The sequence below is a fragment of the Epinephelus lanceolatus genome, chromosome 18 (assembly GCF_041903045.1).
Source record: "Epinephelus lanceolatus isolate andai-2023 chromosome 18, ASM4190304v1, whole genome shotgun sequence".
NCBI lineage: Eukaryota > Metazoa > Chordata > Actinopteri > Perciformes > Serranidae > Epinephelus > Epinephelus lanceolatus.
The window spans coordinates 7886921-7947868 of record NC_135751.1 but is presented as its reverse complement, the minus strand read 5'-3'; the positions used below and the strand labels follow the sequence as shown (position 1 = coordinate 7947868).

Below are 60948 nucleotides of genomic sequence, written 5' to 3'. Positions count from 1 at the left end.
ATAATTTATTTTCACTTTTCACTTCCATATGTATTTTTGAGGTCTTGTTTTTTTCAGTTGCATGTTTTATCTTTTCAGATTCAGATCTTATTTTTTACAGTTTCAAATCTTATTTTTTCACTTTCAAGTCTTTATTTCACTTTCAGATCTTTTTTTTTCAGTTTCAAATTTGTTTTTTGAGTTTCAGACTTTTGACCCTGATGTGGCATGGGGGGCGTGGCATCAACTGAGAGGGGTGTGAAATCATGAGTGACAGTGCCTTCAGGGAACGTAGGAACTAAAAAAATTCTGACTCAACACTTATATACACCATATTCATGTGACTGGCAGTGTAAAAATTGATGCCAGTGACAAACTTCCATTTAGAAATCTGTTTTAGACAGTACTGAGCACCAATTGCGGTATAAGAGCAATAAATTAAGCCAGATTTTGCAGATCAACAGCCACATTTAAAGTGCTGATATGTCCGACTTCCACATAGCACTGTGAACGCAGCGTAGTGTCCACTTTGCGATGATGGTGTCCGGTCGGTCGGGTCAATCTGCTGGAGCCCAAACATCCAGCACACAGGTGAGAAATGTTAATTAAGTTTTGGGAAATCATAACAAATATCACAAAAACGACCCCTTAATATTTGTTATGATTTCCCAAAACTTAATTAACATTTCTCACCTGTGTGCTGGACGTATGGGCTCCAGCAGATTGACCCGACCGACCGGACGCCATCATGCAAGCAAAACGGACAGTACGCTGCGTTCACAGTGCTATGTGAAAATCTATAGAGCTACATTAGGGTCAAATGTTTTGTACTTGAAAAAATAAAATTTGAAACTGAAAATTCATGTGTTGATCTTGAATTTTGAAAAATACAACAATATATTCAAAATAAAAAATAAGTATATGAAACGTTTTTTCAGGTTAAATATAATTTTGATTCACTTCGGTAATTCTTTTGAATGAATAATTTATTTTCACTTTTCACTTCCATATATATTTTAACATTTGAGGTCTTATTTTTTTCAGTTGCATGTTTTATCTTTTCAGATTCAGACCTTATTTTTTCACTTTCAAATCTTTTTTTCACTTTCAGATCTTTTTTTTTTCAGTTTCAAATCTGTTTTTTGAGTTTCCCTGATGTGGTGTGGGGGGCGTGGCATCAACTGAGAGGGGTGTGGAATCATGAGTGACAGTACCTTCAGGGAACGTAGGAACTAAAAAAATTCTGACTCAACACTTATATACAGCATATTTATGTGACTGGCAGTGTAAAAAATGATGCCAGTGACAAACTTCCATTTAGAAATCTGTTTTAGACAGTACTGAGCACCAATAAATTATGCCAGATTTTGCAGATCAACAGCCACATTTTAAGTGCAGATATGTCCGATTTCTATGGAGCTACATTAGGGTCAAATAGAGTTCGGCCATTTCCCACAGCCAAGAAGTGATGATGTTGAAAATACAGAGGGAAAACAGGCAACACTAGATCCACCCACTCAGTTCCCCATTTAATACTTCCACTTTTAATGGTTAACACTTTGAATGTGTTATGTCTAATGATGTGACAGCGGATCATAAGGTCAGTGGCCATTTATTTCTATTAAAACATAGAAGTAGGTTCAGATGGACTCAGTCAGGATGAACCCTCTAAATAACATCTGGCTTATGTGTTTTGATTTAGGTAGCCTACATTCTTAAATATTATTTCTACCCATTTCCTTTTTGGTTGAGTGATGAAAGAAAAGATCTGGATGACTTTGACTGACTTATCTACATATGTTACTTTATGCACAGGGTTAAAATCTTCTTCCTAAAAAGACATAGTGGTAGGGATCTTTTTACAGTGCAGTTTTTCTTTGAGAGTTCAGGGGCGGCAGGAGCTCAGTAGCTCCATAGGGACTTGGGTTGGGTTGGTCCCCGTCCGGACCAAAATACGGAGTGTGGACTGGTGGCTGGAGAGGTGCCAGTTCACCTCCTGGGCACTGCCGAGGTGCCCTTGAGCAAGGCACCGAACCCCCCAAACGCTCGGGGCGCCTGACCAAAGGGCAGCCCCCTCACTCTGAGATCTCTCCACTTTGTGCATTTATAGGTCCTGTTTGTGCATGTGTGTGTCTTTCAGACCTGTGTGTAACTGAGAGTGAAAACACTGAATTTCCCCTCAGGGGGATTAATAAAGTGAATAAACTTAAACTTATATGTTATAGTAAATCACATTACCTACAGCAAGACAACATCATTTTTTTTTCAAGACAGTTTCTGGAAAGTTGATTTTCAACATTAATTTGTCAAAAGTTCAATTGGAGATTGTTGTACTGTAATGCCTGTGTGATCCGATAAGTGCTGAAAAGGCTGGCTCAAGTCCAAAGGAGACAAAGCCTGTTGACAAACTGGGCAACTGCTTGTGTGTTTCACCATCTTGTGGTGCTGCCATTACTGCTGTGGGAAGTCACAGTGTCTATTGCTGCCTGCTGACAGTGACAGCAGCAAAGGTTTCAGGGATCATCTAAGCTAATTGATGACAAACTTTGGCATAAAATGTAGATATCATTGACTGTCTGCCAAATAATCTTTCCACGGTTAAAAAAAAAAATCACTCCTACAAGCTGCTGCTGGTCAGCTGCGTTGACTCTAAATACGCTAAATGTGTCCACAGTTGACCGTAGTACTTAGGGAAATGGTTGGCATAGATAACAAACATGAGTATGTATTTAAAATTGAAGTTAAACTAAAGTCTTTTAAGGGACACCTACATGTTCTGATCCATGTTTTTAATAGCTGTCGTCACTATGAGAGCAATCATAACGCATTCAACTAAAAGTCATAAGTTAACACCCATTGTTAGTCCTGAACACCAGACAACATTGCACATGCTCTGTTTGTGATGCAGACCGAATGATGTTTACTTTGTGGTCATTAGAGCAACTAACATTGTATTTCACAGTAACACCACAGCTGGTTGATTGAGTTAATTTATTCTGTGGGACCCATAGATGTGTAATAATACCTGGATACCGGATTCTAAGATGGTGCCTATTCATTCCAAAGGAGTTGCTCTCTTGTTGCTTACACCAAACAAGGCTATTTCATGAAGGCTGGGACACACTGTTTGACCTCATGGGAGCAATGGGGTCTGAGACATCGTCAGTTTGAGTATCATTCAAAAAAACATTCCACCTTTAAAGTTGCCAGTAGCTGCAAACGGTAGCCTTTGAACAGCAAAGTGATTAATTATTTTTTCTCAGAATATAGATAGCTGCCTGTTCACTAGACAGACGAAAAGGCAGCAAGACTCTCTTTATTTGAAATGATGCTGCAAATGTGTGGAGGGGAAGAGAGCAGAGTCAGCATCAGTCTAGCATTAGGACCCAGGTAAGGAGGTTCCCAGGTATAAACATTAACTTGGGTCTTCTTCCTGCATTGCAACACACCTGAGAGAGTGCAGCTGAAGCCAGTCCTTGTTGCCTTGGTTGTGACTTCGTATAGATTCTTCATGTGAGGTGAGGGACTGAAACTTTAATGATTGTTTAGGCACAAGAAACGTGGTGTGCTTAAGTAGAGTATTGATTTTGTGTACGCCATCTTGGGCACACAGTTAAACTGTGTTTTTTCCAGTCACCTGCGCGTCTCTAGTTCAGGGAACCATGTCGTAGTTCATCAAGGTAGATATCCATTTGATTATTTAATGCTTTGTGTAATGTTTGTTGTCTCCTCCTGTATTTTGGTGTACTTTTGCTTTGTGCTTCAAAAAGCCAAAGACCAGACTATTAGTCAAGCCAACACAGTTTTTTCATTTTAAGCCCATATCAAACTAGAGGTACAGCTCTAAAGATGGCAACGTTGGTCAGTCAGCGCACCATGGTTTTAGTCTATTAAAATGACAGTGTTGTCACACCTATTTTTCAGGATACCACTCAACTGTTAAATATTCTCTCTAAACAGAGACAGGGGGTTTGTTGGTGCCCAGTAAATCACAGAAGGAAGTTACAAGCTGACATTTTCAGAACAAAATGGAACAGGCTGGAGTGAGAGTCTTTCTTGATGGGATATTATTTAAAAAAGTGAGTTTGTGCATTCCCAACAGAGTGGTGACCACAAAATGCCAACAGTACAAAACCGTTCCATTGGTATCATCCACAACTTTTCACAATGGAAACGCAAAAAAAGCGTACCGAACTGAACTGAACTGTACCGTACTGCTCAGCTGAAACATGGCTTGAAATGTTACAGGATACTTCAAATGTACTTGATGATATACAGTACTACCTCTTGAAGCTCATGGAGAGAATGCCAAGAGTGTGCAAAGCAGTAATCAGAGCAAAGGGTGGCTATTTTGAAGAAACTAGAATATAAAACATGTTTTCAGTTATTTCACCTTTTTTTGTTAAGTACATAACTCCACATGTGTTCATTCATAGTTTTGATGCCTTCAGTGAGAATCTACAATGTAAATAGTCATGAAAATAAAGAAAACGCATTGAATGAGAAGGTGTGTCCAAACTTTTGGCCTGTACTGTATGCCAACTCCATCACGCTGCTGGTCTTTTACTGATGGCAAAACAGGTTTGTCCATGTTGTCAGCAGAGCAACACAGAGCACCATGACATTTATATTCTTCAGTATGTGTGGTCTCGTTGATATATCAATATTACTACAGTCAGTTGACTGAATGGAAACTGTCAGATGAGGCAAATGCTCATGTAAACTTTGCACATTCAGTGAGAATACTGTGAATGACTGAATGCTCATTTGGAGTCCTTTGGTATGGGGTACAAAGGCTGCCTACAGAGCTTTTGTGTTGTGTTTTATAATCCTCGTAACTCCTCATAATATGCACAGTGTGATTGGTTGATGCCTTTATCTGCAAAGTGAAAGCTTGTTGCGCAACATTACTGTATGAAAGAACTTAATATAACAATACATACAAAAACAACAGTTCAAAATAATACATTGATGTGTGAATTAATTGCAATAAAAAATGTGCCATGGCCTTAAGTCCAGCAAGTTATAATCTACTGTGGAAATCTTATCAATCTTTTCAAATCTTATCTGTTACTTACTGAGTAACAAGTGAGGTATTGACCTTTACCGCCCTATACTGTAGGTGTGTCTGGAAGTTCCACATATTTTCCTGTAGACTTTGTGTTATGTATTGTGCTAGCCCCTAAACTGAATGGAGGAGCATTAACAACACAGAAACTTGGTCTAGTGCACTGGCAACTTGTGACAACCATCTAGGTTCTTGTTCTTGTTCTTCTACAGGACTTGTCATCCACAAGTCTTTTTTATTGAAACAGCGTATTTCCTTTTTGTTTAGGTATCTTTCATGGCAAGCTTAAACATGTAGAATTTCCTCTGTGGGAATGAATTCAACTGAATGGGAACATCTTTCAAACACAAATGTGTCAACTACACTGCTTTTTGTGCACACACAGCAATTTGTGTCAATACTAGAGGTGTACAGAGATGCCATTTCTGTATCTATTCAACCATAAAAATGATCTGTCTCTGTCTCTGTCTCTGTATCTGTATCTGTGTTTGGACAGGAGAACGGAAGTGGGCATGATTTATACCAGAAGTCACAATATACCTAATATTCATTGACAACAAAATTGTTGTGCCTTCAAAGCATCAAATTTATTTAATCATGGTATATAATTAATTATGAAATATATTTTCCAACTGCATACTGTACTCTTCATCTCTCTTTCTCTCTACCGTAACCGTAACCTCACTGTCACGGGGATGCCCCGTGACCTCTAATGGTAAAAGACAAACACACACAATGCTTGTCCACCTCCAGGCATTTTCACACACCATCTAGCCGGCAGGTGTCTGGGGTTGGTAATTAGCACAATTAAGGTTGAAACCCGGTAGTTGTAGGTGTGTAGTTGTTTTGGTGCTTCAGTGTCACAGGCACATTTACATGAAGTCAGGAAGAAAAGTCTGACAATATTGTGGTTTTAAATCTCTTTATTTGACTAATTCTTTTGTGTGTCTCACCTCTCCTCTAGACTGCACTTGGCCAACCTCTGGTTTGGACTCAGGAACTGCCAAACCAGACCCCACCCATCTGGATTCCTTTTATAGTCAAGTTCCTGGGGGAATGTGCCAAGTGTAGTATGGATGAGGGGGAGTTTTGGGGAGATATTTGTGCAAGTGTTGATTTTGAGCAGTTTAAGAACATTTTTACTCTTTTGGAGTGTGTAGCAATGTTTTTCACTGTTGGCTTATAAAAAGTAGTCTGAAGAGTATGAATTAATCACTGCTGATTGTTGATTGATTTATTAATTGTATTTCCCATGTGTAGGAGGAGCTACGGTCTATATATGCAGGAGTTGGAAGCTTCTCTCGAGTTTCTGAGATCTGTCTAGCAAGCCGGCCACAGCGGCTGTTACTGCCAGGGGCCCAAACTTAAAGGGGGCATAGCCCGGTGCAGAGTTGATTTTTGTTTTAGTTTTTCTTCAGTTTTGGCCAGCTGAACTGCACTGTACATATTGCTGCACCTAACCCACTGCTGGAAAAGAAAAGGGAAAAGAAAAAATTGGACTGTTGAACAGTTTAAAGTCCTCTTCCTTTTGCCTTCACCGCTCGACCAACCTTACACTCACAGTTAAAGCCCATTACGTTATTGTCATAATAACAGTATGTTCCTGTGAATGACTGAATTTAACTGTAACTTCACAGTTTATGTACATTTTATTACTGTAATTTAGCAATATGCTCCCATAGAATTTCTGTATTTCACATATGTTATTTTGATTTAGCAGTATGCTCCTGTAAAATTGCTATATTTACCTGCATGAATTTCACGATAAAATTCTAAATTTGGTTAAATATCACAGTAAAAGCTGGGGAGATAATAATAACGTAATTTACTGTGTTACATATTGTAACTTCCTGGAAATAATTTGCAGTGTAAAGAAAAACATTTTTAGAGAAACATACTGCTGAGCAAATTACATTTTCTACAAACATAATCAGGACATTTTGCTAATTTAGGTGTCTAGCAAGTCACAAAAATATTGATACTAAAGCAGTTAGCAAAATTGTTCACTGACATATTCCAGTTATCAGCAAAATGTTCAATGACAACATATTGGACAACATATTGGTTGGACAACATATTGGTTGTCCAGACGTGAACCTGCAGTTATGGTGTCAAGGTCCTGCACTTTTTTATGTCCATCGTCCTTCCTTCAACCACTTCCATCTGAAGCCTCCGCAGTACATGAGTGTAATGTTCCCTTACTTGAAGGAAGCATCATCTCTGAACATAATCCAGGCAACGATTACATTGCCACAACACTGCAATTAAGAAAGCAGTTTGGTCACATACAAATGTAATTTCTAGGAGACAGGGTTGGAGAGAGAGATGAGGAAAGAAATGCAGCCCAGAAATGAGGATTGTTTCTTCGAAGAGCCAGCATCATGAATCCAAAATTCACGAGGAGAATCTTCACTACATTTGGAAAAGAAACAGCTGAGAGGTGAAAATGTGTACAGATGATAGCAAATTCAATCAAAAACCGACTTACAGGTCTGTTGGGGTGATGACACATCCATGGCCCATTTAGTAAGGACAAAATGTTCACTGTGATGCAAATGATGTGTTTGAGCTCACTTACCGCGACGCTAAAATTAGATGAATTGATATGGAGGTAAATAAAATGATATGGAGGGATTGGATTTTAAAAACACCCAGGTTCCAGTTTTTAGCAGTTATCAAGTTAGCTTAAGAAATCTCCTGCATGAAACTCTGGATATTCAAATAACTGAGGTCAGGTAACTAACTACCAAACTGTCCTCTCGTGAACAGGAAGCACTGATGGCGTCACATGTGGAGCTCCTCTTTGGAGTTCTGGAGGACTTGGGGAATGAGGAGCTCAAGCATTTCCAGTGGTTCCTGAAGCAGGCTGACATCATAGAAGGCTTCCCAGCTATTCCAAAGAGCCGGCTGGAGAAAGCTGACAGGCAGGACACGGTGGATCAGATGGTGCAGACCTACGGCCTTTGTGAAGCTCTGCAGATCACAGTGGAAGTTCTGAAAAAGATCAGCAGGAATGATTTGGTGGAACATTTTCATGAAAGTGGTTCTGAAGCTAACCGTGAGTACTAGACAGATTTCAAGTCTTTTACACCTTTGATTGGCTGGCACTAAACCAAAATTATATATGAAATTCAGTTCCTGGATTTCCATCATTTTGAGCAAAAAGGAGGGCCTCTCTAAAGGTTCTCTCTCTCTCTTTCTTTTTATCTCTGTCTCTCTCTCAGAGGTTGCCACAGATGTTGGAGAGACTTCAAAGATTAAAGGAGCTTCTTCCATTCAACAGGCACACAAAGTTCCTTGTCCTCCCACCCCTGGTGCTCAAACTGAAGGTGAAGCTATTTCAGTTTACAACTAATCATTCTTTTGGTCACTACCTAAAGCTCATGACCATAGCTAAGGGTTGAGACATAGATGGACCGGTAAATCAAAAGCTTTTCCTTCTTGCTCAGCTCCCTCTCCAGTGCAGTGCCCACATCTCTGCTCATGCCACGATCCAGACTGCCGATCCATCTCATGTTCCATTTCACCCTCACTTACATACAAACCACTGTGTGCTTTTTCATAGAATATCATATGAACTATCGTATGAGGAGACAGTTCTATCTGATATCAGCCACTGCTTGGCAGCATTTTTAATTTGTTTTCCTATAATATCCACCACTGTCTGCTAAAATATGATAAATCTTATTATGGTTGTGTTTGGGAAACAAAACATTTGGTAAGGGTTAAGGGAAACTGTAGTTTTGGTTAAAGAGTTATGATTTCAACTGACTTAAACCACAAAAAAATACTAATCAAATTTTTATTATGTAGTCAAATAACAATCAGTCGCTAACCGTAACGAAGGAGTTTAGTGACCAAAACATAAAAACACATTGGACGCAGGGCATTGTAAGATCCAGGAGATTTATACCCTACACTGAAGAATGTGACTTTACTCCATACAGATTTGTTGGTACCAGTACCAAAGCCTCCACGGTCCATCATATCATACCAACGCATGCTCCAGTCGAACCTCCAGAACAAGTACATGTGTATACCAGAAGGTTTGTCAAAGACTAAGGATAAGAAACTTCTTGATGACATTTACACAGAGCTCTACATCATAGATGGAAATTATGAAGATGTCAACAGCCAGCATGAGTTCAACCACATTGAAGTGACATCAAGAAAACCTGAGGGAACTGAGAGATTAATTCAACACAACGACATCTTCAAACACCCGTCTGGGAAAAACACACCTGTAAGAACAGTGCTGACCAGTGGGATTGCAGGAATTGGCAAAACGTTCCTTATTTCAAAATTCATCCTGGACTGGGCTGAAGGAAGAGCCAATGAAGATGTGCATCTCACATTCCCCTTCACTTTCCGCCAGATCAATTTACTGAAGGGCAGACGGTTCTGTTTGGCAGATCTCATTCACAAATGTATCAGGGAAACCAAAGACATCAGTGAGGAGGCTCTTAATTACATCTTCACAAAACTACAATCTTCAGGAAACACCAACTATGACAAGAGTAAATTCAAACTTCTTTTTGTGCTTGACGGGCTGGATGAAAGCCGCATACGACTTAACTTCAGTTACAAGGAAGAATGTTCTATTGATGAGCCACTGATGGTTAATGATCTGCTGGCATGCCTCATTCAAGGGAAACTTCTCCCTTCTGCTCGCCTCTGGATAACCACGCGACCGGCAGCTGCCAGTCAGATCCCTTTTGACTTTGTTGACATCATGACAGAGGTGAGAGGGTTCACTGATCCACAGAAGGAGGAGTACTTCAAGAAGAGATTCGGAGATGTGCAGACAGTCAGCAGAATCATGACCCACATCAAGATGTCACAAAGTCTCCACATCATGTGCCACATTCCAGTTTTCTGCTGGATCACAGCTAAAGTTCTGAAGCAAATGTTGAGAGAAGATGAGAGAAAAGAAATCCCTCAAACTCTGACTGAGATGTACACAAAATTCCTTGTGTTTCAGATCAAGCAGACAGCACTGAAGTATGACACAGATAAAAACATCAAGATCATCGAGTCACTTGCAAAGCTGGCTTTTAACCAGTTGGAGAGTGGTAATCTGATCTTCTATGAAGCAGACTTGAACAACAGTGGCATTCATCTTAGTGAAGCGTCAGTATACTCAGGGGTGTTCACAAAGATCTTCAAGGAAGAAGATGGGCTGAACGAAGATCAGATGTTTTGTTTTGTCCATCTGAGCATTCATGAGTTTTTGGCAGCTGTTTTTGTGGTTCTGTCACTTTGTAATAACAGAAAGGATGTGATGGCTAAACCGCAAACACCTCTCCAACATCTACAGGTGCTTTTCAGAAAAGCATCTACCACTGAGATCTGTATGAGAGCTGTGGACAAGGCCTTGCAGAGTCCAAATGGACATCTCGACTTGTTCCTCCGCTTCCTTCTGGGTCTGTCATTGAAGTCAAATCAGGATCTATTACAAGGTCTGCTGAAAAAGACAGGAAGCAGTACAGAGACCAACAAGAAGCTAGTGAAGTACATCAAAAAGAAGATCAGGGAGAATCCCTCACCAGAGAGATGCATCAACCTCTTCCACTGTCTGAGTGAACTGAAGGACTGTTCCCTGGTGGAGGAGATCCAACATTACCTAAGAACAGGAAGCCTCTCCACAGCCAACCTCTCTCCTGCTCAGTGGTCAGCCCTGGTCTATGTGTTACTGTCATCTGAAAAAGACTTGGATGTGTTTGACCTCAGCAAATACTACAAATCAGATGAGGTTCTTATAAGAATGCTGCCATTGGTCAAAGCCTCAAGAACTGCACTGTAAGTACTAGTTTAAGTTATTCAAACACTTGCATATACTATATTTGTATTACTTTATACATTAACATTATTTTTGAAGGAGCTAGAAAAGGAATACATTTTATAAACAACTGCTCACTTGGTACCTGACACATATGGCAGATGAATTTTGCAACCTAATGCAAGCTCAGCCTGTTCTCATTCCCAGGTCATCAAATATAGTTGCTTCTTCACACCCCTTGGTGTGTGATATCAAGGCCAAAGGCACCTTTTGGTGTCTTTATGAGATGCAGTGGGCTTTCAACTAATTCCAAAGTAAACCCATCCATGGAAATATATGGCACTTCAAGCAACTGATTTAGTATAAAGAGCGAAAGTCTGTGAAGGGCAGAAGGGAGGTGAGGTGTATGAGTCAAACAAAACTGGACTTTTATGCAGCAGACTGCTGTTTATATCCCATGTAAATCCAAAAGTCATATTGTTTTAATGTAACATTACATAACTTTATGGATGGTTGTCACACACTTGTCTGGCTCACCGGATGTAGACTGTGGCTTTAAGCCTGCCATTGGGCGCTGATCTATTCCACATATCTCAAGCTGCTGTGATACCGTTGTGATAATGTTCTGCTAGAGCCACAAACAGTCAACAAATCATCTCTGATTTCAAGGGTCCACTGAGCTCCTCCAGAGCTAAAGTATAGTCAGGCCTAACCTTTAGGGTACCGATTATCAAATCTTGTTTGTCTTTTTATCATTAAAAGTTGAATCCCACAGTGACTTACACATGTTAATGTTTTCTCAGGCATTTTCTTTTGTGGCGCCATTTTAATGACAGTGCTCGCCTCCTCATGGGCAAATGTTTCACCAAAACAAGTTCACCACTGCATCCTGGACTTAGTGCCGCCCAAGATGACTGGGATTGGTTTAAAGAAATGAAAACAAACCAGAGCATTTTTCCCCTATAGCAGAAATATAGTTGGTGATTCAAGACCTTTTTCTTGTGCTGACAAAGCACTGGGAGATAGGTCTGACTATGTGAGACTTGTCATACACTGTTGTCATTCACCTGAAGTTAGACATCAGTTATGTTATGTAGGACACATACTTATTTTAACCCCAAATATGATCTTTTTTCTAAACCTCAACAAGTAGTTTTGTTAAAAGGTGCCCTGTGCGTGGCTATCAGATGCTGAGGGGCGTGAAACAGTGTCAGTAACAACCTGGGAATAAGAGTTGGTACAGGTTGTTACAATGCAACCACACTAAATTACTATCATAACAAGGGTTTTTTTTATATGAAAAAAAAAAAAACCTTGAAATGGTAACAACACAGAGAGGTGCTGCTGAAATTTTGTAACATCATTGAATGTAATGATTGGGTCTTTGGTCTTCTGTGTTGGTAGAATATTTTTGTTCCAACACAGTGCAGCACTCTGCAGAGTTAGTTTTGAAATTGAATTATCTCAGTGTATGCCCACATTAAGTAGCTAGCTGACTCTATGTTTTTCCCGAAGTGAAGTTATTATTGTCAGTCTTTACTCCATGATGTGCTGAGATGTGCTGCATCATGTTTCCACCCCAGGTAATACAGACGTTGTCATCGATGTCATCAAATACAAACATGTTCCCATACCATCAGCTTGTAATACATATGCGTGGGTGAAACATGGTGTAACACATGGTTGAAGCTGTGAAATGATCGTAGTTGGGTTTAGGCAACAAAACTACTTGGTTAGTTTAAGAAAAAAAATATATTTTGGGTTAATACAGCACTGACTTTTGATGTGACATGAAAATTCGTCTTCTGGATGAGCGCTCTGTGTTTGTTTGACCCATCCCGCCCACCTTACAACGACTTTCTTGTTCTTTATGCTATGTCAGCAGTCTCAATACATTCTCATCCCAACTTGTCAAATACTGTTACTTTGTCAGTGGACATACACGTCAAAATATGACATGTTACCTTCCTGCATCTGTTTTCGACATTCATAGACGCTGTGTCAATTTACGCTTGTAAGATGCATTGTGTTTTGTCAAAATAAACTTACGTTTTCACAGCAAATGTACACTTTCTGCTCATTACATGCATACTGTCTTTTCAAAATAAACTTACAGCATGGGTAAAACACTTCATTTAGAAAAAAACATAGTTTGGCTTAAAATTCACACGGGACAGGAACAGCACGCTCCTGGGTAAAAGTCCAGAGTTTGTTTGACCCACCCACCTCACCTCCTGCCTGCCCTGTGCGGACTTTCTTGCTCTTTATATTACTGTATTTGGTGGCAGAGTTATAATCTGCCACCAACCGAAGCGTACCATTCCGCTGTGAAGGGTATCTCTCTGCGTTTGTGTCTGATGTTAATGTCTACTGACAAAGTAGTGGTATTTGATGACTTGGGTTGTTGCTTACTGCCTGTAAAACTGACGTGCCCAGTGCGTATTATACCACTGCAAAAGGTGTCTCTCTGCGGTGGTGTCTGACACCAAAATCACTGACAAAGCGACAGTATTTGACGGGTTGGGAATGAGTTAGCTGGCAGCTCTGGGCATCAAATATTGCCACAGATGGGTTTAGTCTGAAATAATCTCATGCTTAAGGCCATAACAAAGCATTGATATCTGAAGACCTGGGAATGACAGTCAGCTGTGTCATGATATGCCTGGTTGTCTGAAATTAACATTTTGTGCAAATCTGAATTAAGCTACCTTCTAGGTGAAATAACACCTTCCTTGATATAATATGTGCTGTTAAAACAAAATAACTTTCCTATCCCACTCTGTCTCATTCTAAATCAGACTGAACCAATGTGAGCTCTCACACCTTTCTTGTAAAGCTCTGGCCTCAGTTCTCAGCTCGCAGTCCTCAAATCTGAGAGAGATGGACCTGAGTAACAACAACCTGCAGGATGCAGGAGTGAAACTGCTCTCTATTGGACTGCAGAGCCCACACTGTAGACTGGAAAACCTAAGGTCAGTATAGGAGAACATTTTGCAAAATGTAATAATTATAGCAAAGCTTAATCTACACAGTACTTCTTGAGTTTTTTAAGATTCCAGTTTTAATAAATATTTAATTGGCTAATTGACCCCATACTGTTTGATGTAAAATTGAATCTCTAACAATGCATATCAAAGCAAAAGAGATTGATTGCAATAAAGACTAAAAGAAAATAAGGTTCAAAGTTAAGAAGAAAATATCACCCCATTTCCAAAAAAGTTGGAACACTGTGTAAAACGTAAACAAAAACAGAATGCAATGATTTGCTAATCCTTTCTGACCAATATTCAATTGAATCCAGTACGAAGACATAATATGTAATGTTAAAATTGATGAACTTGAATGTTTTTTGTAAATATACACTCGTTCTGAATTTAATACCTGCAGCATGGTCCAAAAAAAGTTGGGATAGGAGCATGTTTCCCACTGTGTTACATAAAGTTTCCTTTTAACAACACTGAAGTGTATTTCAGTGCCCTCAGTTCCCAAATAAATTGTTGGAGTTTTGAAAGTGAAATTCTTTCCCATTGTATCTCGATATACGACTACAATTGCTCACCAGTACAGGGTCTCTGTTGCTGTTACACATTTTCAATGGGAGACAGCTCTGGACTGCAGGCAGGCCAGTCTTGACATTGTGGCCAGCTTTTTAAATTTGTGCTGGTAACAATTTGGATGGTCCTTTTCAATTTCAGCCCAGAGGACACGCCGTCTATGATTTCCAAAAGCAATTTGAAATGTGGATTCGTCAGGCTACAGCACACTTTTCCAATCGGATGTGCTCAGGGCCAGAAAAGTCATATGTGTTTCTGGATGTTACTGTAAAATGGCTTTGCATGGTAGAGCCTTAACTCCTATTTGCAGATGCAGCAAAGAACTGTCTTTAACAGCCATGGTTTTCAAAAGTGTTCCTGAGCCCATGCAGTAATATCCTTTATGCAGTCATGTTGGTGTTTAATTCAATGCTGTCTGATAGGGCTGCACGATATATCGTTTGAACATCGCCATCATGGTGTGCGCATGTGCGATAGTCACATCGCAGGATGTGCAATCTTTTCTCTTTTTGCTTCAGAAAAGCAGCTCTGAAGAGAGCACTGAAAATGAGCGACATGCAAGAGGGAGAAACAGTAAAGGTGGATTTATGCCGGGTACACACTACACGACTTTTCTGCCCATTCTAAAAGTCACTATGTCACATTACACGATTGTGGAGTCATAAAATCCTCATTACTACTACACACTACACAGTGGCACACACCAATTATCCCTGGTCGTCTTTCATGACGTGTGTTGTGTTGTCATTGGGTTATTCTTGTCCTATTTGTATTACTTTTACTATTATTTGAGTCACTGTGTCTGTTCATGTGCCAGCTGAAATGTTGTAGTCACCTAATAAGCGCCAGCAGATGGCAGGAGCTACATTTGAAGTACCGTACGCAAATATACAAGGCACTGAATCCTCCACAACAAGTTCCTACAAATGTTTCACAATAAAAGCCTATTTAGAAAATGGAGGGAATCTCTCAGATGAGATTATAAGGGGCTTTTAATCTGAAAAAAATTCATGGAAGTGTTGAATTTGAAATGAAGACGTGATGCATTAACTTCATCAAGGCAACGGGAACGGATAAAAAGTAAAAAATATAAAGATACAGAGGGATTAATAAATAACGGCCCTTTTATAATGTAGTCTGTTTCAAATGAAGCTGGTAGCCTCTGCAGCTGTGGTGAGTAAAAGCCCCGCCACTATTTTTTAATTTTCTTACTTTAAGTCATCTGGTGAAAATTCTTGTATTTTTTAATATCGCAATATATATTGAAAAAAAAATTTAAAAAATCGCAATGTCAGTTTTTTTTCCAATATCGTGCAGCCCTACTGTCTGAGGGGTCAAACGTCACAGGGATTTAATGTTGGTTTTCAGCCTTACCCGGAGATTTCTTTGGATTCTCTGAATCTTTTGATGATATTATTGATTGTAGATGTTGAAATCCCTAAATTCCTTGCAATTGTGCTTTGAGAAATGTTGTCTTTAACTGTTAGACTATTTTATGAGTGGTGACGCTCATACCATCCTTGCCTGTGTAGGACAGCTTTTTGAGGATGCCCCTTTCACACCCAGTCATGATACTATCACCTGTTACCAAAGCTGTTTACCTGTAGAGTATTCCAGGTGCTCCAAACAATTTCGGAGCATGTTGCAGGCATTAAATTCAGAATGATTGTAAGTTTATCAGTTTGAACATTTAATATCTTGTCTCTGTACCGTATTCAATTGAGTATAGGTCAAAAAGGTCAAATTATTGCATTCTGTTTCTATTTACGTCTTACACAACATACCAGTTTTGGGGGGGAATTGGGGTTGTAGACAAGTACAGTACAAATGAATGATACACTGCCACATGCAGGTTGTCAAGATGTGAGGTCATAGAGGAAGGCTACGTGTCTTTGGCCTTATCCCTGAGCTGCAACTGCTCCCATCTGAAAAAGCTGGATCCGAGCTACGATGAAGAAAGACCAAGAAAACTAAGAAAGAATCCACTGTCTCTGAAAAAGAGAATCGGGCTACGTCGACTTTCATATCCATCGTACAGTATCTTTTTATTTATTTATCATTGACTTACTCAAATTTTAACTTTAGTGTCTTTGAATATTTGTGATTCATTGGTATTTGACAAAAACTGTTACAATATAGAGTGATTATAAAATGATGAACACTTTACACCAGGGATGACAGTCAGTACAGCACTGTGAGTTTCATTATGTCTTTTGAATTTATTTAATTGCAAAGGATGTACTTTCTTTAGGCCTATATATTTATTAACCCACATACTATGATCTTACCATTACAGTGTGATAATAAAACTATTGTACAACAATTCACAGCAACTCACATATTACATGTTACATATTTATTGCTGTAGGCTACATAGTATTAAATTATTATTTATAATACATATTGACTATCTTTTAATTTCTATTTTTTCTTTGACCAAGATACGCTGAGCTAACAGGGCCATGCTGTCACAATGTGGGACAATACTGCAGCCTGAGAGAGCTGGACCTGAGTAACAACAACATGAACTTTAAAGGACTAATGCTGCTTTCTCCAGGACTGGAGAATCCACACTGTAGACTGGAAACTCTCAGGTCTGTTCACGGTTCTTTCACTTGAGCCAGTCATATGGTTCTGTATTTCTTTTTTTGTTACAGACAGGCGTGTGATTAGCAAAGGACAAAAACGCAGAAAAATATCACAGGCCTAAGCTAATTTGGGGTCGCGCCAAGGTTCAACTAATGGTGTTTGTAAATAACTTGTGCTCTGCCCATATGATGTTCACGTAACTTAGAACTCATATAGGTATTTACACACCTTGTTTTTTCTGTTTAAATCAGAGAGGATGTTGTGCTACTGCTTCCCTTTTTTTGACAAAATCTTGGTATATCCACGACTAACTTTTGGACTTTGTGATTGACTTCCACGAATATCCCTCTCTGATTGGTCTTGTGTTGTGTGTCTGCTGACATAAGATACAAAATTATAACACTTCCTTTTTTTTAAGTGACAATTCACTACTCAAAATTTTTATTTTTACTTAGGGCTAAAGAAAAATATCCCAAATGCCCAGGCCTGGTCTGGCACTATAAACACCCACCACCACCCCCTCACCCTCCAAAAAATATATATTTCTTTTACAGATTTACATGATCCATGTAGGTCACATTTTCAGGTAGAAAAATCTGGAATTCTAGATTAAGGCCCTGATCACACAGAAAGTGTTTTGCAGGTTGCCCAAACGCAAGGCGCACCGCACTGCCTTTTTAGAATTTAAAAAAAAAATTAAATACCACTAGGAAAAATTCACTTGCGGTGCTTTTTTGTTGGCACATCACCTCCGTACCCTAACCTTTCCCTGTCATCAATCTACCATTTATTTTTTCAATGTTATTTATTTCACAGTACTAGCTAGTCACTAAAATGGACAGGTGGAGAGTACTTGCTGTAGCTCTGGTTGAGGGTGGGAGGCTGTTTGTAAATAGTTTGTTGGGCACAGGGAAACGAGGATCTGTGTGGAAACATGAAACCCTAGAAAAGAGGGTGGATCATGGGGAATGCCATCAATTGGTCCAGGAGCTTCACCCCAAGATGGCTGTTTCAAGTACTGCACTTCTATGCTTCCACACCTGCTGTTTTCTATTGAGATCATGGTAACTATGGTTTGTAAAGTTGTAGCTCTGGGTATCCAGCAACTGCTACCACCAGTTTCTCCTCCATTGTTTGCGAACTGTAAACTTGTTGTCGTGACCCACACAGATGGCCTGCCCCTCAAATCATGTGATTGGACAATGGGAAAAAAAGCAGAGATTATGTTGGGTGCTTTTCTGCTCTGAGTTGAAGTTTTTTCAACTGAAGTCCAGAGCGCCAAAAATGCCAGGCACCTAGAGTGCAGAAATGCGAGGCACTTAGCAATGCAAAAACAGCAAGCAAAAAGTTTAATTCTCATTAAAAAAAAAAAAAAATCCAAAAATCCGCCTCCAGCTGCTAAAATGCTTTCTATGTGATCAGGGCCTAAATTGGGAAAATCACATCCCTGTATATAACATCTGTCATGGTGTATAAGAAAATTGCTAAAATGTCTGTACCTATCCTAAATATTATTATGTTAAAGCTCATCAATCTGAAACAAAAAAATTGTCTCCACTAAATCTTCTTCAGTCTCAGTGGGTGTAACCTGTCGATGTACAACTGTGTAGATCTGGCCTCAGCTCTAAGCTCCCATTTCTCCAGTTTGAGAAAACTGGATCTGAGTAACAATGACCTGCAGGATTCAGGAGTGAACTGGCTCTCTGGTGGGCTGGAAAGTCCACATTGTAAACTGGAAACACTTAGGTTAGTAACCCTGAACTTTTGCTTTTACATAGAGATATCCAAACCTTATTTCCAGCATGCCAGCATAAACGTGGTCAGTGGAGGACTGAGCATGTACTCTGACTCTTAGGTTGTCAGGTTGCATGGTCACAGCGGACGGATGTGGTTCTTTGGCCTCAGCTCTGAGCTCCAACCCATCCCATCTGAGAGAGCTGGACCTGAGCTACAATCATCCAGGAGAGTCAGGAGTGAAGCTGCTCTCTGCTGGACTTGAGGATCCACAGTGGAGACTGGAGACTCTCAGGTATGAACAGTTTATTAGCTGATTGCCTCTTATGCAGAGCTGCCACTTACAGATGCAGTTCACTGACTCAACAACTACCGGAGCTCCACAGGGACATTTTAGACCCTGCTAATTTAATGTTAGTTAGATATTTGTCAAAATATAAAGCAGCATTTGCAAGATTGAAGGCAAATCACTTTTTGAAAAGAACTGCAGGTGGCAGTGAGCGACCAAGATTAGCCACTTGAACGAACCATAAAGCAGTGGTTCCCAACTGATCCAGCCACGGGGGACAAGTTCTCTCCTTAGTCATTAGTGCAAGGTCCACGTAGTTTAATAATCAGCACTATACTTGCAACCCCCTTTTGAACCTTGACCCACCAGTTGGGAACCACTGCCATAACAGTCTATGGGAGTCTAACTAAGCTTACTGCTACTTTGTTAACATTTGTCCAATTGAATTATCCCAATCCTAATGAGTTCGCAGAAGCTCAGATCCAGGCTCCATTAAGAGGACACAGCAGCTCAAATCTGTATCTGGTCTGGAAACATTTTATACAACTGGAGTCTTTTATAGTGTTACATTATTTGCTGAATTTATGAATTTTCATGGTTAAAAAGTCCTAATACCTGTTGCATTTTTTAAAAGGCTGCTGAGCAGTTTGACACGTTTTTTATTTTGAACATAAAAACAAAAACAAAGTGCAAAGTGATCCTACTTAAGAAAACTCTGTGTGAAAGACAATTGTATCTGTTACTAGGTCTTCACCAGGGTCCATGTCATTGGTTCGACAGCCCATTGGTTCGACATCCCATTAGTCTGACTGTCCGCGGTGCTGAACAGCTCGCGGCGGGCGTATGGTGCGCCGCGACCGGCTTGAGGCGGAGCAGGCTCACGGCTTATGAGTTTGTCACTTTCTTTTTCATTTTAATCCACACCATGATCTTTTCCTAACCCTAACCAAGTGGTTTTTGTGCCTAAACCTAACCAGACCTTAACCACAGGGCATCATGATGATTTCAGAACGGACTTTGGAACAAAGAGTTTAATATGGTCGGAACAATGGGATGTCGAACCAATGGGCAGTTCCCCTTCACCATAGGTTTGAGCTATTGAACAGTCTGCATGATGTAAATTTTGTCATTTACCCTTGACCAGTGGCGTTTTTAGGTGGAAAAAAAATAGTGGGGCATCAACTACTTTGGACAGATGTAAAACCAGAAAATTACAATGTGCTATACAATGCACTATTTACACAGATAATCCCACCAAGAAAATACCTGTTGGCCACAAGTGGTCATACTTCTCAGTGCCCCTGTATGTGCTGGCAGTTTGCTATCTTTCAGCTCATCCAGCCCCAAATGAGCTATCACTTCTGTCTATGTGAACTGTCTATGGACTGTACACATGGAAGAATGTGTGAACATGTCTGTGACAGTCAATTTTGTTCTAACAGAACTGCATATGGTTCCACTTTCTGTCAGTGTCAGTTTTGTAGTACATCTGGTCCAAAAGGATAATCATGCAAGCAAGTCTTCTGCCAAGCACAGGCACAAATTGATCATGATATTCCTCTTTTTTCCTGCTTCAGTGTTGATCATTGTGGAGAGTTGAGGATCTTGCCTGGGCCAAGGAAATGTAAGTACTACTACTCTCACTCTACCCTTCTCTGATTAAGGCGAGCAAAAGTCAGTGTCACCTGTTTCTGATCATATGTTCAAAGCTCCTTTGATGAATGATCCATGATCACTTGTATAGGGTCACAGGAATATTTACTCCATCTGTTTATGTGTGGTGCCATCTCACCCTGATGTCCTCGTTACAAGTTAAATACTGTTGTTTGAACAATCTAGAACTTGAGTGGGTCTTTTTCTACATAAGTAGATCTGTTTTTTGCCTTAGGCTTGTTATTTGCCCTTAACATCAACAGACACCAGTTTTTCCACCTGTTTTTTCAGGGCAATTTGAAAGAATCAGAATCTGGTTTATTGCCAAATAGGTTTTCACACACAAGAAATTTGCTTTGGTGGAGCAAATGATATAGCCTGGCATTGCCAGACCCAATTCGCAAAAAGCAAATGGGTCTGGACACGGAGTGTACATTTCCTCTATTCCCGAGGGGCAGTATCAATGGCTGTCACTCAAAGTGCCCCTTCACGCAATTGGAAAGACGGAAAACCAATCAGAGTAAACGAAACGTGTGACGTAGGCTTGCACAATGCCACTGTAAACAGACCAGCAAGCTGCAGCAGAGATGAGCTGTGATGATGTTTGGGAAAGAGTGTTGCTGCCTTTGCGGATTTCCTCCTCACTGTGGACTCCCAGTTGCATGGCTGTGATTCCAAGCTTGGTCGCTTCTCTGACCTGCTCCTCCATGAGAGCAACTAGCGGAGAAACAACAATAGCCATTGGGTTTTCACTGGGTCCCATCTTCTTCCCAATCAACGGAGCCAGTTGGTAAATTAAACTTTTACCAAACCCTGTAGGACGGACAAAAAACACATCTTTTTTTTCAATAAAAGCTTTCAATGCAGCTGTTTGTTCTGAAAGAAATTGTACATTCCTGTTCGTTCAACACATTTACCATTGCAGTTTCAAAATCAGTAGCCATGTTGGTTGTTCACAAAATGCATTCACTCCGCTCCTTGTCCCTCCTATTCTGATGACGCGCCTGCCCCAAAGTAATAAATGGTTGTGATTGGCCCGGTAAGCTTTAACCGATGCCAGAATGTGCCTTAATGATTGCATGGCCAGACTGATCTGCGGAACGAAATAGAATATGAGCTCGATTAGGATTAGGAGATTAGGATGCTTTCACCAGGCTATTTCTTTGATGCTTTTTTTGGAAATTCTTGATAACAATACAATAACATGTGTACCATGTCAAACAATGTTTGTTTTTTTTCCCTCTGGAGTTTCTCACTCTCCATCTGTACTCTGTCTCTCTTTCTCTACCATTTCATTTTTTCAATAAGTGCATGGACCACACTTTGCTGACACTAAGAAACAGGACTGTTATTGGCTCTTTAATTTATGGGCATAAATCATCATTTTGACTGATATATTTTTACCATGTTTTCAAATATTCTCATATGTTTCTTTGTGGTGAAACTTTAATTTGCAGCTGTTTTTGAAAGGTTCTGTGACAAAGAATAAACCTGCCTTTCGTTAAGCTCTTTAGCCACTTTAGTCATCACTGTTTTTCTTTGGATGACCAACATGTAACCTTAGACAAAATAACAATATTTGGACCAACATATACCAGGCACACTTATATTTTCAGGCTATAGAACTCCTTAGTGCCTGTCCCTTGATTCATTTATCTTACAAAGCATCTAATATTTAAACATGACTGTAATGTTTCAACAACAGACAAACAAATATGATGTTATTATTATTATTAGTTTTTTAAAGAATGTGTAGAGAGTGTAAAGATAACTTTACACTTTTACACTCCTAACTCCCAAGAGATCACCTCCTGGGGTTAGGATTGTAAAGTGTAAAATTCAGTTCAATTCAATTTAATTCAATTCAATTCAATTCAATTCAGTTCAATTTAATTTAATTCAATTCAATTCAATTCAATTCAATTCAATTCAATTCATAAAGCCAATTATCACAAATTACTATGTGCCTCAGATGGTTTTAAAGCACACGACATCCCTCTGTGCTTTGGACCCTCACATCGGATGAGGAAAAACTCCCTCAAAAAAAACCTTTAACAAGGTTGAAAAGGTGGTAGAATCCTCAGGAAGAGCAGCTGAGGAGGGATCCCTCTTCCAGGACGGACAGACGTGCAATAGATGTCGTGCAGAACAGATGGACATAATACATTCAAGTCCCTAAAGTTCATCTTCTGGGGTTAAGACTGATTAATGAGCTCCCATGAGTTTTAAGAGGTGTTAATGTGTGCCTGTGGGACAGAGCCAGAAGCCATACAAGCTCTGAAGAGCCTGTACCACTTCTTGCTCTTCTTTTTGGCAGTTTTTTCCTCTAGCTCTTCAATGCGCGACCTCATGGTGGATTCTGTCTGCTCCATTGCCTGCAGAGTCTCATTCAGGTTCTCTCTGGCCTGAAGGAGAGATGCCCTCTCTTCCTGCCAGATGTTGCGCTGACTCTGCAACTGTCCCTCAACCTTTTTCAGAGCCTCAACAAGGGTACTGTTCTCCTGTTTCTCCTTGTTGAGCTGAGACACATACTTACCTCTGAGATTTTCTGCCTCTGCCAGCAGGGACATTTTCTCCTGCTGCCATTGGAGACAGTCACTCTCCATCTGTTCCCCGGCCTTGTTTAGAGCATCAACAAGGGTGCTGTTCTCCTGCTTCTCCTTGTTGAGCTCAGACATGTAGGTAGCTCTATCTTTTTCTGCCTCTGCCAGCAGGGAGGTTTTGTCCTGCTGCCATTGGAGACAGTCACTCTGCAGCTTCAGGTTGTATCTTAACTTTAGAGCAGCCATGTAGTTCTTGTGTTTCCTCTCAGTCGACTCCAGCTGCGCTGAATGGAGGCTTTGCAATTCCTCCAGCTTTGCAGTGAGGACAGACTTTTCTTCCTGCACTGGCAATGTCTCATGTCCATTTCCTGGTCTGCTTTCTTCAGAGAGAAGGTGAGCTTGTCATTGTCCTCTCTCTGTTTGGCCATCTCAGCCACATGAGAGGCTCTGGATCTCTCCTCCTCAAGCTCGAAGCTGACGCGTTCACTTTTGAGCAGCTCCTCTGCCTTCTTTAAGGCTGCAGCGATCCTCTTGTTCTCTGTTCTCTGTTTCTCCAGTTGTAATTGAAGGGAGGCATGGGATCCCTCCAGAGTCTTTTTGGCCTCTTCCTTCTGCTTTTGCAGAGCTTCCCCCTTCAGAGTCAGTCTCTGCTTAAGCTTTTTGTTTTGAGCCCTCTCAGATGCGAGATTGCGCTCTAGCACTTCTGCTCTGCTCTTGGTCGTCTCAGCGTTGTTCTCAGCTGCTGCTTGCAACTGCTTCGCAAGACTTACCTCCGACCGCATGCACTCCACTTCAGTTTCAAGGGCAGCTTTTGCTCCCTTTACCTCTTCCAATTCAGCCCGCATGTCCGTAATAATGGAAGGCTGCTGCTCCAGATTTTTCTGGGCTTGCTCCCGCTCGACTTTTAGTTGGCTTTCTGATTCCAACTCAATGTTGGTTTGAGCCAATGCAATAAATTGAATATGGTGATGCACCTCCAACTTCTTTGCCTCCAGTTCTCTATCAAGGGCCAATTTCTCACCCTTTATCTGCTCCAGTACAATGTGCAGATGGCAAATTGAGGAGATTAGCATCTGCTGTTCTCTCTGAGCTTCAGACATGTTGCTCTTCAAATGTCTTCTGGCACTCAGCTCCAACTGCTGTGCCTCGAATTGTTTGTGATGGGCATCCTTGGCTCTCCTTACCTGTTCCAGCTGAGCATGCAGGTCTTTGTTGGTGGTGGCCTGCTGCTCCAGATCTTTCTTGGTTTGTCTCAGCTTTGAGCTGATCCTCGCCAACTGCGTTCTGAGGTATTTCATGTCGCTGGTTGGACGCTGGCCTTGTTTGGCCTGAGCCAAATCCAACTGAGCTTTTAGGTCACAGATCTGCCTCTGCAAAAGCCCTGTCTCCTGTTTCCACTCAACATTCTCCTGCTGTTCCTGGAGTCTGTCGAGGAAACTGGCCAGCATGTCCTCTCTGACATTCAGGAGGAGTCTACCCTCAACCGCACTTTGGCTGACCTTGGCCTTATCATCACTCAGTTCACTTTGGAGTTGTTCTTCAAGTGAACTGAGATAAAAATCTACCTGAGGTTCCATGTCTGTAGAATCTGATTCCCTGACTTCAAGGTTGGTATTCAGTAGTTTTCTGAGACTGAGCTTGATTTGGATCGGCTGCTATCACAGTGAAACTCTCTGAACCAAACTTGGGTCTGAGCGAATCATGTCTGGACCAAGATTCAGCCCCTATACACAAATTTTCAGCATCAAAGAAAAAAAGACTTTATGACATCACAAGACACAATGATATCATCAAAGACACGATGACATCATGAAATTCACTTTATGTCTGGTTCACACCAGGTTGTTTTGTGCAAATGCAATGTTTCTGAAGGGGCCCTAAGGTCACCAGATGGCCATTCTCTCACCTGTTGGCACACTCATCCCCAATAGAGATGAGACCAAGGAATGCAGTATCCTTGAAATTAACTGCCAACAATATTGAACATCCAAAATGGTTATTGCTTTTCTGAATGGCTTCAAAACTGGAAAAGAAACTTTCCATCAGTATCCATAAATATTTCCTGGTAAACAACATCGTGTTAAAGTCATCATTGTAAGCATGTGCCCAAGTACAGCTTTACAGTGCTGCTAGCATGGCTGACTGCAAGAAGCATGATGGTTTTGACAGCCTGAAAAAGCAATAATACCCAGGGATGGACTCTCGGTAGTCCTCCACCTGTCTCTTCACAGAAATCAGGGGCAGTATTCACAAAGCTCCCTAGTGCTAAGAGTTGAAATTGTCAGGAGTAGGAAGGTTTTAGGAGATTAAAGAGAATAGAAAAATATTCTGCAAACACTGGATGACAATGAGTAAATGAAATGCTACAGATTAGATCGTGCAGGGATAATACTTGTGGTCAATCTCATTAGGGGCACACACACATTTTCCACCCAACACACTTATTCTGTAATGCCAGAAATAAACTGATCACAACACTGAGATATTTGAAAGACTGTAAAAATGTAACAGTGCAGCAGTGATGACTTAGGTCTGTCTCAACCTTCCATTAATAGAGTGATCACACTAACAATGACAACACTTTCACTTGGCAGTTCATTTCATTTCCACTGAGTGTCCACAACTTGCAGGCTAACAAAAGGGCATGTCTGTGACAACGAATCACATTTATTAAAAGAATGCATCATACCTAGCAACAGGGTCAACCACACCCTCTCACTAAGATAAAAGTTTCCTTCCTTGCTCAAAGTTGCTCTGAGAACTTTCCTAAATCACTCCTAAACTAAGACTAAAAAGATTTAGGCTAAATTAGGAGCTCCGTGAGAGTATTCACAGAATGTTGGTGAATACGGCCCCAGATGTTCAAGATTAAAGGGAAAATGTAATCCTGATCCCCCCACAACTGAAATAACTATTCTCTGTGAATTATGTTGCACTTCAATAAAAACTGTCCGTCTCCTTTCCTCCTGGCAGATGCCTGTGATCTCACACTAGACCCAAACACAGCTAACAAGAAGTTTTTCCTGTCTCAAGGTGACAAACAGGTCACAAACGTAAGAAAGGAGCAGCCATATCCCGATCACCCGGAGAGGTTTCAATACAGGTACCAGGTTCTGTGTACAAATGGTCTAACTGGATGCTGTTACTGGGAGGTAGAGTGGAGAGGACAAGCTTCTGTAGGAGTGACATACAAAGGAATCCAAAGGAAAGGGCGCGAGGATGACTCTCTGCTTGGGTGGAATGACAAGTCCTGGTGCTTCAACTGCAGCAAGAACACTGTTTTGCACAACGGAAAAGGCTCAGACACACTTAAAAATTCCTACCATGGTTCCAACAGAGTAGCAGTGTATCTGGACTGGTCTGCCGGCATTTTGTCCTTCTATAGAGTCGTCTCTGACACACTCATCCACCTCCACACCTTCCACTGCACATTCACTGAACCCCTCTATCCTGCACTGAGGGTTCTTGGCACATATTCATTTGCATTACTGTGCACCTCTTAGTGACTGCATTGAAAATGTTACTAAAGTAAAAGTATGCAAAAAGAAGTAGAAAAACGAAAGTCTAGTCTGCAGGATTTTGTGGATTTCATGAGATTGCAGATTGCAACCAACTAAAACTTCTCCCCTGGGCCAAGTGTGTAGAGAACTATGGTCGCAAACACTAAACTCGTGTACCCGTATCTAGAGCCAGTGTTTGGTTTATCTGTTAACAAGGTGACCAACTCCATGCAAGACACGGAGTCGGCCATCTTGTCTCTATAGCCTCACCCTAGGTAGATATAAACGGCTCATTCTAAGGTAAAGAAAACAAAAAGATTCTTAGTTTAATGTGATAACAAGCTAATAAAAACAAATATTATATACCAATTTCTGCCAATTGATGTCTCTAAATCCTACACACTGAACCTTTAATTGTATTTTCGTTGTGTAAAAAGTCTTGTTCAGTGTTTTTTGTACCAAAAGACCATCTAAGGAGAAGGATATTTAGTTCTTCCAGTAAGTCAATTTTGTCTTAATGGTTTTAAGCCTATTTTTTGCTAGCTAAATTAGCATAAGTATCGGCATTATTGCAGGGAACCATAATGCACTATGCTGACAAAGCTAGCAGCTAGAATTAGGGTTATGTCCACCCTTGTGCAACCACCTAAAACCTCTCCTAAGTAACAGAACTATGATGGCTGACGTGAATAAGTGAATGGTTCTATCTAGAGCCAGTGTTTCGTTTGTGCGTTCTCAGCAACTGTAGAACAACATGTTGAACTCTGTGGAAAAGGACCCGCTCTGTATATAGATATAAACTGCTTATTCTAAGGTACTGAAGACCAGGTTGTTCTCATAAACAGTTTGTATGTTTTCCTACGAAAAGTAATGCACCCAAATTTGTACATATCACACTTATTTTGAAGGCTGAAATCACGTGACCAATGCGCTAATGGGAGTAAACAAGGAAGCAGTCCCTAGCTGTCTTGTAAGGAGCCCATCCACTGTATATAAAGTTGGATGCCATGACAGATCCCCAAAGGCAAAGCTTAAAATCTTGATCACCTCTGGTGGCTGGCTGCAGTACAGGTCATAAAGCCCACCCTCTCCATGTTAGTGGATGGGACATGGGTCAAACTAAAAACTCAAAGTACACATCAAGTACATTTTTCCTAAAAATGGTTTCTTTCATTTAAGGTAGTTTTTATCACGCTGCTGTATGTTCAAATGTTTGTTTTTCTTATAAGTTTGGTTTTAATTAGTTATTTATTGGTATAAAACAGGGATTTTACAACATGAATGACAACTGTGTGAGCCAATTGGTGGGCTCGTATTCAGTGGCGCTGCTTGTGATCGGTCGGATGGGTGCATGGATGAGAAGTTTAATACTGCAGAGATCATTACTGTGCAGACTCTGGCTCCAAATGATGCCACCAGAGCAAGATGGCAGCTGCCACATCTGGGTCATTTTAGCTTCGCCTCTGTATAATGGGGGGTAAGCAGAGACACATCGTCCATCTTTATGCAGTCTATGAAGGAGGCAGGTTGGGTTGGTTGATGGTTCACACAGAGCTGGACTTACTACTTACTTACTTATTATATTACATTTCTACCAATATATCACCCTAAATCCCACACACTGGACCTCTAAATTATGAAAAGTAAAAGTACTAAGCATATAAAAATAATCCCTGTTATGTATTATATCATTAGATCATCCTAATGCAATAATTTGAAAGCAGCATTTTACTGATGTAGCTGGTTGAGGTTAAGCTATTTTTAAATGTTTGTATATAGGATAGCGACAATTGACTATCTGTAATACTGATTGATCTATTAATTATTTTCTTGATTCAGTGTTTGGTCTGTAAATTGTCAATACATAGTGAGAAATGGCATTCCAGTTCACCAGAGCTCAAAGTGACATCTTTAAATTTCTTCTGTCCAACCAAACAGTCCAAATCATTCAGCTTACTGTAATTTTAGAAGGAGAATTTTAGAAGAAAATGCAGTCATTTTTTTTTTACATTCAGGGAGCTAGAACCATTAGATAATTGTAATTTTTGCATGAACTAAATGCAGCCCAATCACCAGAAATAATGTTGCCTTTGTATGTTTTTGCAAACCACAGATATGTTACATTTGCACATTATTGTGTAGCAATTAGGTTGAAACTTGACATTTCAAGAATGCTGTGGTTAACACGTGGTTAGGTTTAGGCACAAAAACCACTAGTTACGAAAAGATCACATTTGGGGGTCACAATCCGGGCAGGGAAAATAGCAATGTCTCAGGAAAAAACAGCCACTTTTTTGGCCTAAAAAAGCTGCTGAAAACACAGCAATGACTTACTAAATCCAACTTTTTTTGTTTGTTGGTCTCAAACAGTGATCTGCAGTGGTATGCAGCGTGGCTCATTTTTGCCACTTCCCAATGACAAAGTCAGCTCCAATACTATCTCACTTTAGAAACACTGAAATGTGTAAGTGTAACATCAGTGGTTTCCAGAAACGTACAATGCTAGTATTGTCTTCTGGTGAAGGAACTGGGGATAGAATGTCTGTAAAATCTGATTCAATTAAATGCTGATTAAACAGAGGTTTTCATCATCGGCCCACATACACAGATTAAGCGCCATAATGTGGATCCATTGTTAACAACATGAAGCTTGTGGTGAAAAACTTGGGAGTATTTAAATTATGATTTTACAGATTTACAGATTTTACAGTTATAAGTTTTACATACATAGTCCCTACATACTTTTGTTGCATGCCTTTTATGCCTGACATCTTATTATGTTTTACATGCTGCACAGATTTCTATTCTATATCTGATTTATTGTTCTCTGCCATGTTGATTTTATTGATTGATTTTGTTTGTTAATATTGTTTAAGGACATTTTTAAGTGTTTATCAGTGTAAAAGATTTGCTTCACCAACTTTTGATATTCATTATCTGTTTATACAGCAGCCTCTGGGTGTACACAGGAGAAGCTGAAACCATATATTTCACATTTTTATATTGTTTATAAATACTCAAATAAATGCCTACATTTTCTAAAATGGAGCAAGTTTGTTCATCCTTTTACCACCACTACTTTTCTACCAATGATAACAATAATAATAATAATAATAATAATAATAATAATAATAATGATAATAATAATGATGATAATGATGATGATGATGATGTTGATGATGATGAGGATTAGTTGCCAAAAAAGAAGTACAGACAGTTGAGCCTTTGGCTTAATGAAATTTACACAATCTCGCCATCTAGTGGCCAAACAAAATAGGTGCAAGTTTAAGGTCAAAGTCTGCACCTTAGCAAAATATGGGCTTAGAAAAAGCTGCAAAATTTGACCTAACCTTTAACTTATGAGTCGAAAAATCAAATAACACAAAATAAAATTACGCAAAGAGATTTAGGTGTGACTCTTCAGGGGTGCAGTGACTCCTCAGTGTTGTTAAGGACTACAAACGTATAGTCGCATGCCCTCCCTCAAGCACTGCCAATAGAAGGCCTCCAAAGATGCTTTTCATGACCGCAAAGAGACACTAAAAGACCAGAAACAGATGCAAATGAACTGTAATTGAAACACATAATGATACAAATGATAAAAAAGTAACACAAATTACTTCAAAGAGTCACAAAACTTAAAAGAGAAACAAAACAATTACAAAGAGACATGAAACAACTCTAAAGCAACACAAAATAATCAAAAGTTACTTCAAAGAGAAACAAAATCATTTCAAAAGAGAAAGAAAATGATCAAAAAAGAAACAAAGTTATTTGAAAGACACAATTACCTCAAAGGGAAACAAAACGGCTACAAGGAGACACAAAACAACCACAATAATACACACAAAATTACCACACAGAGCAACCATACCACAGAAAGACAATCAGTAAATACAAAGAGATGCAAAACATTAATAAAAAAGAGGCTCAACAACTAGTCTTTGTGTCTTGCTCTTATGTAAGATAGGTGGCGGGGTATTTTGCATATCTGTGCCCAGGGGCCCATTGTCTCATAATCCACCAATGGCTTCTTCATATCATGCTTCAGTATACTGAAGAAAATAAATCCTAGTTATGAAGATGGTAATAGACATACTATCCTCATTCATAAAAATCTTTGATTGTAAAGGATATAGTCACTTTTAGTGAGGATGTCAGATTAACATTTGATTGTGTTCATGCTGAACCCATCATGTCATGAATTGGATCATTTTTGTCATGTTAATGTTGATAGAAGATTTAGCATGTTAACTGACAGTGGATGTCTCCTGTTTCTGTTCATGTAACACTGCCATCTGCTGGCGACTTCTAACTGGCTTAGAAAACCTCTCGAACATTAAAAATTACAGTCAAGTTCTGACACGTAGGAACATTTATGCAATGCCACTAAGCCCTTCATTAATAGTTTATGTACTTGAGTTCATCAATTTTAACTGAGAGGCTATACAGTCCCAGGGCTGTCTGATTTTAAGCTGCTGGAAGTAAAAGTTTGGCCTTGAATGTGTAAAAATCCTGCCATACATAAACATTACTGAGTGTTCAGACTGGGTCTCAGCTGACAGATGATTTCAGAGCAGGTCAGTAAATGTGTGCTGCAAGACCAGTTGTAGTAATGATAGATTATGAAGCACTAATAGTAGTCATTGGTGAAAGTAGAAATTTAAAAGACGTGAGTATCCAAACATATTCTGCATGTGTGTCCCCTGGACTTGTACTGACAGGGTTAGAGACCTTAGAAATATTTGTAAGTGTGAATCAGTGCAAAACAGTACCATAAGATATTGTCTGGGTTTCCATCAATCTGTACCAAAATTTTGCCATAAGGGTAGACATGGGATGAGAATCACGTGAGGCTCATTGGAAGATATATACAGATCAGTTATGGAATCAGTTACTTGATATGTAAGAAAGTAGTTTGATGAGGCAAATGTTTATCTAGGATAAACAAATTGTTGGTTCTTGGTCTGGGTTCCATGAGGCTTTTTTGTTTAAAAAAAAAGAAGAAGAAAGAAAATCTCAATAATGGTTCTTTTAGGAAATTTGTGTTTGCCAAGGACATGGGCAGTGGGCTGAATGCATATACCAAAACTGGGTACTTTTATGATGATATAAACTGAATATGGTACAGAGAACTATGTTGCATAGAATTTGTCTAACAAGTAAATAGGTCTTTGTTTTCTGCAGAGGTCTGGCATTTTATCTTTGGCTGTTAAAACTGGACGATATGTTGATATGGAAGAGGAAAAACAGATCTGTGCTGTCCAAACAATATAGAAAATGAGTTCCACTTTGTTTTCTGCTGTCCTTTTCACTGTCAAACTGCACAATGCTTTGTTTAGTAAGATAAAAACAGATATCAATTTTGTATGTATGTGAGATACAAAGAGTATATTGACACCTGTCCACATTTGAACCTTAAAAAATAGGCAGTTACTAGAAGGAAGCCTGATAGAAAAAAGAGGGCTCTTTATTGAGATAATCTGTAAATCTGTTTGGTGGTTTCTTGTGTTAGCAGTTCATTTGTGATGCTGCTTTTTCTTTTGTTTCTTGTCCTTTTCTTCTTCCAATTTTATTTCTGTACATGCAAGAGTGGATGGTTGTGAAATAACATTGTCTTGTAATCCCATGTGAGATTGGCCAAAAAAAGGCTTGCCACTACATAGAAATGAATGAATGAATGAATGAATGAATGAATGAGTACAAGTGGTTGTAGCAGCAGTAGCATAGTAGACATAGTAGCGTTAATAGCAGTAGCACTGGGGTTAGGGTTACATGAGCAGTCCTACTGTATAATGTCCTCTGTGGCCCTGGAGGAGCTTTCTGAAAGAACAACTCTAATGATGTCATCAATGTTTTCTCGGCTCGGGCTTCTGATTTAAAGTTTTTAACGGGAGACACCCCAGAGGCAAACTTTTTAACTAATAGATTCAAACATGACACTTCCCCAGTTGATTACTTACACTAAGACAATTATTTTTGTATTGCAAGTTGCAAGAAATTATTATGCTTCACTATGCAATGAGGCATTATCATATCAACTATGCACTGATTTCTGCATTTCCAGAACAAAAATCTGAACATTGGATAAAGCCAGATTCATTTTTTCTTCCCACAGAGAGTATTTTCAATATCTCAGTATCTATCAGTATTTTATCACTCATATAAATCAGCCATAAAAAAACATTTTCAATACGTTTTTGAGAATAAAATGTTACATAAATCAGGCTATGAATGATTTATGATTAAAGACCTTTGTAAAAACCCTTGAAAATATAGTCAGAAATTAAACAGTGTTAAAGTGGTGTATGTAAGTACTGTTGAAGTTGAGATTTTTGGCTCACAGTATGACACAAAAACGGCCTTTGAAGATATGTATTATTACGTAGAATGTCTTCCGTTTATGTTTATTTCTTTGAGTTATAAAAAGCTTGAATTATGTTTCAGGAAGGGAACCTTTTTTGTTGCAGATTTTGTTTGCAAGGCCTGGGAGAGAAGACTGAATATTTTGTTCAAGAATGAGCTGTTATAGTATTATTGCTTCTTTTTTGGTTATTTTGAAATGAACTGAATTGTTATGAATTATCTGTGAATGCTGCAACTGTCTCTTTTGCTGTCTTATAAACCCATGAGTTTTGGGCACTTTTAGGTGCATGACATGGGAATTAAAGAAACTAACTATAACTATTCTAAAATGCAGTATATTTTTAGAGCAAAAAAAGACACTAAGGTAAAAATTTTGACTAACTGATATCACCATGAAACTTCCAACACTGATTATTTACATTAAGACAATTATTTCTTGTATTAGAAGTTTTTTTTAATATATATGTTTAACTAGGCATTATCTAATTGAACATCTGCTCTTTTTAAAAAATAAATTAACAGAACAGATAACTAACTTAAGTAAACCTAAATGTGTATTTTCACCATTTTCTTTCCACTGTTCTGATGGAGGACATGTTATGGAAGCTAAATAACCCAAAATCTCAAAATCAAAGTTGACCAGAGCATGAAAACAACAGCAACTATGTTTTCACCTGGGGGGTCTCGCCCAGATAACTTCTTCCTCTTATCACTATTATTATTATTATTATTATTATTATTATTATTATTATTATTATTGTTATTATTAGGTGATGTTCACATGGTGTCTTGTGGCTGCAGTGCTGCTATTAACCATCAGATGGAGCTTGGGAGCCATTTCACGGTGATTCAACCCTGTTACATCACAAGTATAATTTACATGTAAAGTGAATCACCACTACTGCCACCATTAGCAACTACAGCACTTTTACCACTATCACCACTCCTCTTTAATGTCTCTTCATGCCTGCCCACCAGTCTTTAGTGAGTATTTTTGTCTGACTGCTGAACACTACAGTAAGTAACATGTATTAAAGCATACCAATGAGCAGAGGTGAATGTGTGTGGGAAGCTCTGCTTTGAGGTAATAAAATCAGTGAGAATGCAGAACACTAAATAACTGCTGGAAGTGTTCACAGCAGGGGATTTTACCACCATAAAGCAACCTGAATCAAGTATAAACACTGTAATAGAATGCCTCTTTAAATGGTGTGGAAATGCATGAATTTCATTTGGTTTAGGTAACACAATATGATCACTTTGAAAAACATGACGTGTATTTGCCTCCAGAGAGAAGTATATGGATTTATTTCCATCTCGCTCCTCAGAGGAAGATGAAATGAGTCTTATCTGACATAAAAGACAGTAAAAGCTCAGTCTGCAGGTGACATATGTACTGTGTGTGGCACCTGCTGAACACTGACAGCAGAGGGTGCAGTGGTGCAGAGCGTCAGTCTGTCCTCTGAGATTGAGGTTTGGACAAGGTGGGAAAATAAACTTCAGAGGGGTTTCCATAAGATCCTTTTTCATGTAAAATTAGAATTACCACAATGAAAAAATACTAATACACTCAAAGAAACGATTTGGTCCATTGTCAGGTTTACATGTTTTAATTACATAAACATTTCAAACCAATTCAATCAAATAATTCTAACATAAACCAAAAAAGTACAATTTATGTAATTAAACTAGAGTGAGTTAAACAGACTATGAAAATGTCTGTAATTATAATTATAGCTCATAGAATTTATTTAATTCAATGTGATTACTGTAATATCTGTGACCCCCCCCCCCCCCCCCCCCCCCAATACTAAATCAGCTGAGGTTAAAACATTTGAAAAGCTATTAATTTATTATTTTACTCTATTTTTTTTCCCCAAAATTTTTTAATATCGTTCTTTTGTTGTTAATTTCTTTCTTTTTTTGGCATTTTCTGTGTATGATGTTTGTGTATGATTTTAATATTTTGTTTTTCTTATGTTGTATGATGGTTTATTGTGAAGCAATTTCCGGTTTGGAAAAAGTGCTATAGAAATTATTATTATTATCATAACTATTATTATTATTACTATTATTATTATTATTAGCATAAACATTATCATTAATTACAACTGTTACTAATTGCATTTCAGTTATGTTGATGAACATCAATATATTTCAGATACATAGAATTCTCAATTCTCTGAGCTATAGTTACATAAATTCTTACCATCTGCTCATCTCTGTTTAATTTAATTTAATTACATATATAATGGGTTTTTTTTAGCAAAATCTGCATGCTTGTGCTAAAGTTTTCACATGTAAACACTATAAAAATGTCAAAATGTCTTGACAGACAAAAAGGACATTTCTAAATTGGGGTATTTCATTCAGCTATTCTTCCTGGGGTCCACACCAAAAACCATACCATATACATGATAGTACATAATCACTAAAAACATCCCACCACCACTACAACAACAACAACAACACCAACCACAACAACAACAAACAAAACACAATACAACACAAGACAGGACCTCTCTCTAGTCATAGAAAAATCAAAAACAAAACACTTCTGTGGAGGTATAAAGTACAAATGACTCATATTTAGGTTATTGCACAAGGCATTATAAATAAAACCAAAATCAAAATGGGCTTACAGAAAAGCCTCCAAGCACTTCAGAAATCTCAAAAAGGTTTCATAGTGCTGACATCATTCTCAACTCTCTTGTAGTATATGATAAGATGGAGGTATGGAGCAAGGAAAATCTAAAATGAGGAAATCACTTGTAGATATGTGCGTTGTTGGAAATGTTGTATTTGCATGACAATGTTCAGTAGTTGAAATACAAGGTTTTATGCTTTATTACACGCTGAACCGTTGTCTCCATATGAGGACATAATGTCTTTGAAAAAAATATTAAAAAAAACCCCAAACAGAACTACTTATTATTCAAAGACAATGCTTAGTTTTTTATACTTATCAGGTCCTACTCATCCCAAATAGCTAGAAATTAAAAATGCATACAAACAGAAGCTCTGGTCTCAGGGGATGAAGTAGCATATTATGAAAATAATCAAGTACCTCAATAATTGTACTTAAAAACAGCACTTGAGTCTTCAAACCAAACACACATGCGTACGCGCGCACACATACACACACACACACACACACACACACACACACACACACACACACACACACACACACATTCTTGACTTGAACCTTGACACCCTGCAGCTGGAAGAGCAGAGAATTATGTGGGATTTGCGGTGAGAAGGGAACTCCTCTCCTCTTTGGTCACTCCTTCATCAGTCCTTCGTCTCTTTCCTCATGTAAGTAAGAATAATAATCAGTTTTCAGGGATGAATGTGTATAGGTCCTGTTTGTGCATGTGTGTGTATTTTGGACCTGTATGTTAATGACAATATATATATATATATATATATATATATATATATATATATATATATATATATATATATATATATATATATATATATATATAGTTGTTTACTTGTGAGTTTGTACTTTTTTGAGTATTCTTAAAAATCAGTCATTTCTCTCTATTTCATTTCAAGTATCGCACTTTGGCATATTTCAGTTCCCGTCCATTACAGAGAGAGAGAGAGGAGCGATCAGCAGCTGCAGCAGACATAAAGGTGCTGCAGGACTGAGCTCCAGAGAGGAGAGAGACACACATCTAGAAACATGAATTCTAAGTGTTACTCTATCCTTTGCATCTTACAGTTTATATAAGATGTAATTAGTGTTACATAACTGTTTCTTTTGTTATTAACTGAAGGTAGTTGACTTCAAGTTTAAATAGTTTTATTATCACTTTTTATGTTCAGTTGACTAAATGGCCAATGGATTTCTTACATGTCAAATTAAGTTATTATGGAAACATAGTTAGCTTATCTGCATACAGTTCCCAGCATGCACTACATTATACAAAGGTTGCTGCAAATTGTACAGTAACTTACTGGGAACTGTATGCCACTGTAAAAAAAAAAAAAGAAAAAAATCACAGTATTATTGCTCTATTTTAATTCACAGTGTCATTACACTATGTTTAGTGTTTTTTAACAACAGTACTTTTGCTGTGTTTTTTTTTTGACAGTTCAAAATTAGTTTGTTCATAACAGAAATCACATTTTTTACTGAGAAATTGCTAGCAACATGTTTCTGTTAAAAAAAAAATCAATTGCACTACAGTACAGCGGCTTATTTATTTATTTATTTATTTTTACCCACCCCCTTTTCTCTTATTGCTGTTACCGCTGCTTCTCCACCAAAATGGTTACAAACAAGTTGAAATCAAATCTCCCTTGCCATGGAGCTTTTTCACAGCAGACTTGTCTTATCACAGGTGAAACTGATAACATTAACAGTGGCTCAAATTTCCCAGGAAGCTATTCCAGTGAGCCAGCATGGATAATACCAGGGCCTCCTCTATGTGGAATGCAGTTACCATTAATGTTATTGAATACACCTGTGCTTTTCCTACTATACATGCCAAAATGTCTGCTGTGTAAAAGGTCCGTTTCTTGTGGGCAGGTAATTACTGTAACCTGACTTACAGCAGAGAAGAATTAGAGTAGTGACATGGTATTTTCCCACAATGCTTTGCTATTTACAGTTACATTCTATATGCACAATTCACAGTATCTACATATTACAGTACAATACTGTTTAGATTACAAAAAGTGGTTACAGTGTACGTCAGGGTTAGAATTATCTTCTTTTCAAGCTCATTTGGAGGCCTAGAATTTCTGTTGAATGTAGCACACACATATCAGAGTAACTTTAACTGAAAGTAAAACTCTAATTTTGTAAGATAATATTTTATGAATGTTACTGTAACATGGACTAAGTTAACAGACATTAAAACATGTTAGATGAATTAACTTAATGACTACATTAACTAAATGAAGCTCAACCAATTAAAGATCCAGTGTGTAGGATTTAGTAGCATCTAGAAGTAAGGCTGCAGATGCAACCAACTGAAACTTCTCCTGTGTGCTACAATGAGAATTATGGTGGCCGATGTGAATTTTTTTTTTAAAAAAAGAGCAAATGGTCCTATCTAGAGCCAGTGTGTGGTTTGTCTGTTCTTGGCTACTGTTGAAACAACATGGCGGACTCTGTGGAAGAGGACCCACTGCGTAAGTAGGCTACATATAAACAGCTCACTCAAAGGTAACAAAGCAATGATTCTTATTTTCAGGTGATTGTTAACTAATGAAAACATATTTAGGAATATTATCTACCATTTCTGCCAGTATACCCCTCTAAATCCTACACAGTGGACCTTTAACACAATTTTCTTTCAAGATTGTTGCCTTAAGTTTTACTTTTTTCCACAGAGGGGATGTAGTTGCATCTTGGCCCCAGCAGTTTGTGAAGAGTATAACAATGCTGGTTATGGTTATGGATTGAGTAAGCAATATTGTAAGTCGACATAGGTACATCAAAAAAAGTTGCTACCACCTTAGTTAATCACCAGCAGGTGCAGTCTGGGTCTGGCAATAATACTCAAGGTGGGTGATGTTGATAGATTTCAGTACACTGAGTACCCAGGGCCTAAAGGTGGTCATTAAAGTGGGTCCCACTGAAATTTAGTGGGTCCCCAATAAAAGTAGTGTTTTTTTGACAAATTATAGTGTTAAACTTGTGTTTGATATTATATGGCTCTAATTTGGGTTATATTCATGTATGTTGAAAATATATCTGCAAATTGCAGAACTAAAATCCCAAATCTGAAAATGTTACTGTGTATGTGTCTGTATATACAGCCTTTGTACAAAACATTTTACAGTGTCCCATCTTGAGCTGAGTTTAGGGAGCACCAGAGCCATCTACCCAGTACAAGGCCAATCATATGTGGTATATTTGATTTGGTATTCTCCATAGCAATAGACTTTCTATGGAGAATACATAGAATTTTAAACAAATTAAAATTAGTAATTTTTTGAGAACTATGCTCATTCTCATTCTTTCTGTCAAGAGTTTTTATTTTTTCCTTTCAGCTATTGAGACTATGATACAGCCAATATAGTATCGATCAGTAGCACAATGTAGCATTATCAGAAAAAGTTCAAGGTGCATCCCTCGGATGGTCAAACATCATAATCATTTACATTTGTGAAACTGCAATATGAGATAACAGGAATGTCTGTAGTAATATCCTACATGTTGCTGAATTCGGGTACTTTTATATGAAATATAAGATTACTGTCCATTGGTGGTCCCCAGGGACCTGTGTTCAGCCCTGCTTACATTGCCAGGCAGTGGCGGCACACTGAGTTTCAGAGAGCCTGGGATGCCAACAGTTGGTGGGTATCTAAAACACAAGTTCCACTGCAGTAACATATGAAATACTTTCAAAATAAGTAAAGTTATGTGATGCCACTATTTTCAATGTAGTAAAAATAATAGGGTGCGTTCATGGGACATGTCTGTAATGACTTTACTGCATCCTTTCAGATTTTATACATTAGGGAATCAGGATGCGTACCTAGCAACATCACTGGTGGATCCTCCTGGAGTGACCTCTGTGTTCACTGAGGAACCTATATCGTCACTGTGTGATCACCAATTACTACTACGACTACTACCTGCATAGCAATGGGTGTAAAAATTGTTCAGGCTCTCTCTGAGTGTGTGTGGGCTGCAGCCACTGTTCAGAGGTGAGTGCGTAACTTTAGGTTAAGTGTGTAACATCATTTGTGGGCTGCTAATTTGTTAGATACTATACAAACCGTTGCATTAGGATACACTGAAACGTTGAATGCAAATATTCACATCAGACATTTTCATTTTTAAATCATCTTGGATATCTCTCCAAGAAAATATGCAACACATGTATGTTTGAAGCAAATTTGTGTATCATAAAAATGTCATGTTGAGAGGGAGAGCTACACGAATGAGAAACATAGGAAGATGAGATCAGAGAGGTGAGGAGGGAAGAAACATGGGAGATACATGGGACATGAGAACACTCACACACACACACACACACACACACAGAGTGATGGAGGGATGAAAGAGTTAGAGAGAGAGAGAGATAGAGAGAGATTATCATCAGTGGCAGAGAGGCGCCTCATTTTTCCTCCCGACCTCACTATGACCCGACAATGGATGGAGAGAAAGAGAGATAAGGGAGGAGGACAAATAGGTAGGGAGAGATCTCACACACACACACACACACACACACACACATACACACTCAGGTAGTTATTGTTTATCATTTTTTCTCTAATGAAGACACTCATTGGCTCGAGACTGTCGAAGAAAGAGAGAGAGTGAGAGAGAGCGAGGGGGCATGTCAGTCTTTCGCAAGTTACCATGACTACACACGTGACGTCATGTGTTTGGCCTCGGGGAGAGGGTAACTGTGTGTTTGTTTGTGTCAATGTGTGTGAGTTTATACTGCGCATGTCTGAACTTTTATGACATGCAGATGTGTGTGTGATTCTCTCTCCATATTCCCTGTTACACTGTATTGTTGTTGTGTTGTAAATGTATTGTTGCAAACTGAGATTTAGATGGAGAGTAAAAAAACATGGGTACCATTTGTTTTTTTCTAGCTCTTGTGTCTTTTCTCCTCCTCTTTCAGTCTCATTCTATTCTCCACATCTCTTCTTCTCTCTTCTTACTTTTAGCCTTGTTTTCCCCTCTTCCTCTTGTTTTGCTTGTTTTGCTTTTCTATAAAAAGAATGACAGGAACTACTATTGTAAAAATTCTCTGTGTGTTTGTCTTGACTTTAAAAAGACTATTTTGTCACTATTCGTAAGAATACAAGATTTCTTCAGAGATGACCTCACACCCTGTTCTGAGTGGGAAATATTACACCAAACTTATTTTAAGAAATATGACATTTTCCTTTTACAAACCCTCTTTTTTCATCCCACCTGTTCCATTTTCTTATGTTATTGCATATTTTCCTTTTCTTTTCTTTTCTTTTCTTTTCTTTTCTTTTCTTTTCTTTTCTCCAAGAACTACAAAACTAAACCGAGCATTGGTGAGCCAACCTAGTCTCACTCAGAGGTTGTTGATTACTGGTGCTTGGTCAGTGACTTCTGGCATCAGATGCCAACAAAAATGGTGTCCTTTCACGTCAGCATGATATGAGGCCAGTCACAGTTATTCTGTAAAGGTGCCCCATGGTGTAAGGGGGAAATGCGGCTGGGCAACAACGTAGGTTAAGGGGGCAGAAGTCCAAGTAGGGCAGGATTGGAGGGGTAGTGGATGGGTCCAACAACCACTGACTACCACCAGAAGGGCCGGTGTTTGCTTTCCGTATGACTGTTAAGCCAAACCCTGTTATTTATTTTGTTATTGTGTCACAACCAACACACCCAGGCTACCTTGCATGTTGTACCTGAACGTGGACAGTCCATGGCCAAACGACGCTATGTGATGAGGTTGGAGTGTGAAAGTGTTGGATGAACACATCCACTGTGTATTATTTCCCCACTCTGTTGTGCTTGTAAGTGTTTAGTATAACTTTAGCAGCTCTTTCTTGCTCTTTTTTTAGATTTGGGAAACTTCAGCAACCCTTGTTACAATTATTGAAGATATCTTACATTTGACAGACACATCAGTTAGTCCTTATTCTGAAAACCTTTGCTCTTACTATGGTAAAAATGAACAAGAATGATAGCTAAGCAGCCAAACAGGGTTATCTTACAGTTAGAACAAAATGACACACCAATATGACATCTGCCTTATCATACCTCTTACCAGGCCTCAAGTCACATGACTTGGACTTGAGTCAGACTCAAGTCACACATTTGACTTTAGACTCAACAAAAAATAAAAAGACAACAAAACATGCAACTTGACATGGACTTTAACACCAATGGATCGTGACTTCACTTGGACTTGACCCTTTTGGCTCAAAAATAATTGTTTCCTTCCTCCAAGCCCAGATGAAAAGTATATTACTTAAAAACTGTAACATGAATCAGTTCCTTTCCTTTCCTTTTACTGAATCAACAAAACTTAACGCTATCAATTCCAAGCAAGCTGACATCAAGTTGCAGGAAAGCCACTATGTTACTGAGCACCAGTTGGAAAAAAATTATAGCAAAGGTAGTGTTGGCAGTCAACAAAAAAAAAACAGAAAAAAAAAAAAAGAATTGCAGTATGCAAAACATGTGGATCGAAAATTAAAATTTCAAAAATAGAAACAAAAACTTTGTTTAGCATTGGAAGTTGTACAAAGATTAGTAAATTGAATCTAATTTTAACATAGTTAACGAGCTAATGCTCAGCTAACATTAGCTTAACAGCTTAAAGAGATAGTGCACCCAAAAATGAAAATTCAGCCATTATCTACTTACCCATATGCCGAGGGAGGCTCAGGTGAAGTTTTAGAGTCCTCACATCACTTCCAGAGATCCAAGGGGAGAGGAAGTAGCAACACAACTCCACCTAATGGAGGCTTATGGAGCCCCAGATTAAAACATCCAAAAACACATAATTTAAACCACAAAATATCTCCATACTGCTCGTGTGTAGTGATCCAAGTGTCCAACTGGGTGTGGCCAGGCGGATTTTGCAAGTTTGGCACACCGTGCGCCTGGCGCAGCTACTCCTCTTTCCCACCTCCGTCCCTCCTACCTGCGCAAGTCGGAAAGAGGGAGGAGAGAAGGCGTGGAGTGGGTTTTACACACATCACACCAATCAAATGAGCCCCTCTCCTCGCCCTTAAATGCGCCGCGCGAAGGCGTAATGAGAGTTTACTCAATTCGCCATGGCAGAAGAGAGCAGCAGCATCAGACAGCCAAACTTCTCCCAGGAGGAAACTGATGTTTTGGTCCGGGAGGTCCAAGCTTGCAGTGTCCGAATATATGGAACTGCGAGCAGACCTCCACGGGCTGATGATGCAAAGGTAGCCTGGGAGGATGTCACCACAATTGTAAATCAATGTTGCGTTTCTCTCGTGCACGCGCACTGTCCGGCGGTAGACCTGGTTTCAGCTGGCGAGCTTTTAGCGCACCTTCGGCGAAGCCTTTTGGCACGAAACTGTCACTGCCCCAAGCTGGATCTGTCGACACCTCCCCCTGCTGCATCGCCACACCCATCTCAGCGCACCTCGGTCTGCCAAACTACCAAACTGAGCGTGCCTCGGGTTGCGCTGCTCAAAACTAGCTCTGCGTGGGGTTCGCCACCCTGCGCCGCGCCGGGAAACTAGAGGCCATAATGTGATGAATAGGAATCGACAGAGTCTTTGGTGCTTGGACTATCGAGATTTGCCATTGAGCAGCATTTAAGCAGCAACAAGATAAATACCCCATGGAGTCCAGATACTGGTGGTGGTGGTGGCTGATGACTCTGAGACTGAAGGCTGATGAGGCTGATAAATCTGTGAAGACTCAGCAGTGATGGGGAGGTGGGGTGTGTGTACAATTGCAGCATGAAAGAACTACGAATAGAAGCCATATCTAAAACAAGAAGCAGTGAGATGATAGGCTAACCGAGAGTATATCACTTTATTATTGGTTATCTGTGATCAGCTGACAAAACAGTTGATGTCTCAATTGACAGCTCCCGACTACAACAGAATGAACTTATGGGTGAGCATGTGGTCAAAGAGTGAATGGCAGATGTTAAGAGAAATATTTAAAGACCTAAGCATATAAAAGTATGGTCCTCCTGACTGAACTTTTGCTAGAGCTTTATTAAGGCAAATTTTAAAAAGCATAGGTTTCATAAACATAATATCGGCATTTTATTTGTTGAGGAGAGTATTATGACTTGTTTAGGATTCTAAAGTCAAAGTTTAAGACTTGGGATTTGACTTGGGACTTGAGTGCAAAGACTTGAGACTTCCTTATGACTTGCAAGACAATGACTTTATCCCCCCTTTGCCTGTTATTCTAGGAAGTTCTACAGTGCAAATCAGGAACAGTGTATTGCTCAGGACATGTAGCCTCAAATGGATGGAAGCCCTTTCAGTCCAATTTATAAGTTGGCACTTGTATGCAGTACAAACTCTATGAGGGGCCATTATTCAGAATTATCATGCATATAGGCTACTGTAAACATAATTTTCCTCTCATACACATATAAAAACCAAACTCACTCATATACTATACTGAAAATACAAGAAAAATGCTTTTACATACACAACTGAAACACCTTTTCAAATCAAATCTTATGAGAAATGTGATTAATTGTGCACAATTATTACACAAGTGCAATAATTTATAATTACCTATAGGTCTCTCTTTTTACCCCTGCAGCAAAGAGCTGCCTTGTGCGCACCTGAACTTAAGGTATAACTCACCCAGCCTGTTGTCATTCCAAAATCTTCACATACCACTGCTTTGTTAGAAATTTGGGAGTTAGATACCCACGCAAAAAGGCATCTGTCATGGTAGTATAATACGCACCAGGCAGCGGCAGTTTGTGACGCCGCCGGTAACAATGTAATATAAGGAGCTGGAGAGGCCCTATAGGGTGGGTAGTAGGGGAGGTGGATGGGTCCAAAAAACTCCGGACTTTCACCTAACCACGTACCTTTGTTGCACACGCATATAAATGAAAATATGAAGACACAGTGTTCTGGAACATCTGAAACAGATGAAGGAGGGTACCTATCACATCATATAGACTTAAAAATCCACATACAAAGCAGCCACATTTGACAGGTTGAGATGAGAAGCCACACCCTCTCTCAATCAAGCAGTTAGATCACCTGATAATGACATTTTGAGAGTTTTAAAAAAATGTTCTTGGGAATATTTTTTGTCTTTAAGATGGATTTGCCCAATAATTACAGACATGCTGTATGTATCTATGCATTTTTCTGGCTTTATCCAGGTCCTTTGTTTCCCTTGTGCCCCATGTCTTTCAACCTCCTCGCTTCTCCTCCTATATCTCCTCTTCTTCCTCTTTTCTCTGTGCTGAATAGTAGACCTACATTGCTTTAAAGGAACTGAATATATTCTAACACTGTGTATTGTGCAGTTTTCTAGATTTTTCTTCTTCTTGGCTCTCATCTTGTTTCTCTTGTTTGCATCTATCCCTCAACATTCACTGTTCTCTTTGAGCCATACCGAGCAGAAGGTGCTCATTTGGTATATCTGCACACAAACACACACTCACATCCACACACACACACACACACACACACACACCTTAATGCATGGCGGCACGCTGTGCTGCGTGCCCCTAGGGTGTGTGTGTATGTGTGTGTGTGCCTGTGTGTGTGTGTGTGATGGAGAATGGGAAGAGAGTCGTTGCCCTGCTGTTGAACCCACTACATTTCTGTCTTCCTCTTCCATCTCTCTCTCATGCCTGATGTATGCTGCTCAGTGATCGCAGCCCTGAAACCTTCTGCATGTTTTCATTTCCAAAACATCCAAATAAACTAAAGGAATTTATGGATTAAAGGTGAAGATAAGTCCCGTGGGTGTGTGTGTATTTGGCTCTACTTTTCTCTCTTCCTCTTGAAAACAATGTGAAGCTGTCTACATTCATTTCAAAATGTTAATTTTCAGTGAGGTTGCAGTTAGGAGATCATAGAAGGATCATCCTCTTGGCACAATGAAAGCATGGATAAAAAGTAACAGTAGACATAATATAGACAATAATATAGACTTAAGAAGTTTTGGCTTCAGTTACTGTATACTGTTGTAAATAAGGTCCTTATCCCATGTTTATATTGCCTGGGTCCAGACCTTTGAATCCATCCACACCACAGAGTTTGATTTGACTAATTCATCTGGCACTGTGACATGAAACAGCAGTTGGTTTAAAAAACAAAACAAAAACAACAGTCACTGAGCACTATGGTAGGACTCAATTAGCCAGTCAGTACCATGGGCAGGACTAATACTGTTGTCAAGCATGTGAAGCGGTGTGCAGCAACCAATGAGGAGTAATAACAACAATAGTTGGTCCCATAGAAAAGACAGACGCTGCTATCAAGGCTGTTTTAAATCGACATGTCTTCTCAGTATTGCCCCACGTCACAGTTTGCTTTTTCTTCACTCTGCTCGACTCTTAAAAGCCTGGGAAAACCGGTATATTGGCATGGATTCGCATCGGTGTGGACTTAAAATGACATGAGATTCAGGTGGATATGTTGTTCTTTAATGATTGGTAAGGGAAAATCAAATGGAAACAGAGTGTTAAGAGTTGACAGTTGTCAAGCTGCTGTCTGATATCAGGCACGTAGTTTATGCTTCATAAACTGATTATTTTTGGTCATTTTGGGACAATAAAACAAGCTGTACACACAACATTGATTATTGACATTATCACATTTTAAGTTAATATGACTAGGACTGTCACAATAACTACTTTTGGGGAATGATTTATTGTCCCAGAAATAATTACGATAAACAACATTAAGACCATTTTGTGTCACTGACATAATGATAATATGATAGCATAATAATGCAAGCACACCTTTTCAAAGAGCAAAGACATTTAATTCTTAAGAATATTTAGACATTGGAATTGGAAAGAAAAAAAAATTGAATAAATATCATAGATAAATGAAGTGTACAGACATAAACCCACCAACCATAAGCACAAATAAAATTGACTTTCAGGCTCTGTTAACCAAAAGTGCTCTAAAATAAATATTAAACATTTAGCACAGGGGTATAGCAAGTTAATGCTTCACAGGCAATGGTGAGGACCTTTGTTAAAAAAAAGTGCAAAGTAACATATTAGCCATATGAAACCATCATTATTCTTCCAAAATTTCTGTCTGGTCAGTAGATGTCACTCAAAACACCAATTAGCCTCAACAGATGAGAGGACAGAATCTGCGCGACCGGTATGGAAAGACAAATGTGTCTCACTATAGTTTTTTTAGTTTTTGTCTGTTAATTCAGCTGAGGTGCCACACCCAAGGCTTGTAACGGTTGGGAAAAATCTGCTGTATAATCTTGCGCCATGTTGGCTAAAAAGTTGGGGGCATTCTTACTTAAACATAACAGGGCAATGTCGTACGACATGGACATGACCTCGATCATTTTTGCTGAAGATAAGTCAATTACGTAATTATCATGCTAGGCCTAGATATTGCTAACGTGTGTGCAAACAGTGGCCTATTGACACAGACACAGGGCAACATCGGCATTCATCTGGAGTCATATTTCTCCCATACTCACCATCATTTTAGTTATGTTTTAACAACCAACAGCTGAGAAAAAAAATCTGTCTCTTTAACTTCTAAATCCTCAACTATGTTGACTAGCTAGTCTCTAAGTGTGTCGGCTGTTTGGTGCAGTACAGGTTGTGTACAGTGGCTTTATCAGAGCTTCTCCATTGAAAACTGACACCAAAAAACAACAACATTAACAACACCAAAAAACGAATGTATCCATAGGAGCTGATACTGCAACTGGGTCAGTTCAGAAGGGGCTCCTGGAGTTTTGGCTAAAAGGCTAATGGCTTTCTTTTATTAAATAAATGTGCAGTGAGCATTTCAGGTATATCTGTCCTCAAGTTTTGTCTCATGATTGATTTGAAAAAAACAAAAACAGAAGGAAACTCTGAAATCTACCCTATTACTTGTAGGAGCAAAATGGTTAAAAGCCAGCGAGTGATCACAGCCAGCTGTAATTTGTTGGTACTCTGAGTCTTTGACTAACCAGACTGCCTGGCAGAAAACAGCCATTGTGTGGAACCAATTCAACTTGAATTGTAGTGGCAGTGTCAATCAGATATAAGGCAATATGAACTCTGGCTCTCTCTGTGCTCTGACCTGGATTTGAACGCAGACTGAACCTTTGTTGACCCTCCAAACAGGACACAATGAAAGGCAGTTAGTCAGCATATATTTTGGAGGAGAAACATGGCTGACCCAGTTGCTGCTTGCGGCATTTCATTGGGCTGAGCCTTCAAGTTGTTGAGGTGTGACACTCGAGAACAACCCTTTCTCCTAAAAGTGACCTTATATACCGCTCATTTGTTTTACCAAATACATTGAAGAGGAACCATAAGTGCTGCCAGATTATGTTTAAGAGAAACATTTATTTCAGCTGAGTAAGTGTAATGATCTTGTACCATGCAGTACAAAGTGCAAAAACTTTGATACCAGAGGTTGAGGTTTGCGTCTAGTGTGTGATTTTTGATGTTGATAGGACAAAACTGACTTCATCAAACAGTTAGTGTGACTTAATCTATGTATAATATATGTAGCTGACCCAAAACCAGGATGGATACAATAGATTATGAAAATAAAAAACACACAAAACAAAATCTTTGATAAATGTGTTGAGATGTTTCATAATGTTACATTACTTTTGAAGTTATGTAGCCTAAAGAAAGTGACATAACAGATGTATTATAAGCATCACATGAGTGTGTACAGTTTGCATACACCACCTGCGTACAAGACCGCGAATTGACGTTTTTTTCCTTGAACAGCCAACATACATAGTAATGTTAGTACACACACACACACACACACACACACACACGGTTAGATTTGGAAAAAAATAGTGTTTGACTTTACATTCATATGGGAAGTGAACACCAACAAAGGTGATGGATGTAGTTTTAATTAACCCTTGTCAGAGGATTTAATATAATTGAAATGGTAAAGAATGGCTTTTTTTCCATTGGTGTCTGATGCAGAAGTCACTGCCCAAGTGCGGTATTCAAAGACTTCGGAATGAAACCGGCATGAGAAAGAACATTTCCTGGAGACTGAATCAACAGTTTTGCCTTTGTCGCTTGCTTGTGTTATGTGCCAGCTTTAGCACAAAATATCCTCCACATGGCTTTTACCTTTCAATTTTCTCTTTCTCTAATGCTCTCCACATAACACACATTGATTCAGATGTTCAGGAGGTTTTAACCGTGAGCTGAATTATCTGCAGAGGTCTCCTCTTCTCCAAAACAAAGGGATGTAGTGATTTAAACCAGTGAAAACATTGGTGCTAGCCTAGCACCTGCTAATCTGTGCTCACCTTTTTTCTCTAATAACCTAAATTCCAGATATTCAGGAGGTTTTTACTGGGAGCCAAATTATCCACAGAGGTCTTTTCCTCTCCATAACAAGCGGACCTGGTATTTTAAACAGGTAAAAACACTTAATGAAACAGTTTCACGTTGCTGCGGTGGCCAATGCAAAACCTGAAAATGCGCATGGCCCTGTGTTTGGTTTGTTCATTCTGGGCTACTGTAGAAACGTGGCAGTGCAACTTGGTGTTGTCTGTGGAAGAGGACCTGCTCCCCATGTAGATAACAGCTCATTCTAAGGTAACGAAAACACAATGATTCCTTTTTTGAGGTGATTAAACACTAAAGTAAACATATTTATTATATTATATTCCATTTCTGCACTTTTTAATAATTACCCAAGGCATGCATCTTTCCAAACCTTAAGCAAGTGCTTTGAGTTGGCTGAGCAGACCCATAAAGGTTTAGTTGCTCTTAACTTGTTAGAATTGTCTATCAAAAGCACCTCCCATGATTCCAGAGGGAACAGAGAAATTGTCACTTTTAGCCATTTAGAATTTTTATAGTGATTGTCCTGTAATGATTGGAATGGATTTATATACACACCACAAATACACAATATCTTTGCATAAATACCACATATTGATTTTGAATTAGTAGAGGAAGCCATAAGGATGAACTCCGTCTGACCCCACACTGACCCCACACTGACCCTCCCAAGCAGGAACTGTGTCCAGTGTTCCTCTTTGATATGAAATCATTTTTAAATATTAATAATAATTTCATTTTTTAAAGAAATAGGTTTTATTTTGGCATTTTAAAGTGTCCACTTGCCAAAAAAAAAAGCAAAGAAATGTTTGCGTACTACAATTTCCTACTGATGTAAACACTTATGAAGGCAGAGTTCTTTGCCAACATTTTATTCTTTTTTTCGAAAAACCTTATTAGGCTGTGAGACATTGATATAGCAGCAGGGATTATTTGTTCGCACAGATTCCATATCTCTTGTGGATGTAACAAGCCTTTTATCAAACAGAAGCATAATGTCATATGAGCATTAGCAAACAATGACTATAAATGAATATAAATGACCATTTAACCAGTTCTGTACAACAGAAGACGAGGGGACCTTTGACCTCATGTTGCAGTGACCTGCGTTCGAACCCGACTAACCCTGCCTTGACCCTGTGGAGCAGGAAGTGATGACGGTCTTTGCATAGAAGGAGATGAATTTCTTTATAAGAAGCGCTTTTGAAAAGTTCATCAATAAATAACAGAACTGCGATCAGAGAAGACCGAACGGCTGGGGGTGGCATCTACTCACTGAACCTGTGCCTCACCTCGCCTCACCTCGCCTCGCCTTGCCCTAAAATGGCTGCCAGTCAAAGCTTTTGTTTGGCCAACTCTAAGATGTCTGCCGGTTAATGAACCTGTGCGTTCCCTACCATCACAAGTCAAAAATGTTCGCTGTAAAAGCTCCAATGTGCATAGGGCAAAATATTTTTAATGCTTAAAACTTGTATCAGCCAACTTTGCCATTCTGGAAGCATTTTAGCATCTTTTGGCTCATTGTTTTTGGTTTTCTGGCCTGTATCTTTCCTGTTTTGGTTTCATCTCACCATAGTGCCCGGGAGCTGCTCTGATCTAATCTAATCTAATCTAATCTAATCTAATCTAATCTAATCTATTCTAATGCTTTCTACAGTATAAAATTGATCGTGAACCAATAAAACCATGTTGTAATCAAGGTAATGTTGTTTTGAAGTTGTCACATCAAAGTGTCAGCTTCATTGTGTTTGATTAAGTGTATTAAGTAGAAGCTGCTGTTGATCAGAGCAGCAGCTGAATCATTGTAGCAACTCCCAGCAGTACCTGCCCACTGACCCCTCTCTGAACCTGTGTGTATGTGTGTGTGTGTGAGAGCCAACCCCAGGCTGAACCCGCCCGAGGTCAAAGGTCAGGGTTGAAGGCCGGGTCGTTGTGCCTAAGCAGAGGTGCTGAGTTGAAGGCCAGGTCACTGTCCTGTGGAGGATGCACTCTCTGTTAGCGCTTCGCCTCCTGCTGGACAAACTCAGTTATTGCCAACAGACTACACACAGCACATTGAATACATATTTTTTATTACATTCCCTTGTGTTAATAAACACAATAATGTGACCATGGACACATAACACATTGTACCCTACATTTTCTGTCTGGTCAGCATTGAGAAGCAAACCAGAACCTGAAACTTTATTCAGCACATTGATGTATAGAAATTATTTTAGGTGCAGGTGCAAAAATGAGAAAAAAAAGAGTATGGAAGAATTAAAAAATGTAATAAAACAATAATATATATAAATGTTATGTATTTATATGCCATTACACAAAAGCAAATATTTGCATGTGGGATCTCAAGCATGAAAATAAAAGCCCGTTAGACCTTTCATCCACTTTGTTCACCCATTTTTTTAGGTCCTTTTCCTTCATCAGGGTGGCATCTGATGTTGTTTCTAGTTTCTTTAAATACAATCTATTGATTAATCATATGAGTTATAGAAATGAGAAGTTGTTGTTGTTGTTGTTGTTGTTTGTAGGGAAGATTGACAAAAGTTTCTCATAAGTGAGAAGAATTCTGGATTTTTAAGGGTTAAATGGAAATTAGAGTTGAAGCCAGACTCTAATGGATATCTTTGTTCACACAAAAAATCACTGGAAAGCACCAACATGTTGATGGGTTACCCAGTACCCGATGGTGAAAAGTCTTCCAACCCATAAGACCAGGTGGGTTGTATCTTCCTACCCTTAAATAGTGCCCTAACCATGGGACAACAGAATAGCTCATATATGACTGTGACAATTTTTAACACCTTGCAGCTGCACCAAAATTACATGGTTAGGTTTAGAAAAAAGAACATGGTAAAGGCTCATAGAAGCATGAGGTCAGTGGTCTTAACATTTAAAATGGACACATCTATTTTCATATGTAAAGGGAGTATATATGAGCCCTCATATGTCATACAATACACGTCACATACGTCATGTGACAACATACTGTATTATGTAGTCAAAATAACTCAATGTTTAACTTTTTCCTTTACATGGGACACAAACACCTGTGTCCTGGGTTAAAGTCCTGTATTTGTTTGACCTATCCACCTTCCCTCACCACATCCATCCCACGCTAAGCAGACTTTGTCGCTCTCCTATACTACATCACCTGACTTCCTCATTTGCTTCTACCATAATTACTATGCCCATTAGGTCACCGCCTAACAATAAATGTAAATATGGGGCGTGATTGCTACAAACAACCTATGTGGTCGTATTTTGGAGGAAGACAGTCTCTGTAGAAAATCACCCAAGACAGTAACAGTCACATAAAAATAACATCAACACAGGGTCAAATTAACCCAGTGTTGCATTGCTTGAGTGGGTCAATTTTTAATCCTCTGGCTTTAGTGTGTTGTCAGGATTCTTTCAGAGAGCAAAATACATTTAGCTCAGGGATGAAGGTGTTAAGGTTTGTTTTTAAATAAGTTCAGATTATTCATGAATATTAAGAGATGGACAAGATTTAAGTATACTTTGAAAAACAAGATTGACAGAAAACAATTTACAGCCTTGTTTTGAAAAACTGAGAATCAAACTTTGTTCCCTTTTGATAGGTCAAGACAAGAGATTGTATTTGGTAAAAGATATTATGAGAAGTTGGTCATAATGGTTGGTCGTATGTCTCTGTCTTACTTTGTATAATCTATTTTGTCTGTTTAAATGTCCTTGCACTTCACTTGTTATATTATCACCGTATTACACAACTTAAAAAAAGAAAAGAAAAAGGAAGAAAAAAGGTGTTGGTTGTTATTTTGGTACTTTGGTAATTTATGTATATTTTTTAAATTCTGTATTGACTGGGAAGAATATTGTATTTTGTATTATGACAAATACAGTCCATTTAAACTCTATGTCATGGACTCAGCATTTGTAATTTTCTTGAAGTTATATACTTTTATTTTAGCCCATCTTTTTTTTCTTATTTTGTCATTTATTTATTCAGTGTTTTATCAGTATTTTTTATTTTACCTCAGTATTTGTGATATCCTGGCCACCACCCTGAATGAATATAGTTCACAAAGAAACCAGAAGTGTTAATAGTGCAGAGAAATCATAGTTCCCATAAAATGTATGTAGACTGCAAACATGCTTATTGTGCATAAGTCCTGGATACAGTGTACATAATGTACAAAATACAGTAAAATGGAGGAGATCAAGGCAGCATAAAGGATGACACACACAGTCTGTAGGGTGCAAGTGGCAGATAGGAAGGAGGAATATAGAAGGAAGTAAATTAAACTGATGTTTTACGCCTTAAAAGAGCAAATTACAAACCACAGTCACAAACAAAAAACTCGTATCCTCAAATTATCAAGATAAATCCATTCTTAATTAGCTGGATGAAAATACTTTCTTGGCCTGATTATCCAAAAGGTTTTAAGAAACAGTGAGACTAACAGACACTGTCATTTGGAGAGGAAGCCATTCTCAATGTCAATTTAGAGGAATATGAAAACAACTGGCAACCTAAACAACTGAATCTTGACATACACAACTAAACAGATAAAAACAGATTCGACAGATCCAGAGAATTCTATAATCATACAAACATAATTTTGAGGAAGAAACTATAAAGTGATACAATAAGGTCGGGTGAGTGTTTGAGTGGTCTTAGGTTGTATTTCTGTCGTTGTATGGATATAATTGAAACACTTCTTTAAACAAACATCTAATTTCTTCATAATTTCCTGCCAATGTCCTACCTTTGATGTTTTTTGTAAAACTACTGTTTTTGCACTTTATTTTATTTTTTGTTTAACTTTTCATGCCACCACTTTATTGAAGGTGTTTGATAGCAATAATTTACGGGAAAAAAATAAAATAACAGTACTTGTCAACAAAACCTTTAATGAAATATTTTGTAAATCTATTAACATTAAAAAAAAATGACTTTCATTATACATTTTTATTTTGTTGTTATTAATTTATTTAATTTAATATATATTGTGTATGTGTCCAGTAAAAAAATAAATAAATAAATAAAAACAAAGGTCTAAAAGAAAACAGAGGCACTGTTCATTTGGATCACTTCCAATTATTAAATTCAAATTTGTAACGTAGATAGATTTATTCAGTTAACAGCAAGTCTAATCAACATGCAAATAATTAAATTTGTCTACTGACAAGCAGATTTCAGCATTGCTATAAGGAGTTAAGTATCAAATAATTGAGTAATTAATTAATAATCGTTTAAATTGAGCAGTTCATTCAAGGATAATTATCCTGGGAATCTCAACACAACTACCTCTAAACTATTTTTACCTTTCAATAATGAATATGTCAGCTCTTCCCTCTTGTTTTTGATTACATCATTTTAGGAAAGCCAGTCAGTTGCATTTGGGCAGCTGGTATTAGCTGAGAGAAGAGCGCCCTCACTAGGGAAAATATAATAACAACAAAAATAATGCACAATTTCCTCATTAATGCCTTAGTGGATGGGAAAACAACCTAAAAGCAAGTGTCTTAAAAAATAAATGAATAAAATAAAATTATAATAAAACTGTAATTATACGGAATATAACTACAGTGAGGATTTACACACCTTTAATTTAAATGTTACGGTGAAAATTACACTCACACAAACACACAACACCATGACCACAGCTACCACGTGTCATCATAATTAAGTTTCAACCAAATGAAAGCACACCTAAAAGTCAGTGAGGAAATGTGTGTTTGTGCAAATATGAATATTTTATGCATGCATTATACAGAAGTGTGTGTGAGAAGTACATTAAATGTGTAAATATGTTGATATTTCGTGTATGTGTGTGTGTGTGTGTGTGTGTGTGTGTATGTGTGGACAGTCCAGTCTCTGCATTTGACCCATCACTGACCCACATTGAGGTTTGACCGCTGAGTGACTCTTGCCTCTGTTGTTGTGGTAACGTAACGACCCCAGACTGACCCTTGCACTGGTCGCCGTGGCCACCGGCTGATCCCTCCTCAGGGCTGATGGCTCAACGTGTGTGTGTGTGTGTGTGTGTGTGCATGTCAGATGACCACTGAGTGACCATCACTTGGCTGGTCAAAGGGAGTGTGTGTATGTGTGCGAGTGTGTGTGTGTAGACGAGTGAACCTAGCAGCTGGTCAAGAGTTCAAAAGGAAACTGAATAACAGCGAGACACTGAGATAGAGAAAAGACAGATAAAGATGGACATGAAAAGCTTTAACACATGGAGATTACATATTGCTACATCAAATATGGACCATTTATTATATCCGAGATGTCTTGTCTGTGGAGCAGAATAGCGTAAAGGTTTCACTGTAGGCCTACTGTTTCTGTTTAAGAGACTTGCACTGCCTATGCTGTGCTTGTGTTTTAGCCCTGTAGTGGTTGTTTTTAAGTCTTAAAGTTTTAAGGCTTAGATGCTTTGTGTCTGAGAGTGAGATGAGAACATCAATACAACTGTCATGTCTAAACAGTTAATATGACACTATTTAACATGTTTTAGCCAAACCGCAATCTCCCGGGCTGAAAAATGAAGCTGATATGGAAGTGCAGTTCCTCTAACGGCCACTTGAGGCTGGTTCCAAGAGTGAGTCAATCCCTTGTAGAAGCCCATGTTAAAATGCTCAAATTTCATGCAGAAAGAAACATGTTTACAACCTGATACACAAACAGTTTAGGTCTCTATAGCCAATTTCCCATTCATGACAACTGTACGGGTTGAATCTTTATATAACTCACCCATTTTAATGTTATTAGGGCTTGAAGTTATGCAGAGTGTAGCTGCTTTCAGTGACAAGTGGGTGCCATCCATTGATAGGTCGCTTCCATGGCAACAACACTGGTGAGATAACGTAACCATGGAGTAACCCCAGATTCACAGAGTAGCCATAGCTATTTCAGTGTGTTTCCAGTTCATGAAAGTTAACTGTAACGTTTTGGTTTCCTAAAAAAAAAAAAAAAAGTCTTTTTCAGCATTTGGTTGCACTAAAGACACTCTTAGAATTTGAATAGGCTATTTGGTTTTCCCTGTAAGTGCTAGGGCTGTCAAGCAGTTAAAAAAATCGAATTAATTACATGCTCTGTGATTACTTAATCTAAATTAATCGAATGCATCAATTTTTGTTGTGAAAGTATTTAAAAAATTTCAGTTTAAATGAATTTTGGCAGACGTGTTGTAGTAAAGCTGCTGGATTTTGGACACGATTGTCCTCTGTCCTCTACCACTGAAACTGGACTGCAGTCCCTTGCAATCCATTTTGCAAGGGACTGCCCTAGTAAGTACATTTTATTTTAATGGTTTTAACCCTTTTTTTTTTGCTGGCGAAAATTAGCATCAGCATTATCACAGCTAACCATAGCTGTAAATGCACTGTGCTAACCAAGGCAGCAGCTAATATTAGAGTTATCTCCACCCTCTCATCCAAATATAGTTCTGGCTCCAAATAACCATAATGACGATGGCCAAAATGTCATAAACTCAAGGCTTCAAAAGGGGAGGTCACAAACCAGTGTGTGACATCATGGTGGTATATTTATTATTTTATGCAGTCTATTGTTTTATCTTGTTAGTTTATTCTGTACAAAAACTGAGGGCAACTGATCCCAGCAACTGCTGTTTTAAAGATGTTTGCAGGTGGATTCTGTTTCCTTTGGACTGGGCCAGGCTAACTCTTTACCCCTGCAACCAGCTGTGCCAAAGTAAGCCAAAAGACTGCTAGATTTAACTTCTTATTTAACATACAGACAAGTGGTATCAACATCTTATGTAACTTTCGAGGCATGTTGCTCAAGACTTGAAAAAAAAATTCATTCACATGGCTGGAGTAAGGACATGGTTAGCCTAGCATGCAGACTACTTGCAGGAGAAATAGCTAGCCTGAATCTGAACCAACCAACCAACCAACCAACCAACCAACTGGTTCATGCTAAAGATGTAAGTCTTAAAAACACCTCACAAATATAGAGTTCCATTAAAAAAAGGAGGTTGAGTTATTTCTTAAAACGGCTGGTCAGTGTAATTTTTATCAAAAGTTATTCAGTGAAGGAACATGTCACCCAGTACAAAAATGTGACTCGTTGATATGTTTTCATAGTTTTTCACAAAAATGGAGCTCCATTAGTCTGAGATAAATCAAGCTATAAATACAAACACAATAACAGGAGGATACATTCATTGTTGGTTTTGGTGTTTTGGGGATTTAAAAAAAGAAAAGATTATGACAGGACATGATCGTAACACACAGACATGAAACTGAAATAAATCTTCTCATCTTGTCCTGAGAAGGAAAGTGTATAAGCATATTTCCCACAATGTTGAATTATTCTTATGAGAAGAAGAAAAGAGTAATTATCTGTGTGAATGCATGGCCTGACAGAAAAACACAAAAGTCAAAGGAAGAGCAAAGTGTGGAGAGTGAAAGAGAAGAGAGGGTCAGACAGAGAAAGTGAGACAAATGAGGAGTCAGCAGGTCAGAGGTCAGAGAAGAGCCTCTTTATGTGTGCGTGTGTGTATGTGTGTGTGTGTTGAGGAGGGGTGTGCTCTGAGACCATTGGCCTCTGGACTTCCCTCCCTAATGGAGAGAGTGACTAAATACACATTAAGACAATATGGACTCAGTGACTGACTAGCTTTGGTGTGTGTGTGTGTGTGTGTGTGTGTGTGTGTGTGTGTGTGTGTGCGCGCGTGTTTATCTTTCCGAAGGGCATAGAATTGGATAGGGACTGTGGGGACTTAGTGGCACTTGGTCAGTGGCCCCCCCATGTCGAACTATGATGCCCTATAGTTAACCCTACAGTGTTAGCTTAAGATCCTCTGGAAAAAAGTGACAATTTACACTTGTTACATGCATTGTGTCTTTCTAAATAAACTAGGAAACCAGGCAACAAAAAAAAGTGCAAGGTTAGGTTTAGAAAAAAACATCATGGTTTCATCATTTTTAACTATTGTAATGTAGCAACGTAGTCTCACTCCGCCAGTATTCAAAATCCTCAAATACCGGTGCTTGGTCAGTTACTTCTGGTGTCGAAAGCCATTCTCTCATGTCAGCATGATATGCGGCCGGACCGGTGGCATCAGGGTTTTGTACCGACGTGGTGTATTCATTTTGGAAAGAGACTATATGCAAACTGTATACAGAAGTGTATTTTGAAATGACACAATGCATGCAAAAGGCTGAAGTTGACGCAGTGTCCCATAACATCAACAACCAACACTCCCAGGGTACCTGGCATGACATATCTCAACGTGGAAAGTCCATGACCAAACATCAATATATGACAAGGTCAGAATGAGAATGTGTTGAATGTAGTGACACATGACATCACGTATGTCACATCATATATGTCACAGCATGGTATGTTACACATATTAGTTCAGTACAGTGTTATTGAAATAAGTTGGTACACTTTCAGTTTCACAGTGGACACAAATAGCAGTCTCCCAGGTGAAAGTCCAGAGTTTGTCTGACCCATCCATCTCCCCTCCTGCCTCCCTTTTGCGGACTTGTTCCCTCTTTATACTATGGCAGTTACTCAAAGCGTTAACAAATGCTGCCATCCAATGTCTTATACCACTACTAAACGGTGCCTCAGTGTGTTGGTATCTGACGCCGCTGCTGACCAAACATCAGAATTTGACAACATGGGAGTGAGACTGGGGTTTATTTGGTTCATAAACAGTTAACAAATGTCATTGTCTACTACAAGTCCTGCTTTCCTGACCCAATATCTCTTTGCTGTTTCTTGCTAATGTGTGAAAGGCTGTAGCTACATCTGGCTTTGTTAACAGGACACTGTATGCATTCTTTGACCACTTGCTCTGTGTCAGTGCATGTGCTCCCCACTGAGAAGTTGGGGGAAGAGGCTGTGAGCTGCCTTTTACAGAAGTGGTTAACATTTGTGTTTGTGAGATTTATACCTGATTCAAAGTGTTGTTAATCTGGTTTTCCACCTTTGATGAGGAGCAGCACACAGCCACTTCACTGAACTTTCTCAACCAGAGAGAGTCTGTGTCTGTTTGAATATCATAATGCAGAGCAGACTATAGGGCACCAAGGAAATATGACTTAATTCTCATTAAATTATTATCCCAATATTACCAATATTACCAATATTAGAACTTCTTTTTTCATTTAATATTACAACTTAATTCTCGAAACAGATAAACTGTATGAGAGATGTTTTGAATATGCAGAAAGTAGAGCATGAGCAGAAATCTTGCTGGAACAGATATGACCTATTAAAGTTTACAGGTTTTTATGAACCAAGTAGAACTCCTATTACAGTCAACAACTATGTCTGTCTAGACTGATATGTAGCCATGACAGTAGACAAAGCTTCAAATATGGATGTTGCTGCAAAGAAGCTACAGATTCTAAAACATAGATGCTTCACACACAGTTCCCTCAAGGTGTTCTTAAGATATTGCGTTTTAGAAAATGGGATGGAGGGACAATGCAAAAACAGTCAGCCATTGCTATTGCTAGTGCAGAGGTGTACTTAAAATAAATATATCACTGATATGAATAGTTGCCACATGCACATTTTAAGAGGAGGTTACTTTCCCAATCTACAGAGGACTACTACTACAGGTGTTTTGACTCAGCAGAGATAGCATTAAATGAGAAAAGCTGATCTACAGGAGGATAAATATTTGAAAGCAATACAGAATGTCTGAGAGCCTTACTGCATCATTTTTCATTATGTTTGTATATTCTTCACCTGCCACTTAAATTTCCTTTACACACAGAAAATTACTTCCAACTATAAAGGGGTTTATAAAAATTCTTCAGAATGCAGGAAATGAAGTGTTTAACCCTCAGAATTTTGCCCTTGATGTTTCCTTTGCTGTGTCTGATGCACACTGATATATTTTGAATCAAACGGAAGAATCTTAAATTCCTGCATCCTCTGTCCAGAGATGGACGGAGGTCAAAGGTCACAACAGGATCCTAAGTGATGATGAGTCAGTGCATGTTTTCTGCCACCAGGTGGCATCTGGGAGCAGCATGAGGTGGACTGATTTTTCTTTTTGAGGGTTTGTATGATATGACACATGAAACTGCTGTTGGTCAGCAGTGGCATTCAAGCCTCAGGAATCTCATCCATCCATGATGAACAATTAATAATTTTGTTTTGTTGCTGTTTTTCTGCAATGCGATGATTAGACTTTTTAAAATAGTGGTGCTGGATAGCCTTTTTCAGTGAGTACGCGTTTACATGTCACAGGAGAACAAAACGAACAAAAAAAACCCATAAACCAATATTTAGGCTTGACTGAAGTGGAAAACTTTGTGTATCGATGAAAGTGATTTGCATGCAGTGGAAACAATAACTCATGATGTACATGAAGCATGTGCCATCCATCAAGCTGAAGAGCTAAGAACATCAGATCTGTGTGGAGCAATAAAGAGACTGTAACCTTCCTTACATTAATACTTGAAACAAACAGAAATGTCATATTTCTATAATATTTTCCACATGGCTTTCCATCGTTTCAGATTCGTCTGGCATTACATCACCTCACTGTCCAGTAGTTTAATGACACCATCTTGAGAGTTAGCTCCACCATCCTAATACATCACAGTAGTCGATAGAAACGTGCATATTTTCTGGAATTTTGATTCAAACTTGCACTAGAGTTGTATGAATATGTGACTATGAATATAAAGTATACATGTAGATGCCCCATCTTGCATCTTACCTCCATATTGCAGTGGGGAGCTGTCAGATTTCTACAGTAGGAGAAGCCAGATTGTGTTACATGTGTGTGTTCCAATGAGACAAATACAGATAAAGACAGGAAAAAGACACTAATAATCCAGGCAATTTAGTGGAGAAGGCACTGTAAGGTAGGACAACTGACTGAAGGAAATAGTTCTGGCTGATTTTTTTTTAAAACAAAGTGAAAATAGTTTAAACATAAAT

General features: G+C 38.8%; 1 protein-coding gene across 2 annotated transcripts; it reads left to right on the top strand.

Moving 5' to 3' along the window:
- Positions 1-1534: 1534 nt before the first annotated feature.
- LOC117268793 (NACHT, LRR and PYD domains-containing protein 3-like) lies at positions 1535-29730 on the top strand. 2 transcript variants are annotated; one of them, XM_033645488.2, is made up of 11 exons: positions 1535-1579; positions 7817-8105; positions 8272-8376; positions 8995-10846; positions 13625-13798; positions 16233-16412; positions 16822-16974; positions 18542-18715; positions 18825-18998; positions 20570-20616; positions 26162-29730. In XM_033645488.2, the coding sequence occupies exons 1-11, from the start codon at positions 1550-1552 to the stop codon at positions 26689-26691; spliced, it is 3708 nt and encodes a 1235-aa protein (XP_033501379.1). In that variant the 5' UTR covers positions 1535-1549; the 3' UTR covers positions 26692-29730. The 2 variants fall into 2 exon arrangements, 1 of the variants encoding a protein (XP_033501379.1); XR_013487993.1 differs by lacking the exons at positions 20570-20616; positions 26162-29730 and having other exon boundaries at positions 18580-18715; positions 18825-18961.
- The last annotated feature ends 31218 nt before the right edge of the window (positions 29731-60948 follow it).

Coding starts and splice junctions, on each gene's coding strand:
- LOC117268793 (XM_033645488.2), top strand. CDS start 1,550: ATGTCTAATGATGTGACAGCGGATCATAAG. Junction 16,413..16,821: donor CGTCGACTTTCATATCCATC/GTACAGTATCTT, acceptor TCTTTGACCAAG/ATACGCTGAGCTAACAGGGC. Junction 16,975..18,541: donor TGTAGACTGGAAACTCTCAG/GTCTGTTCACGG, acceptor AATCTTCTTCAG/TCTCAGTGGGTGTAACCTGT.